The sequence below is a fragment of the Felis catus genome, chromosome B2 (genome assembly GCF_018350175.1).
Source record: "Felis catus isolate Fca126 chromosome B2, F.catus_Fca126_mat1.0, whole genome shotgun sequence".
Classification (NCBI taxonomy): Eukaryota; Metazoa; Chordata; class Mammalia; order Carnivora; family Felidae; genus Felis; species Felis catus.
This window is the reverse complement of record NC_058372.1, coordinates 12846527-12918276: the sequence shown is the minus strand read 5'-3', so window position 1 is coordinate 12918276 and position 71750 is coordinate 12846527. Positions and strand designations below refer to the sequence as shown.

The following is a 71750-nucleotide window of genomic DNA, read 5'->3' as shown; positions in this document are numbered from 1 at the left end:
CACCCTTCAAAACTGTCAAGGTCATGAAAACTGAAGAGAGTCAGAAAAACTTTCACAGATCAGGGGAGACTAAGGGTACCTGACTACTAAATGCAATGTGGCATTGTAAAGGCATTCCTGGCAGAGAAAAAGAACGTTAGTGGGAAAACTGGTGAAAAAAAAAATGTCTACAGTTTCATGAATAGAAATGTACCAATGTCAGTTTCTTAGTTGTGACAAACATACCATGCTAACATTGGGTAAAGAGTATACGGAAACCCTCTGTACTATCTTTGCAAATTATTCTAAAATAACAAGTTTATTTTAAAATGATTCCATTAATAGGAATCTATTCATGAGGTTGCTAGAATATAACTTGCTTTGCAAATTGAACATTTAATAACTCAAAAATAATTTAACGTACCCCTACTATTTGTCGAGTAGTTCTGAAAGGACTAATTTAGCCTGCTGAATGCATTACGAAACAATGAGAACTCAGATTACATTAGCCCAGATGACATCCCATTCTCTACATTCTAGACCAGAGGAGAAAAATTTTTGTAAGCTTTGGTTAGAGGTGGAGGAAACCAGATAATGAAACTACAGATGTAAAATAACAATCAGTAATGATTCTATTCACTAAGAGTTTTGAAGAATATCAACTATTCAGAGTTGGATTGGTGGCCCAGAAAATAACCTCTGATTGAGGGGGAAAAGGCCAGACTATTAGATTCTTTTTCACAAAGAGAGGGGAAAGCTGTTCTTTTTTTTAACCACACGTAAAGGTCACAAAGATAAGATGCTTTGCTTCGTCACATCTGTATAACTTTAGAATGTGCATCGGCTCACCCTTTAGAAAACCTGTATAATGTACAATTTAAGTCACAATCAGGACTGAAAAAGAAATGACAAGCTTTTACTGATAGGAAAAGATAAAATAGGAGGGGGAAATTCTGGGAATGGAATAATTTTAAAGAATTATGTAATTATAGAACCCTGCGTTTACCCTTAAGGTCCGTAGTGCTAGCTCAAAGAAACCATTTAGCCTACGTCCATCTTGCTATAGGTCCTTTTTTTGTTTGTTAAAGTTAAAAGTCTAGCTGAGTCCCCAGATAATGAGACTGCCATCATAACGGTTTAGTGATTTCTTTTAAGTAATTATATAGTAGAAATAGCCTTGATATAGAACTACAGTCCATGTTTGATCATCTAGATTTATCTAGATTGAGTTATAGTTTCTACATATGGCCTGAAAGTGCTTTTCTGCTGTTTAGCTAACACGCCACCTACTTGGATTACATTAGTAGCCATGTCTTTGCTGAATGAACTGGGGTCCCCATGGAGGATACCTTTGACAGACCCCGTTTCCAAGAGCCCAAGGCAGAAGTTCTTTAGGACAGATGCATCACATTCAATAAAATGACAAATCAAATCCAGTAAGAACAAATGTAGCCCAGGTTTAATGTTGTCTCACATGGTAATAAAATATGAAACGAAAATATGACAACACCACAGCCCCAAACCTCTGGGACGCAGCAAAGGCGGTCATAAGAGGAAAGTATATAGCAATCCAGGCCTTCCTAAAGAAGGAAGAAAGGTCTCAGATACACAACCTAACCTTACACCTTAAAGAGCTGGAAAAAGAACAGCAAATAAAACCCCAAACCAGCAGAAGACAGGAAATAATAAAGATTAGAGCAGAAATCAATGCTACTGAAAAAAAAAAACAAAAACAAAACAAAATAAAACAAAATGGTAGAACAGATCAATGACACCAGGAGCTGGTTCTTTGAAAGAATTAACAAAGTTGATCAACCCCTAGTCAGTTTGATCAAAAAGAAAAAGGAAAGGACCCAAATAAATAAAATCAAGAATGAAAGAAGAGAGATCACCACCAACACTGCAGAAACACAAACAACAATGAGGGAATATTATGAGCAATTATATGTCAATAAATTGGGCAATCTGGAAGAAATGGACAAATTCCTAGAAACATATAAACTACAAAAACAAGCAGGAAGAAAGCTGGATGGCTCTCCAAGGGAATTCTACCAAACAGATAAGGAAGAGTTAACACTCATTCTTTTGAAGCTGTTTCAAAAACTAGAAATGGAAGGAAAATGGGCTAAACGGGCAAGGGGCATTAAGGAGGACACTTGCTGGGATGCGCACTGGGCGTGATATGCAGGGGATGAATTACTGGATTGTACTCCTGAAAGCATTATTGCACCATACATTAACTAACTTGGATATAAATTTAAAAATAAGTAAATATATAAATGATTTTTAAAAACGAAAGGAAAATATAAATGTGAAACCAGCAGAGTTCAAGGGAAGGGAACACAGAGTGAGATCGGAAGATTATGGTCTAACCATAGCCCGCTAGGAAGACGGGCCTGAAGATCCCCGACGTCTAGAAAGATCTGCTGTGCTCTGGAGTTGCTCCTTTCCTGAAAATAAGCCACTGCTGTGTGCTCACCCCACTCTGCGAGCAGGCCAGAAGTTGGCTGGAATGAAATGTAGGAAGACTTGGGACCTTGGCCTTGGTTAGGGAAGAAATTAGCGCTCCACTGGTGACTTCTACCAAACATTTAGGGAAGAATTAACACCAATTCTACCAAGAGGAGGGGACAATACTCATCTCATTCTATGAGGCCAATGTCATCCTGATGCCAAAACCAGCCAAAGATATTACAAGAAAAGACAACTGTAAACCAATCTTCCTGATGAGCATAGACACAAAAATCTTTTACATGACATTATAAAATCAAATCCAGCAATATGGAAAAGAGAATTAGGTCTGTTTGTAATTCCTTTAAAATTAAAAAAAAAAGATGGTAATTTATTTCCAACATCAAAACAAGTCTTATTTATGCCTCGTACAATGTTATGTAATTCATTCTCCTGAAAGGAAATATTGTCACTTTTCCTTTGTGCGGGATGGTGGAGCTTCCTTTAACGGCCACCGATGCCTCTATGGTGGTCACTCAGAGACTTGGCAGGAAGAACCTGGGATCCTTTATGACTCTTAAAGAGGATATGCACATGGCATATGATATCATCCAGACCATATTTTATAATTTTATATCATTTTATCACATTCCGTTATGTACTTTAATCCTCTGAACTTTTAGTGGGTGTCTGGGTGGCTCAGTCGGTGAAGCATCCAACTCTGGATCTCGGCTCAGGTCATGATCTCATGGTTCGTGAGTTTGAGCCCTGCGTCCGGCCCCTCGCTGACAGCATGGAGCCTGCTTGGGACTCTCTCTCCCTCTCTCCCTGACCCTTCCCTGCTTGCGCTCTTACTCTCTCTCTCTCTCAAAATAAATAAATACACTTAAAAATAAAAGAAACAGAATCTTAAGCACATCTTCTGCTGTACCTTAAGGAAAACATGTCTGCTTTATATTCCAATAGCGCTTTCATGTAACTTATCTCATTTAAATCTGATAACAACCCAGTATCAACAGAGGACAGGTATGACTGCATTTACAGCTCTGAAAACTGAGCCTCAGGTTGTGACATTGGTACCTCTTGCAAGGTCAGCACTAAAATCCACATGAGTGCATCATCCTCGCCCATCAAGCTGAAAGTTAGCAATCTACACTAAATGTTTCCATTTTACCTGTGTGGGTGTTGCATAAAAGACTCTAAGTGAGAACTTACCACAGAATGATCTTCCAGTCAAGGAACAGGAACTATAGCAGGCTAGATTCCAAATGACCTACTGCTTATCTTAGCTCATAAGTCCTTAGAGAAAGCATCATTTTATTTCTCTCCTAAGAAATGGGAGGCATTGCCATATTAAGATATACACTTGGTGTATGTGTATATATAAAGACACATCCTTCAACGTGAAAATCTCTTTGGCCTGATCGAGCTTGGTCCTGCCTTTTTACCTGAAACTACATGTGGGTGTTATAGGAATAACCCCCAAATGTCCTGCTTTAATATCTGTCCTGGGGCACTGAGATGATATTATTATAATTAACAGGGTTCAAAGGATTTTCAGGTAATTAGAATGTATGGTGCTTAAAAAAAAAAAAAAAGAAACCTGAGTTTAGTAGAGTTTAAAGACTGTAAGAACTCCCTAGTACTTTTTCAGTAACCTACTTGTCCAAGTATAAATACCTGTTAGGCATTATTTGGGGAAATAACCTGAATACTTAATTAGTACCTTTAGTTGACAGATCAGGTAGAATAATATTAATATTTATCCTTTGAAGTGCAAGTCATGGAGTTTGAGTCTATGCATAGTGGAGGCCCACATCCAAGTTTTATTTCTTTGGTTCATTTAAAATACCTCATTAAGAGGCACCTGGGTGGCTCAGTCGGCTGGGCGTCCAGCTTCGGCTCAGGTCATGGTCTGGCTGTTCGTGAGTTCCAGCCCCACATTGGGCTCTGTGCTGACAGCTCGGAGCCTGGAGCCCGCTTCGGATTCTGTGTCTCCCTCTCTCGGCCCTTCCCCTGCTCACACTCTGTCTCTCTCTTTCTCTGTGTGTGTCTCTCTCAAAGATAAATAAACATTAAAAAGGAAAAAAAATTAAAAAATCTCATTAATTATTTAAGTAATGCTATGGAAGTATAACACTCCACCATTTTTAAGTATTATTTCTAGATAACAGAAGCAATGGCCACTCATTTAAATCAAGTTCTAAAATAAAGACTATTAGGTAGCTCTTTTCTATTATAATTTCTTCTTATAAATTCCTGCCAGTCAAGACAATCACAGCCCACATTTGGGTATATTTCCTCCCGGGTTATGTTCCTGGATTTGGTGTGTGTTTTACATTCTACTGATATTATTGGTTCTTGACCTTGGATGCACAGTGAAGAAAGGAGGGAGAAAGGAGCATCCTCAAGAAAGAGTCCTAAAGAGAAAGGTCATCCTAAAAGGCTCTGTCGGCTCCATTGGCAACTCGGAGCCCGTCCTGTCTGGGCATCCTGTCTGTTCTCTTCTTACGTTACTCTGGTTGACTCTGGAGGTTGCTGAGCCCCCCACCCCGTACTGTTGACTCTCGAGAGGCTTGCAGGAGAATCTTCGTCTTTGTGCAACATGGAAGCAAAGGCTGAGAGCGCCTGAGAGTCAGCCCGGGCTGAGGTTTTCAAAACCACCTACACAGGACTTACCTACTCTGGGCCAGTGATGCTGGCAAACTTCTCCTGCTTCTGAGGCAGACGTGACACTTCCTTTTCCATGACCACAATGAGGGGAAGGAGAGCTGAAGACAGGAACACACGCAGATTGCCGAGGGGCAGCAAAGCATTGCTATCAACTGGCCACCGTCTCGTGAGCAGGGAAGGTGGAAAAGTTCCTGAGACCACAGGATCTGTATTGTCCCAGTGATGAGAGAGGCAACGGTGAGCAATGAAGTCTTTTCCTGGTTTGATTTCTTTTTTTTTTCTTTAATTTTTTTTAATGCTTATTTATTTTTGAGAGAGAGAGACAGACAGACAGAATGTGAGCAGGGGAGGGGCAGAGAGAGAGAGAGAGGGAGACACAGAATCTGAAGCAGGCTCCAGGCTCCGAGCTGTCAGCACAGAGCCCAACGCAAGGGCTGGAACTCACAAACCGTGAGATCTGACTTGAGCGGAAGTCGGATGCTTAACCCACTGAGCCACCCAGGCGCTCCTGGTTGGATTTCGTTTAATCACAGTACCCAGTGAGGGCTTGTGTAGTTCTGAAAATGCTGCGTCTTGAAGGTTAGACCAGTGAGGAATGGCCAACCCCAACAACGTTGACTTTCAACCCATCTGATTGGAATTTGATCACAGCCATCAAATTGTCACTGCAATTAAAGGCACAAATCTTAACCTCTTTCCTTAGGGACTCCAAGTAAGAGTCCAAGCCTGAAAGCCTCTTACATGACAAGTGATTTAGAAAACAGCAAAAGCATGTAAAACACCATGGGCTTTTATAAAATGTTTACCCTTCTTTTGAACCCATGTTATATGGTGTTACGTACGTTACATGGTGTTATATGGTTACATGCTGGGTTTTGTTGTTGTTTGTTTGTTGTTTGGAATTTTTTTTTTTTTTTTTGCTTTTACCTAAAAAATGATCATTCTTAAATTGAGGGATATTCTACAAGATCTGTACTCTTCACAATGCCCATGAGACACTGACAAACTGTTCCAGGTCAAAGGAAGGTAAGGAGACTTGATATCTGAACCCAATGCATTATCCGGAGTTTTTCTTTTGCCAGAAAAGACAGTAATGGAACAATTGCTGAAATATGAATAAGGTCTGGGTGTTAAACCATAGATATGCACCCATGTGAACTTCCTGGTTAGGATAATCACATGTGATTCTGTAAGATAATATCCTTATTTGGGGATATAGATAAAAATTTTTCAGTAATAAAACCTAATTTTTAAAACCTTAAAAAATGTGTTAAAGGGTCTTGTTAACATTACCTATGAATTGCAAGGCACCGCTGTGAATACTAAAGATAGTTTTAATTATTGATAATATATGTTTTGCTATCCGTGACATACACCAAAATCCTAATGGCAAAACAATTTTACATTTTTATGTAATGTATGTAATATGTAACAATCTAACTCGTCTGACTCTATGAATGTCTCCAATCTGCTCAGTGATCCGGTAGCAGGAATTATACCCCAAGAGAACTGATTTACACATCAGGACACCAAATGGATGCTACAGACACACAACATAGGTGAGAATTTAAAGGGATATCTGGGGTGCCTGGGTGGCGCAGTCGGTTAAGCGTCCGACTTCAGCCAGGTCACGATCTCGCGGTCTGTGAGTTCGAGCCCCGCGTCGGGCTCTGGGCTGATGGCTTGGAGCCTGTTTCCGATTCTGTGTCTCCCTCTCTCTCTGCCCCTCCCCCGTTCATGCTCTGTCTCTCTCTGTCCCAAAAATAAATTTAAAAAGTTGAAAAAAAAATTAAAAAAAAAATAAATAAAGGGATATCATTTTACCACTGTACATCTGAATATCACTTTTTCTCTTCTGAGTATTTTTGCCTATATTATTTCATTTGATACCTTGCATTCATGTTCTATCTTAGGCTTGCAGTTTTTCCAGTAAGTGTTTTTACAGCTGGATGAAATTTAAAAAATAAAATAAAATATATAGATATAGATATATGCAGCTGCTTAAAAATAACTACAGATGAGATTATACACACACACACACACACACACACACACACACTCACACACACATATGTATATTTAAAGTTGGTTAAAAATAACTACAATCTGAGAAAGACCTCTGACTGATGGGGGCTGGCAAAGGGAGAGGAGAATTGTATGATTCTCAAAGCACCCAGAAGTACTCCTGATTCTTCATCTATCACAATCTCCAGATCTGACACCTGCCTTGGGCAATCTGTCTATGATAAATCAAAATGTCTTTTAGCCACAACAAGAACAGTGATATCAACCCAAGTGGAATCTTGTTTTTATGAGTACTATTTGCCCTAATCTATTACAATGAAGCTAATTAGAGTTTTGTATTACAAGTCTTTCCATCTAAATTATACCCTGAGATAAAGAGATTTGGTGTTTAAACATTTTCTTCCTTGTATTTACCATTGGTGGCCAGATTCTGAGAAAAAGATGGAAAAACAAAGGTTTTTTTTAGGTTGATAGAAAAGAAAGAAAGTAACAATGGATTTTAATTTTCAGTATATGGAAGCGAAAATGGTTCACATGTAAGGATTTCGAACCGAGATAATCTGACAATTATTTGTATGTTTAAGTCTACTGGACTTTATTTTTAAAATCTGAGGGAAATACGTGCAGTGATTTTTAACAATGGATGTAATTCAGATTCCGATGTCACTTGTCTGGTTAACTCCCTCCTTACCCCCAAGTTCATCTCCTCTCCCCCTGCTGTGGCCACACCCCCTTCAAAGGCTTTTGTGCTGACACTTCCTTTTCCAGGAAGGCTTTCCCCACAGATATTCGTCCATCTGACCATCCCTGGGATTCTTTTTTTTTTTCAAGTAATCTCTACAACCCAAAGTGGGGCTCAAACTCACAACCCCCAGATCAAGAGATGAACCCACTGTACTGACTAAGCCAGCCGGGCACCCCTTGCATTCTTTAAGTTTTGTTTCTGTAACTTTTTCCATGAGCTTTTCATGGCCAATCTATCCAAAATTGCAAACCATACCCCATCCTTCACCTTCCTGCTTCCTGTCTCCCTTCCCTGCTTCGCTTTTTTATTCAGCATTTACAGTTTACTTGCTTATCCTGTTTATGGCCTGTTTCCTGGAATGTAAGTTTCACGAGGCAGCTTTGGTCTTTGCTCTATCACCAATGCCTGGCATATCATTCATTTGTTGAATACATGAGTGAATGTTGAAGACCAAATGAAGATTTGTAGCAATGAGTAGTAATAATAATAATAATAATAATAAGCAAATTTATGAACCTGGCACTGCCCAAGCTATCAGTTATAGGTATCTTGTTGGCTGGTTTGCTTATCTTGACCCTTTTACTGCTCTTAGTGTGGACAAATACAATTCACAGTAGTGAATTCCAGAGCATACTTGCCCCTCGACATTTGCACATCCTGTAAACGTGTGCTAGAAAGAATTGTACTTTAGCTAACAAGTTACTACACTGCTCAGTGAAAATCTGAACCAAACCTCCATTGATGAGCTCTTCATAGCTGGTTCCCCAAGTCAACATTAATAGACATATATTTGAGTTTACTCATTATATGCAAATAGATTAAGATGGGAAATGCATGTGGGGATATACAGAGTTGCTGTATTTCTGAATGCTATGGATTTTAACCCACACTATTTATAGTGTCCCCCAAATTTCACATGTTGAAGTCCTACACCTCAATGTGACGGTATTTGGAGGTGAGGCCTTTGGAGGTGATTAGATTTACATGAGGTCAGATGGGTGCGACCCTCATCATGGGATTAGTGTCTTTATGAGAAGACACATCAGAAAGCTTGCTTCTCTCTCTCTCTCTCTCTCTCTCTCTCTCTCTCTCTCTCTCTCCCATGCGGATACAGGAAGAGAGCAAACCAGAAACTGACCATGCTGTCACCTTGACCTTGGACTTCCCAGCCTCCAGAACTGTGAGAGGATGCATTTCTGTCACTTAAACCACCCAGTCTACAGTGTGTTGTTATGGCCTGAGGGGACTAAGACATTGACCAAAATTACAAACAACACCGTGCAAGATGAGAAATAAGGAGTAAACATCCCACGTAGTGAGGGCAGCTGGAATTTTCACCTTCGTCTAGAATTATTCCCTTATAATTACTATTATTGCCACCACACTGGCCCTGTGGGCGTTCTATTTACTTTAGAACTCAGACCCAAGTGAAGTCCTGAGGCCATTCTCACCATAATCTGCATAAAGCTAGCACAAGGCTGGGCTGGCTGTTTGGGCCAGTTTTACAAATGAGCAAGAGATAACCAAGCATGACTACGCAAAAACTAGGTAGGTCAGTTCAAGGCCTGGTTTGCTCTCTGGGCCTCACGGTACCCATTAGGCATAGCTCTTGGTGACACCAAGCATCAGACCAACCACTGAGGAGCACACGCGTGGATGCCTCTTCTCCCAGAAGCCTGGAAGCAAGGAAGGGCAGGATCTCCAGCTTGTGCCGGTCTGGGCAATGCTTACAACTCCCACCTAATCGCTGCTGGGTTTCTGAGCTCCTGTACTGAAATGTCTGTCGTGGAGGGAAACGTAGGGCGAGGGACTGAAGTCCAGATCCCTTGTGGGAGAAACAGGACTTCTTCCCCTCACCCTGGCCTGCCATGGCTTCCCGTTCCCAGGAATTCTGAACAGAGAAGAGAGGAGAAGGCAATGCTGGAGCGTGCTTGTTACTTATAGCCACTGAGGGGCCGCCAGGGAGGAACTGGACCTGTTTTCAAGTCATTTTCAAAGAATCGCCATCTCTGAGGACACCGCAAGAACAAAATATTGAATAACTGAAAGGGGGGGGGGAAGATTTGCATATCAAGCGATATAAACAATGCAAATGTCCTGGGAGGAGCTGGTGGAATTGCGGTTTCCTAAGAAGTTGCCTCTTTCCAAAGCACTCATCGTTTTCATTACCTTGTTTCCAATGTTGTTGGTTCCTCCGACAGATGTAGCTGATTTTCCTGTTCTTCTGGAGTTCCTATAGCATTTCTAACAGTCGTCACTTTTTCTCTGGAAAGTTGGTGCTCTCTAAACGTGCCACCGAATCTTGGGAACGGCCACCCCCACCAAGTTCTGTGTCACATCCACGCACACAATGCATCATGGTGACCCCTCTGTCTTTTACAGCAAGGCATGCCCAGATGGTGCGAGGGACAGAGGAGAGGTGTCATTACGGATCAGCTGGTTAGAACGCCACCAGTTGGGATAGCTTTGCGAGTTTGAGCCTTGGGCTGATTGGGTCTGTTCTGTGTTTCCTGGCTCCCAACTGCGTCCCCAGTATCCACCCAGTTTCATTCAAGGTCAGAATGATGGCGAACCCTCCTGTTGTGGGAGAACCAGCGCCTGCGTGTCACCGGACTTGAGAGGCAACTGTAAAGGCACACTTCTAATCATTGACCGTCCCCCATCAATAAGAGTTAGGTATTAAAATATTAAACAAAACATTTTTGTGGTTACCCAAATTGTACCGGGTTGGAAACGATTTCCCAGCTCTGAGCATCTCTCAGCTAAATGATCCATGCCACAGAAGTAAGCATGATCACAAAACGTGGCATTTCAGGGCACACCAGCAGTGAGAAGGAAAACACATAGAAGAAGGAGGAGTATTTCGGGCGGGGGGGGGGGGGGGGCGGGGGAAGACAGCTGAGACACGTTAATAGTTGGAATTTTTTCCACGAAGTTTTTTCTTTCTGTTTATGATTGTCGTGACATTCATAATATTAGCTTTAGATGGGGAACTTCCCATCCCACGCACCCCTTGCTCTCTTGGTACACCTCCAGGAGTTCATGGGTAGTATTTGATGACATCGTAATCGAGATTTACAGCACATTGCATGCAAAGAATGAAGGTAAAACATCAAGGGGTGCCTGGGTGGCTCAGTCGGTTGAGCGCCGGACTCCGGCTCAGGTCATGATCTCACAGCTCGTGAGTTCGAGCCCCGAGTCGGGCTCTGTGCTAACAGCTCAGAGCCTGGAGCCTGCTTCGGATTCTGTGTCTCCCTCTCTCTCTGCCCCTTTCCTTCTCATGCTCTCTCTCTCTCTCTCTCTTTCCTTCAAAAATAAACATTAAAAAAAAAGAAAGAAAGTGAAACATCAGTACTAACCGGAAATGCCTGACAAAGTTATAGGCACCTCATTTCTTTTCTCCCTTCTATTCTTCTGTCTTTTCCAAGTAGTCTTCCGTGAACATGAACCATTCTCACAACTAAAATAAAATCATTTGAACTGCACGGTAACGAAGACGGAACCATTATATATGTTCCAGATTTTGTAATACAGGGCGTTGCCTCTTCTGTCTCCGGTTTTTCCTCTACTCAAACAGTTTTGGAAACGAGACGCTCCGCTTTGATGGTAGGCCAGGATCAAATTAAACCACTCCTGATTTTACAAGCCTAATATTTCAAATGGGAGAGACTTCAGCTCACTCAACACATTCTAACCCACTTGTGCTTGACGAAGCATTGCTTATGAGAATAATCAGCTTGAATAATGTGCGAGAGCAGAAAGACAGCTTTTTAGGAAGCCACTAATTGTTCTTCCCTCGACGCTCCCGCAGATGAAGGTGGAAAGGTAAAGAGAAGGGCCTTTCCTCTGACCCAGCGGAGGGTGTCTGCAGCTGCATGGGCAGTGTTGGGGTAGAAATAAGCACAGGTATCCAGTGGGCCAGATCAGACCTCGCGCCCAACCAGAAGAAAAATTTTGCAGCCAGTCAACCATCACATCACATCCTTCAAATATTATCTAGTGTTCAGTCTTGAGCCCTAGCGTAGGAGACAGAAAAACTGTAGTGCTTGGGTGTGTTCCAACAGCCAGGGTTCCACTGCCTTAGCCAACTCTACCACTGAGTTACAGTTTCTATTTCAAAATTCTAGGGGCGCCTGGGTGGCTCAGTCCGTTAAGCGTCCAACTTCGGCTCAGGTCATGATCTCGCAGTTCATGAGTTCGAGCCCCGCATCGGGCTCTGTGCTGACAGCTCGGAACCTGGAACCTGTTTCAGATTCTGTGTCTCCCTCTCTCTCTGTCCCTCCTCTCTGTCTCAAAAATAAATAAACATTAAAAAAAAATCAAAATTCTACCTTTGTGCAGATGATCCTTTTACTTTGCTGGTTAATTTTAATCCTTTAAAAGGTGATCGCCAATTGCTAGCAAAAGAAAGCAGACAAAGATAAGAGGTAGCACCTCTCTGGGTAATTCAGATCGGCTTCAGTCACTGGCATCACCCAATGCAGTTACCACCCCCAGGCGAAGGTATTCAGCGTCTCTTATTTTGCAGTTAGACCCAGCTGGGGCTTGAAACTGGCTCCAGACGTTTAGTAGCATTACCAGATGGTGGGATCCTCTTAGGAAGTAATTCTGTAGGCTTTCTATTCCCTAACCAGGTCTTTGAACATAATGTGCGTTCCCACCCAGTCACCAGCAAACTCCAGCCTTCTTGTTCCCTAACTAACCAGTCTGTCCCTATCTCTACTCTAGGAAGAAATTAGGAAAGAAAGAGAGGGACCAGAGAGAGAGAAAAGAGAAGGGGGGAGGGAGAGAGGAAAAGAGAGAGGGGAAATTATGGTCTCATATTTTCTGTGTATACTAGTAGACTATCTTATTTTTCTTCTCAGTCGTCAGGATTTCTTCCACCTCCTCAAGTACATTTTCATGTTTTTAGCTTTGTTTAGTTCTAAGAAATATTTCTCTTCCTCAGTCTTACCTGGTGATTCTTTTATTATTATTGAAATATAATTAGCATACAGTGTTATATTTGTTTCAAGAGTACAATATAGTGATTCAACAACTCTATACGTTACGCAGTGCTCGTCACGACAAAAGTGCCCTTAATCCCCTTTATCTATTTCACCCATGCCCCCACCCACCTTCCTGATGATTCTTTTTTTTTTTTTTTAACGTTTATTTATTTTTGGGACAGAGAGAGACAGAGCATGAACGGGGGAGGGGCAGAGAGAGAGGGAGGCACAGAATCGGAAACAGGCTCCAGGCTCCGAGCCATCAGCCGAGAGCCTGACGCGGGGCTCGAACTCACGGACCGCGAGATCGTGACCTGGCTGAAGTCGGACGCTTAACCGACTGCGCCCCCCAGGCGCCCCAATGATTCTTAATTTCAAAAACAATTGGAATCTTTATCAACCATCCACTGCAGGACATAAGCTGGGTTTGGATTAGATATATCCCTGCCAAAACCAAAAATATAAGTTATTTTTAAACTAGTTTCTCAACAAAACAAGTATTTGGCTTTGGTTTTTGCTTACTTGGGTTTTGTTTGTTGTTGTTGTTTTTATTTTATTTTTGTTTTTTTTTTAATTTTTTGTTGTTTTGTATCTTTGTTTTCGACCAATATTTCTCCCTTTCTATTCATTTCCGCACCTTGTCCGCATTGATTTTGTGAGCTTCCAAAATCTGTGCACTCGATTGCCTTTTGCTTAAGTGAGCCAACTTTTGGTTAGCTGGCTTTGGGTGAGCCAGCTAATTGCCTATAAATAAAACTATTACCCAATACGCCTGGATCCCATCTTGGTCCTCACTCTTCTTCCTGTCCTAAAGTTGGTAGTGATTAAGCATAGATGACAATGATCCAAATATGGTCTCTCTTATAAATTTCCCAGTCAGTAAACTGGAATTAAGGAAATAAGGAACAGGAGTTGACGCAAGAGAATATTTCAACAGCACGGTGTAGCGAAGTGTATTCGAAACACACAAAGAAAGCAGCGTCAGTGCACCTGTCTGCCTGCAGCACTGGTGGGGGTACTGGGGGTAACCTTTGACTCCTTACAGGCTTACCCATAGTTGGTGTTAGTGAAAGACTGTGATAGGATCCTTCCCTGGAGCCTTCTGCTATGATGCCCTTCCTATTTCTTTAGCAATTAAGGCCACTGGGACAGAGATCATTGAGACTCAGGAAAAGAGGCAAGGACAGAAGCCCCTGGCAGGCAATAACAGCTGCCATGACAGATCTCCCTGCAAATACAGGGTCATTCAAATGGCCTCCTGGACATGTCTCTTGCAGTTCTTCATAGCAGTGCTGGGCAGGGGAGGGCAGAGCAGATACTGGGGTTTCTACTTTACTGTTGAAAACACTGAACTTCAGAGAGATGAAGTAGGTTTTTCAAGGGTCCGGGGCTGAAACCCCATCTTTTCATTTCTCCTGTAAAGAAACCAAAGAGGTAGGCTAACTAGTGTACTGGCAAAGAGGAACGAGTGAAGAGCTGTAGGCCTTAAATTGTTAATAGCTACTACTGAGGTTATACCACCTGTTCGGTTCTGAGATAAGTCCCTAACCTTCAAGATGGGGATAACAGCTGGTTGCCTGAGAAAAGGGACTGGCAGCACAGCAAGTGATCAATTAACGTTTAATGAATGAATAACACATGAGACAAGATGCGCTACCCCGAGAGAGGGCCTTAGAGCCCTGTAAGGTGTTTTGATTGAGCACAACCAGTAAATAGAAGCCTCCAGGGAGGACTTATACAGAAGCACTAGATCAAGTTCCCTGGCTCATTGGTCCACTGCAAAAACTTTCATGCTCAGGTTTTGTTTTTCCACGGACGAGGTCTAAAATGAGGAGCAGCCATTCCGCCTTCCAACAACCCACCGTGGCAAACCCCAGGGGAAGACGGTTTGCTTTTGGCGTTGGGGTTGCTCGCTTTCCTTTTTACGTTCACCTCCCGAAATGCGTTCCGCGATCGACCCAAGGCTTCTGAAAAACAGCGGCAGCTCGGAGGCGGCGCATCGCCATACATTCCAGCCCGAAAGAGAGGCGCCCCCGCCTCCGCGCGCCGGGCGGCCGCCCGCTCCGAGCAGCGTCGCCCAGCGGGCAGAGGCGGCGGGTACGTCCCTTCCCGTCCCGGGGCCGCCCTCCTCCCGCAAGCCCTCGGCGTCCGCAAGCTGCCACCTCCCCAGGCGGCCCGGGGAAACTCGGCCGGCGCTGGCAGGTCGGGCCGCGGCCGAGCGGACGCCGCTATTGGCCGGCGGGGCGGCGGAGGAGGGGCGGGGCCGCCGTGATTGGCGGGAGCCCCAGCCGGAGGGGGCGGGGCCACTATATCAGAGGAGTCCCTGTAGCGCCGCAGGCAGTCGGGCTGCTGGAGTGCGGCGCCGCCGCGGAGACCCGGGCAGCCGGCGGGCGGGCGGGCTGGCGAGGGGGTGGCGGGGAGGGCGCGGGGGGCGCGGAGCACGGGTCTGCGGCGCTGCAGCCTCCCGAGGGCCAGCCTCGCCGAGCCCGGGGCTGGGTCTGAGCGGTGGCGAGGCGGCAGCCCCGCGCACACCAAAGAGGAGGCGGCTGTGGCGGCAGCGGCGGCCCCAGCCATGCTGTGCTATGTGACGAGGCCGGACGCGGTGCTGATGGAGGTGGAGGTGGAGGCGAAAGCCAACGGCGAGGACTGCCTCAACCAGGTGACGACGAGGGGCCAGGCGGGGGCCCCGGCCGGTCCCCCGAGGCGGAGGGGCCTCGCGGCGGCGCCGGGCTCCGGGGCTCGCCGCCTGCCAGGGGGCGGGCGGCGCTGCGGCGGCGGCCAGGGGGGGGGGCGGTTTGGAGGGGGGGAGCGCGCCCCAGGCGCCCGGCCCGCCCCCCGTTCCTCCCCGTGGCCGTGGGGCACGCGGTCCCCGCACGCTGGGAGCGCGTGGTGGGGGGGGGGGGAAGCTCCCACCCTGCCCCCCACCCCACTCCCAGTCCCGCACTTTCCCGGAAGAAGGCGGTCCAGCCCACCTGCCGCAGGTGTGTGCATGATGCCGCCTTTCGGGTCCCCGCGGGGCCTGGCAGCGCCACCCGAGTCCCGAGATGAGGTGGCTGCTGGCCGGCGCTGGTCCCTGGGGTTGCTTGGCAGACAAGCCCGGCCCTTGTCTCTCGCTGCTTCTGAAATGGACCGTTCACCTGCACCTGCCGGTTTGCGGGGCTCGAGAGGACCTTGGGTTTTTGGTCATCCACCCCTCCGTTGTCTTTAAAGCTCGTGTTTCCTAAGGAGTAAAGAAGAATGGTTCCAAACAGTGCATATGGGTATGACAGACAGCAAATTTGATCTCCAGTGGGACGCCATGCCCTGAAAACCCCCCAGACCTGAGATGTTTGGAAAACCTCTTTTAACAAGCTTCGCTGACACTTGTGGCGTGTTTCCTCGGCGTGTTTGTTTTTTTGGAGTCCAGATGGTTAAAATTGTCCAGATAATCTGCCAGATCAGCTGTGCAGATTGTGCTGGTGGAGGGAATTCCCGTGATGGGAATAAGAGGGAAAATACCCCGCAGATTCCTTTCCTCAGCCTTCCTGGAAGGCTGGTTTTAAGGACTCCTTTTTCTCTAGTGCAATCGACCATCTCCTCGGTGTTAACGGAAGCACAAGCCTCACTATTGGTGTAGGAACACTGGAAGCTTAGAACTTTGTTGTTACAGCTTTAAGGCAGGAATTGTAACACCTTCCTTGAACTTTGCAAAAAGTAGGCAGGGATCTTAGACCCAGATGGAGTCCTTGAGTTTTGCTTTGACTACATGGACTGTTTGCTCATCCATGCTGCATTCATTTTTGTTTTAGGTGTGCAGGCGGTTGGGAATTATAGAAGTTGATTATTTTGGACTGCAGTTTACGGGTAGCAAAGGTGAAAGTTTATGGCTAAATCTGAGAAATCGGATCTCCCAGCAGATGGATGGGCTAGCCCCTTACCGGCTCAAACTGAGAGTCAAGTTCTTCGTGGAACCTCATCTCATCTTACAGGAGCAGACTAGGTAAAGTGATGCTGAACTAAACCAATGTCAACCAGACCTTTGATTCCGTTGAGAAAGGGCCGTTGCACCTCCCCAGAGATGTTCACAGGCGAATTTGTTTGCTGCAGAGTGAGCTGGTTCATAACTGAGAAGTTTTGCACGGCACAGCCCTTTTGTCGAGGTGAACAGGGAGCCGCCTAGTTGGCCTGGGGTACATTTTCTGGCTCTTCCTGTGGTTTTTTTTTTGTCTTTATAAACAACGAGGGAGCAGGGTTGAAGTCTTACTAACACTCAGGATCAGTGCCACGGCACAGGAGGGAAAAAAATTAGAAACCCAACTGACTTCCTGATAGCAGCATCTAATGCCCGATAGTAACCTCTGTCTCGGCAGTGTTAATACAGGTCATTGTAGACTGTTCTAACAGAAAGCAGGAAACAGTTCCTCTTGGGTTACTTAAACTTAGTCAACTTCAGCCTAGTGTCAGATTACAATATGCAGCAAAGAGCTCTGTCCCACTTAATGCAGATTTCTTTTTTTAACTTTTTACGTTTCTTGAAAACTTAGTAAGAAAACTTTGTAAGGTGTAGCCAATCTCCAGCCCACAAACATGTTTACACGTGATTGTTTAGACTGTTAAATTTATCTTCTAGAAAACCACCAGTAGTGGTAGGCAACTAGGGCATGCGGTTTCCTTTTTCCAACAGAAATGTTTTCTCTCCTGGACTGACTGTAATACTTCTCAAGGATGAGCCAAATTAGGAAAGTAGTGTTCAGTATTTATTGCTGAAATGCAAGAGACCTAAATCTTAGAGTGGCATGTAAACAAACAAACGAACAATGACCAAAAAGAAAAAAAAATGACTTTTAAACACGACAAACTCTGGGTCTAAATTCTAGTATTTTTCATAATCCTTTGGTTTGGAAAGTTGCCCTTACACATGAGAAATGTGAGTGTGACAATCTTGAGTAATGGTAAGTGAGCAAAACCCTTTAAGAGTTGTTAGCATGTGGTTTGTTTGTTTACTTAAGAACTGATAGAAACATCTTTTGAGATACTATTTGAATTGGAAATCTCTCCTTGTTGCTGCACTTTCAAAGGTGAAGGAGATGTTCAATTTTTTTTTTGTTTTCTGAGACAAGCTAGTGTATTGAATTCTCAGTGCTCCTGAAAATGTCTTAAAAAATATTCACATGATTGCATGTTTAAGGATGTCTTAGCTGTGTATATTAATTAGAATAAGTTGGTTTCGGGGGGGGGGGGGGGGCTTGTTTGGTTTTGGGTATATGTCTAACTTCAAGCTGATTTGTGAAAGTTTCCACTGTGCCCTTCAGTGTGATAAATTGGAATAGAGTAAAAGGATACAGAAACACACGTATATATTATAACATATTGGAGTTTTCATTGTGTGGTTCTGTCATGATTTCGCAATAATTTCTGGGCCTCCAGAGGCAAATCCATTTTGATGATACAAATTTATTTTTTAAACCTGCAGCGGCTTAGAGGACCAAATACATCATTTAAACAAAGGCTGCGGTCATAATAGTATGATAGATTTATATTATGAATGGTTACAGACTTTAAAATTTGCCACTAGATGGTCTTTACCTGTGCTTTTTTTGCAAGTGAGTTAATAACCATTATCAAGTCCATTTTATTTATGCAAGATATTCTGTAAATTAGAATTGAAATAAAATTTCCTGTTACATTGACTCAATTGACTTTAACTCCTGAGACTCATGCCTCATAGCACTCTGAGAAGGCACATACCTAGTTAGCCCAGGTAATTTTAATTGATCTTAGTTCCTTTTGAAATCTTATTGAAAAATCAGTGTGATCTAAGCATTTGACTTGCTTTTAAAATATTGGCGAATATTACTTGTTTTCAGGAGGTTTGCCCAAAATGCAGAATTTGAAGAAAATGCCTCCTCAAGTTTATACAGCATTCTGCTTTTAATAGCTAAAGCGATTTGCAATTAGCATTTGTGCCTTTTCATTAGGATGAGAAGTTGTCCTGGGTCCAAAAAAGTCACAATTAGCGTTGTTTTTATGTACATGATACAACAGAGCACAATTACTTATTTTCCCTGGCGTCATGTTAGCCAGATAAAGCTGGCTGGTAAACTTTTTGATGTTTAACAGTTCATTATAAAATATGTATGTAGAATGCCGTGAAAATAAAATAGATCTGCGTGTGTTGTCCGTAAGCCCAGCTTTGCCAGTTCGGTTATGAGTGGTGATTTTGTACCATCTCAAAGTCAAGTCATGAGGGTACGTTTAGTATACCGAAAAGTGTCTGGACAGTTTATTAAATGGGGCTGAAATATCCTGGCCAAATTGGCCTCTGTGGAGAATTAAAGCAATGTACTCACAGTAGAGCTGGTCTAAGTGGGGGCAGTGAATCTGTTAGTTTGCAAGAGACTAGGGAGGCTGCTGGGGAATAGGCTGGAGGGCCTGTTTGTAACTGGAGACGGCGGGGGGGGGGGGGGGGGGGGGGGGGGTCGGCGGTGGGCGGTGGAGGGGGGAGCCGAGGTGGGGGACGGCAGAGGCCCTGCATTCTCAGTGCAGCCCAGCCCCCAACTACCAGGGTATACAGACTTCCAAGACTGAGTACCCCCCCCCACCCCACTTCATTTCTCTTAAAAGGCCAAGAAGAGCTTGTCTCTAAAATCCCCTCTAGCCATAATTTTTTTTTTCCTTTGCTTCTGCTTCCCCTCTATTTTCCTTCATGTTTCCCTAAGTATATTTTTCCGAAAACAAAAAACACCCAACTGTATCACATGTCTGCTTAGATTGATACAGTTAATCTGGGCTCTGATTTGGCCTAATTTTAGATTCTTTACCCAGATTATTACGTTTGCCTTTGAATGAGGGTCTGGAAAGTAACCAGAGAGTCTTGTCCAGACTCAGCTGGCACATTTGAGAGACAGAGGCAAGCAGGTATATCCAGCAGATGTTTGCCGTGCTGTGCATTGAAACAAAAAGTGAAACTAATGTATTTTGGAAGTAGATCTGAAATAATAATGATCTTTGAAATTCTTGCCTTTCAGAGGCTCTCAGTTAGTCACAGCAACTCAGACCAGATTTTGTCAACATTTTCACAGCCAGAGGTTAGAGAATTATATGCTTCATCTTCAGAGATGGTGATCATACCATCCACGGCCAATAAAATCTGTTTCTCCGGAACTTTGCCGCATTTTAGCAGAGTTCTGTGGTCTTTGCACTCGGTAAGACTCAACGACACCCGAATTCTTTCCCAGAAAACAGCCTCAATACAAGGGTTCCATGAGTCCTGAACTAACTGTTCAGGGAGATGCTGTAATGCTGAGCGTTGAGTCTCATCAAGATTTCAGTGATGCGAGCGAGGGGTGTTGAGTTTGACTTGTCCCTTGTTAAATCCTGCCGTCTCCCAGGCTCCACTCATTCATCACTCCTTTGAAAAGCATCCGCTGGGCCCTGCTCAGGAGACTGAAGTGTCCCAAGGCATCACGTAGCTCTCCTTTATAGCATCTAATGAGCGTATAATGCTACTGTTTACCTATGTGACAATTTGTTTATTGTCAGCTACTCTAATAATTTAAATTCATGAAGCAGGGGACTGATCAACATCGTATCTCCAGAGTCTAGCAAGTGCCTGGTGCATAAACATTTGGTGAAACAATGAATTAAGAAATTAGAGATAAATAGAGGTGGAGTTAACGGACAGGGATAATATGAGTTTTCTTAGTGAACTGATGTTCGCCAGTTTGCTTCTATGAACTGAAAAGTTTAAGACTATCTGAGAGACGTCTCACCATTAAAAAATGTATCGTAGGGATTATTCTCTGTTAAGGATTTGCTCAGTGCTTGGCATTCTTTTGCTTCCTTCCTTCGGCCTCTCCACTTCACCCCAAGCCATTTGTTTCTTGTGGCTGTTAGTTCTCATCTAAAATAAACTACCACTTGCCTGGACCTTCTGCGAAGTTCAGGTAGTTTTCAAGCTAGAGGCTCTCTTAAATCTAATTTTCAACCAATTTGTAGGTGCTGAGTACTTCCTAAACCCAATTTTTCCCTTTCTCGCAACAAAAATCACTTAGATGTCAAGATCTAGAGAAGATAGCACCGTTGAAATCCACAGAGCAAATGCCACATGCAACCATGGGCAGATTTGAGGTGGTAATCTTGAACGTGTTCCGACCGAATCATACGGATCTCAGCCAGGGCCTGCAATGATGTTCGAGATCTTTCAACACGTTGTCACTGTTGGTAAAGGTTGCTTAACATAATTTACCTTTTAGGATTCACGATGGGTAGGATGTCACAACAGTATTTATCTGCTATAAAGGTGTCACTGTGTTTTACATATCAACTCTGTGCCTAAGAGTAGAATGGCACATTCCCTTTGTGTTTTTTTTTAATGACCAAACTCAAAATAGGCCCCAGGAAAGTAAGACAAACTTGTATATTGTTTCCAGAAAGAATTGATTAGATTTCTGAATTCTAATTTATCTATTAACTCTTTCTTTTTGCTCAGAGTGTAGGCTGTTTGCATTATTGTCTGTTTATGTTAGCCACAGATCTCCCATCTGGGCACATTCAGTATCTTCATCAATGTCTCGTACTTGTATATTTGTATGAAGGATCCAAAGAACATTATTGATTTTTCATGCAACCCAAGTGAACTTTTAATTTTAAATATGTAGTTTTAAATAAAACTTGACTCTTTAGATGGCACATAGGGTCAGACTCCAGGGGCACCAGGCACACTTATTCTCTGAGTCCTGCCCCCACTGTAGCCTGCCTCCAGACCTCTCCTCAATCTAGAATGGCACTCACCACAATCTAGACCCTTGGGAGAGATTGTAGCTAACACTTTTAAACTACAGGATTGCTGGATTGTTGCTTGCCTGGGTCAGGTATCTGTTGTGAGCGAGTAATCCTGTTTTTTCCAAGTGCTTCTGGTGTGGGTTGTCATCGTTTTTGATGTTGGGGATTTCCCTCACCCCCCCCCCCCCCCCGCTCCTGTATCTTTTAAATGCTTTGGAACCTTAGGAAAAGCGAATTTGTCCATGGTTCCCATTTTGCATTTGGGGCTTTGAGAAGGATTCCCTTAAGCTGAATAGAGACTTGACTTGGTCATTACTTGGCCATGACTCTTTCTCAGTTGCAAGCCTTCCATGGAGTGGAAGAGATCTGATAGTTCATTTGAGGTGTAAGAAGCTATTCATTTGAATTCTTAACCTTCACCCTAAGGATTTTCACTAGTGTTATTTCCTCAACCTCTTATGAAAATTTCCAAACATGCAGGTAAGTTGAAGATTTTCGCAGTGAACACCAATACCCCCATCTAGATTCTACTGTTAACCACTTAATCAGTTTAATATACTTGCTTTATCACACGTTTATTTCTGATGCTTTTCAGAATAAGTTGTGGATACATACACTTCCCCCTAAATACTTCAGTATGCATATCATTAAGTAGAGCTCCATATTTGTCTACAGTTCTTTTTTTTTTTCTTTTGATAAAATATTTACATATGATGAAATGCACAGAATCCTAATTATACCGTTTGATGAGTTTTAACAAACAGATGTGTCTGTTTAAACAAAATCCTTATTAAGATGTAGAATATTACCGGCACTCCAGAAAGTTCCCTCAGGCCCATCTGCAGTCAGTCCTCGCCCCCCACCTTCCCTCCCGCCCCTCCACAAACAGGGTTTGTTTTTCCAGCATAGATCTACTTCACACACATGGAATCACGCAGTGTCTGGCTTCTTTTGTTCATTATGTATTTTTAGAGATTCATCATACTGATACATATCGATGGCTTGTTCATTGCTAGATAGTATTTCACCCTACGAATATACTACTGTTTGTTGACCCGTCCTTCTAGTGATGAACACCTGTTTTCCAGCTATTGTGAGTAAAGCTGCTGTGAACATTGCAAGTACAATCTTTTGTAGACCTGTATCTTCATTTCTCTTGAGTAAATCTAAGAATGGGAAAGCTGGATCGCAGAGGAGGTGGTTGTTTAGTTTTTTTTTTAACTTTTTTTTAATGTTTATTTTTGAGAGAGAGATTGAGTGCAAGAGTGTGAGTGAGGGAGGAGCAGAGAGAGAGGGAGACACAGAATCCAAAGCAGACTCCAGTCTCGATGAGCTGTCAGCACAGAGTCCGACGCACGGCTCAAACCCATGAACCATGAGATCATGACCTGAGCTGAAGTCGAACATTTAACCGACTGAGCCACCCAGGTGCCCTGGATTTGTCTCTCGATCAATAACATTAAACACTTTTGTCACGTGCTTATTGACCTTTCCTACATCTTCTTTTGTGAAGTATCTGTTCAGGTCATTTACCCATTTTTACCGAGTTGTTACCTTTGTTTTTGAGCCATACCTATTCTTTATATATACCAGTTCTTTGTCAGAGATACGTCTTGTAAATGTATTTTCTCCTGGGGCTTGCCTGCTTTCTTAATGCCTTTTGATGAGTAGAAATGTTTGCTGTTGGTCAAGTCTGATGTATCAGTTTTTCGCCCTTATGATTCTTGCTGTGTCCTGAGAAACCTTGGCCTACCTTCCTCCCCCCAAGTCATGGAGCTGTTCTCCAATGTGTCCTTCTAAAAGTGTTACGGTTTTAACTTTTACGTTTCGGCCTACAGGCCATCAGGAACTGCTTTTTGTTTCGGTGGAATTTAAGATCCAAAACAAAAACATGTATAGTAATTTTTTCTTATTTGATAGTTTTTTTTTTAGGTTTTTATCCAGTAATCTCTACACCCAGTGTAGGGCTCGGATTCATGATCCCAAGATCAAGAGTCACATGCTCTACCAACTGAGCCAGCCAGGGGTCCCCTTTTTCTATTCGATAGTTTTTAAATGTGATTTGGCAGTTAGTTTGGTTTAAAACAAACTGATGTGGTTAAATGGCTCATTGGACTGAGGCAGACACACTCCGGGATGATCTCAGAGGGGGTCTAACTGGGTGGGGAGCACACCAGCCATCACCAACGGATGGGATGGCCAGGTTCAGTGAGTCAGGTCTCGAGAAGAAATGCTGTTCATAGATTCTTAGCCATTTGAAAGATGTTCTAGGTTAGTTACTTAAATGCGGAGTCTAATAGTGAATGTGGATATAGTTGATTTACATTTGTGTCACAAGAAAGTTCTTCAAAATGATGTCACTGGGAAGATACTGGAGGGCAGTGATTGGGCATAACTGCCTATGGTGGACAGGTCAGTGACTCCCGTTGGTTTGCAGAAGGTTCTGCTTTGATTATCAGATGATTTCTTTATGAGACAAATCAGTGTTCAGGGGACAGTTCTCTGCTTACCGTCGTTAAAAGATAAATGACCTAACTGTATTCCTTAAAACTATGGAAAGGAATTAATTTTTAAAGTAGAGGAAATTTGAGGTACTCTGAAACAAATGTATTAAGGATATGTGACTTTTTTTTTTTTTTAATGAGACTGGGGCGTTTCTGTCATACTGTTTGTTTTCAAATCTTCCATAAGGCTACAACACGTGGGAGTTCATCTCTACCCATGATGCAAAGTTAGCCAGAATGTTTCACTTTGGGCCTCCAACCAATCCACTCGTCGACCGTATCCACTTTCTTAGTAACGGAGTAAAACCTTGAACAACCAGGCAGCCAGAAGAATAGAAAATGCAGTTTGAGCCTATGTCTGCAGGACATATTCACAGACATTTACTTAAGACACAGAAGTTTTTTTTTCCCAGAGGCCTTCTGTTTGTGATTCTAGCATGTAGCCTTAAGTGAATTAGATAGGTCTACCGCTTTTGATCTTTAGATAAAACTACTAAAAAAAATTCACTGCAGGCAAGACCTCTTTGTCCACATCTGCTTGTTTTGATATTATCAGTAACCTTTCACCCACTTTACAAAAAAAAAAAAAAAAGGGATGGGGAAGAATCCATGAACCAGACAGTTACAGAGCAGATGGTTCAAGAGAAAATGATTGGGGAAAAAAATACTTGTTTCAAAATCACCCCAGGGGCCCCTGGGTGGCTCAGTCGGTTAAGCGTCCGACTTCAGCTCAGGTCATGATCTCACAGTTCATGAGATTTAGCCCCGCGTCGGGCTCTGTGCTGATGGCTCAGAGCCTGGATCCTGCTTCGGATTCCGTGTCTCCCTCTCTCTCTCTGCCCCCCGCCCCGTGGTGTCTCTGTCTCTCAAAAATAAATAAACATTTAAAAAAAAAAATCACCCCACTAACTGTTGAGCCATCCCTGGATTCCTTATCGGAACGTCTCCAAGCTCTGTCATCTTCCCTGTTAGAAAGAGCACGTTAAAGAGAGTCTGCTGATGGCTCACCACAGCTGGTGACCTTTGCTGTCACTGCTCCATGGTGCCGTTCTCCTAGAGAACATAAAAATTTGTCACCCAAAAACCAGTTTGTGTCTGGAGTTAACTGTGATAGGGATATGCACCTTCACACGAAAAAGCTGTAAGTTCCATCTAAAAAAGGATCTATCAGATATGTTCATACTGTAACCCCAGGGTAGGGCTTGGCACAGAGGCAGTGAATGACAAATATTTGTTGACTCAAAACGAAAAGGTTGTTTTATAGCCATGAAATTGGCAAAATGCAGGAAGAACTGTATGGGAGAGTTGACGTAAATAGTAAAGGGGAGGATTCTTCCACTCACAGGGTATCGATTGCATTTCGGCCTAGAATGTGGAGTACGTACAAAAGGCCGGTTGTTCTCCTCCGTTTAAAAAATTCTGACCCACAGGCCTAGAAAAGATTGGCGTTCGGTCTCACCCTGCTGACCACCTGTTAATGCTCTGTTACTGCTTTTTTGCCTGATTTCGGCAGCTGCCTCTCCAGAAGCGGGTGTGGACAGTGCGGAAAAAGAAATCGGATAGGCTTAGCAAGTCTTCTGTTGCAGGCTACACACAACTCTTTCATAAAGCAGAAGACTAGTCTCCAGGTTGATCGTGGGGCAATACGTGAAAAGACCTTTCCACACGAGCAGAGATCAGATTTAGAAGACTTGTTTTTTGGATTCCCCCTTAACATCCTACAGCACGCCATTCCTTCTTTAAGCACGTATTCAGATTTGTGTCTCCTACAAACACAGCCCCAGCGAAGAGAGACAGATCCGTTCACCAAGATGAAGTTTACCAAATGGTCATCTAAAAAAGGCTTTCGAAGGCCAAAGCCGCGTCGTGACGCCGACATCCCGTGGGGAATGCCCGCCCTCCGCTGCTCAGATAGCTGTTTCAGGACGAGTTGTTTTCGTGCTAATTTCTTTGCCCCAGTAGGGACCCCCTCCTCAGTTTAGCAGCGTGTCAGAAATACTTTAAAGACTAACAGATGTTTGGGTTAATAAAAACCATGCTTGTCTCCTTTCAGTGCTGTTATGCATTCTTACCGTGATTCCTTCATCGGGGCTCTCGATAAAGACAACCCTGCAGTATTTGGCGGAGTGTGGTCATTTTAAATATTTCTTTATCGTTCTAGAACACACAAAACGTTGAATTCAAACACCTCTTCAAGGAAGATTAACGGCTCTTGCCTGCCTGACATTGTGAGACTGTCCGTAGAGCCCCTCCTTGTGTGTCTCAGCCCCTCTTCCCTTGGCTTTTCTTTCGCTGCTCATGTTGTTCCCTCCACCGGGGACGTCAGACGTAAGACGAGAGTATAAATAAAAGCATAAAAGCAGTGTTAAGGATACCCAGCTCAAGCGGGAAGCTGGGCTTACGCGCCCTATTCAGAGCAGTGTTAGAGCTTTACTGCTGGTCGTAATTCAGTTGTTAGTGGAAGGAATATTGTGGCATTTAAGCAAGTTTGAGAGGCTATAACAAGTCATCAAAGGAAGGTTATACCTGTACGTTTGCCAGAGACCAATTTTATAATCTAGACTGGCCTGTCGCAGTTCGGATGCTCCGTTGAGAATCTTGGCGGAGCTGGATTGGCAGGCAACCTACGTGGAGTTTCCTAGGAGTTTCTAAGTCTGACGTACCTCACAGTGAACGGAGCGTAGTATCAGATGCGACTGGGGCAGGCACACAAGGACTGCAACTTAGGTAGGGAAAGAAACTGACCACAGGCAATGTGCGGTTTTACGTCCATTCGTAGAGCTCTGTGGTGCCAGGGACACTTAAGACATCCACTTATGTGCAGCTAACTGTGGTAGAAAATCAGAATATGTCAAATACTGCAAGAGAGGAATAAACAGCTTGCAGGTGATGTGGACAAAAAGGTATCTAAATGAGGGGACAAAAAGAATACCGCGCAGGGCACAGGGAGCAGCCAAGACGAGAGTCGTGGAGACGTGAGCGTGCTTGGCCTTTCCAGGAAGAGGAATTGTCCCTTTCCCAGGGCACAGTGGCTGGAGGGAATGGTGGGTTGTGTGGCTGGACATCGGGGGCCACACCCACAGAAGCTTGGGTACACGCCAACAGCACGCTTCCTCGGCAAACAGTCGGGATCCCTCGAAGGAGTTTTTATTTATTTATTTTAATGTTTATTTCTGAGAGAGACGGCACGAGCAGGGGAGGGGCAGAGAGAGGGGGAGACACAGAATCCGAAGCAGGCTCCAGGCTCTGAGCTGTCGGCACAGAGCCCGACGCGGGGCTGGAACTCACGAACCGTGAGATCATGACCTGAGCTGAAGTGGGGCGCTTGACCCAGGCACCCCTCCCTTGAAGGATTTTGAGCGGAGAGATGGCAAGCTTATCCCAGAAGCAAGTAGCTTGGAAGGTAGATTAGCAGAGTCGAGAGAGATCAGCTTTGGGGAGATTGTAAATTCTCTGACAGTTGAGAGCCACAAGTAGGACATCTGAGGTAAAAATGGGAAGAGTGTAACTGAATTTAAGGAGTTTTCAGAGACAGAAAGTAGATGGGAATAAAATGAAGAATCAAAAGTGGGTCTTGCGGTAAAATAATAAACGAGTCTCTGGTTTTCACTGGGAGAAAAGTGGGTTTGGGAAGGAAAACAGTGAGTTTGGTTTTGAACAGTGAAATTAGGATACTGAACATCCAAGTGGAGACGTCTGTAAGCAGTTGGACATCTGAATATGATGCTTACAGAGGTTGGGGCAAAGACTAGAGATTTGGGGGTCATTTGAATAAAGGTGAGGATCTAAGATACCAAGTCCACGTCAAGATCAAGTTTATGTGAACAGAATTTCTTTTAAAAAAAATGAAATGTGGAAACCTCTGTGAGATTATTTTGTATGTGCTAAATTGAATACTCCTGAGCTTGTCTCAGATTTGTTTTGTCTGAGTTACGCTTTTCATTCCGGAGAAACGAAAGTCCTTAGATTTATTTTGCCTTCATACTAAAAACAAAAAAAAAAAAATGTTTTTTAGTGGTGAGCGTTTTCAGGGTGGCTTTTTAAGTGACTGTGTGTTCCTTACCGAAAAGGGATTGTGAGATTGCACATCAGGCTAGTCCCCCGGTTGAGCTTGACATCAGGCTAGTCCCCAGGGTAACCTCATTGTCACATTGCTTTGCAGGCATATCTTTTTCTTGCATATCAAGGAGACCCTCCTGGCCGGCCACCTCCAGTGTTCCCCGGAGCAGGCAGTGGAACTCAGCGCCCTCCTGGCCCAAACCAAGTTCGGAGACTATAATCAGAACACTGCCAAGTACAGCTATGAGGAGCTCTGTGCAAAGGAACTCTCCAGTGCCACCTTGAACAGGTGAGGCTGCTGTGGAGGTGACTGTTCACATTCATAGATCTAGTGAATTTATACATATTTCCCAAAGAATATGAATCTACGGTGTATATACAGATATTTGGTAAGGTTAAGACTAGGCCATTACCCAGTTTAGCCAAGTTGTTTTCTAAAGAGTCTCAGCCTTCCTTCTGAGAGATTTACAGGCACAAAACAATCCACCTAAATCTATGCCCTTATATAAAATGCTATGGAACGGGAATTTTTTAAATCTCTGAACTCTTAAGAATGCAAATCTCTGGGTGACTCAGTCGGTTAAGTGGCCGACTTCTGCTCAGGTCATGATCTCACGGTTCGTGGGTTCGAGCCCCAGGTTGGGCTTTGTGCTGACAGCTCAGAGCCTGGAGCCTGCTTCCCATTCTGTGTCTCCCTCTCTCTCTGCCCCTCCCCTGCTCCTGCTCTGTCTCTCTCCCAAAAATAAACATTAACAAAAAAATCTAAAAATGCAGGTCTCTTCAAAAGTCTGTCATGTCTATTAGTATTTTCTTCATCCCAGCAAAGACTAAACAAAGAGGCCAAAATAGGTGTTATCTCAGTTATCTGTTCTTGGGGGACAAGTTACCCCAAAACTTAGTGGCTTAATAACTATATATCATACTCCTGTGGGTCAGGAATCTGGCCATGGCTTGACTGGGTTCTCTGGATCAAGACCTTTCATGAGGCTGCAGGCAGGCTGTTGGTAGAGTTCAGTGTCATCTGAAGGCTCAGCCGAAGGAGGGGTCCCCTTCCACGTAGACTCTTGTGGCGTGTTGGCAGGGCCTTATTCCCTCCCTCACCGCATGGGCCTCTCGAAGGGGCTGTTTCATAACGAGGTGGCTGGCTCCCCCCAGGACCAACAGTCCAAGTCAGAGCAAGAGAGAACAACCAAGACAGAGGTCAGTGTCTTTTTAGAACTTATCTCAGAAGTGACATCTCACCACTTTTGCCATATTCTGTTCATTAGAAGCAAGTTATGAATCCAGCCAGTGATCAACACAACAGGCACTCAGCACTCAGGTGAAGGGATTCGCACAAGAGTGTGAATACCAGGAGGTGGGGATCTTCAAGGACTATGTTAGAGGCTGTCTGCCGCAGTAGACAGAATAAATCCTGCCGATGATCTAATCAACCCCTTAGAATGCTGTATATATATTTTTAATGTTTGTTTATTTTTGAGGAGGGTGGGGAGAATGAGTGGGGGAGGGACAGAGAGAAAGAAGGAGACACAGAATTAGAAGCAGGTTCCAGGCTCTGAGCCATCAGCACAGAGCCCAGTACAGGGCTTGAACTTACAAACCACGAGATCATCACCTGAACCAAAGCTGGACACTTAACTGACCCGACTGTGCCACCCAGACGCCCCTATAATGCTATATTATAATGAAACTTACAAAGTAGACCCTTGCACGAGAAGTACCTATATACAAAACGTCTCATGTCTATTTTTAGAGATTTTCCATAATTCTTCCCATTCACCTCTATCCGGCCTCTCCACTTGCTTTTTTACCAAAATGTCTAATAGTTGAGATCTGGAGCAGTGTCTTAGAAGTATATTATTACAGATTTGCTAAACAAATGAAATGTCATTGCTATATCACTTTAAGTGTTACACATAAATGGCAGTGTCTGTATGGTTCGCTAGGGAAAATGATACAGATTTCCCCTCTAAGGACCACGTGCGTTAATCTGCCCACGCCTCTCTGCCCTTTTGGCATCCTGCAGCATTGTGGCAAAGCATAAGGAGCTGGAGGGGACCAGCCAGGCTTCTGCCGAATACCAGGTGTTACAAATCGTGTCCACGATGGAAAACTATGGCATAGAGTGGCATTCCGTGAGGGACAGTGAAGGGCAGAAACTCCTCATCGGGGTTGGACCTGAAGGAATCTCCATTTGCAAAGACGACTTTTGCCCAATTAATAGGTAACGTACCTACGTCTTCCATTTTGTTTCAGCCCCGAATGTGCATATATCCCCTTGTAGCTCTGATCATTAAAATAGATAAAACTGGAAAGGGATTTGCTAGACAGTTAGCTATCCTTTGGGGATGAAATGTTTCATTTTGGGTATGTATATTAATTTGAGTCAGGCCTCGATAACCGTTGAATTACTCTTTAAACTGCAAACTCAAGTGTATTGATGTGGCAGAGTTACTATTTTTTAAGTACGTTCACTGCTGTAAAACTCGCGTTTCCATCTACACACACGCGTGCACACGCATGCACACACGCACATCGCTCCCAACACTTCTCTCCACAACTGGTTTCCAACGCGCCTCTATGACTAGGGAGCCAAGTGCTTACTAGGAGTCCTAGAGCGATCTGATTCTACTGCGGGGTCCTGAGCACAGGAGAGTCCTACGAAAGGGCACACACCCTGACGGGCCTCTCCTTCCGGGCTTGCTCACCTTCTCGTCCCGTGTTCCAGGATTGCTTACCCGGTGGTCCAGATGGCCACCCAGTCGGGGAAGAACGTGTACTTGACCGTCACCAAGGAGTCGGGAAACAGCGTCGTGCTCTTGTTCAAGATGATCAGCACCAGGGCCGCCAGCGGGCTCTACCGAGCGATAACGGAGACGCACGCTTTCTACAGGCACGTAGCGCTCCGTCCCCACAGCCCGAGCGTCTGTCTGCAGCTCTAAGTTTTCAGGTGCCACCAAGGGGCCTACGGTTTCTGGTATCGCCGTGTCCACGAATCTTGTTCAGAATTCAAGAAATCCACCGCTCTCGAACATTTTGTTCGTTCTATTCTGCGTGGCGGTGGGGGCCTTCTCAACGTGGTACCGCTTTTACCACAGAACGTGCGTGGGAGTGAGCTGCACAGACCCCTTCCCCCCCCCCCCCCCTTCTCTTGCCTTCTTTCCCCACGGCAGCTCCTCTCCCGGGAGCTCTGAGTGGTTGGACCCGTCCCACGACGGCTTTAACGCATCCCCGCAGGATGACCTAACCGTCCTTGTGGGGGAGCCGCTATCCCGATTCCTCACTCCGTAGTACAAGGGTTTTTTTCTTTTTCTTTCTTTTTTTTTTTTTTTTTTACTGACAGTAGCAATACCCTCGTTTCAGAAGGTGCTTTAAGGTAGACTTGTGATTTGACCCAAATATTTGAGAAATTGAAGCTAAGAAATTTAATTGCCATCTTAACCTTTTTTTATGTTAAGGTAGACACACAAATCTTGGAGCAGAACGGAAAATTTGTAGAAATTTTTAACATAAAAGCCAGGACTTGAAAGAAGAAAATGTCTTTTTTTTCCTCACCACAAGCTGTTTTTGACGACTGCTTGTGTCCCCGGAGGTGAGGGCGCGCGCTCACTGTTTCTGCGTTTATGACTCCTTCGTCAAGGTCCTTTGGGGACACTGGAGAAACCCGGAGGTAGAATCATGAAAGTGTTTAGCACAGATACCACTGGAAGAATTTACTTGCAGGCATGCACACAAGAATATAAATGTCTGCTGCCACAGAATATTCTCATTCACGGCAGCATTTGAAGGTCTGAGTCACAGAAGCGCCCGGGCTTGTGGGTATTGACGTGCCGCGTCTCCCTGCAGGTGCGACACGGTGACCAGCGCCGTCATGATGCAGTACAGCCGAGACCTGAAGGGCCACTTGGCGTCTCTGTTTCTGAATGAGAATATCAACCTCGGCAAGAAGTACGTCTTCGATATCAAAAGAACGTCTAAGGAGGTGTACGACCACGCCAGGAGAGCCCTGTACAACGCCGGCGTCGTGGACCTCGTTTCGAGGAGCGACCCCAGCCCTCCGAACTCCCCGCTCAAGTCCTCGGACAGCGGCCTGAGCTGTGCCAGCTGTGAGGGCCTCAGCTGCCAGCAGACCAGGGCGCTCCAGGAGAAGCTGCGGAAGCTGAAGGAGGCCATGCTGTGCATGGTGTGCTGCGAGGAGGAGATCAACTCCGCCTTCTGCCCCTGCGGCCACACTGTGTGCTGTGAGGGCTGCGCCGCCCAGCTGCAGGTGAGGGGTGCCCGGCGGCCCTCCCCTGGCGGGCGGGCTCTCTCCCCGCCGTGACCGGGGTTCCTGAGCGCCTGCTGGGTGCCAGGTGCAAGCCGGGGGGCCCCGCCACGCCCGGCTAGGGTCCCCGCGTTCGGGGACCCCAGAGGTGTTGCTCTAAGGGGACGTTTTGGATCGCCGTAGTATTCGCCGCAGTGTAACTGCCGTAAACCGTAGGCTTTTTTCAGGTTCCGGGAACGAGGCTCAGATTCACAGGGCAGCGCGTCTTAGTCAGTGGGGTGACCGGGGGCTGGAACCCAGGCCTCCCGACCACTGGTTCAGGACTCGCAGCTTCCATTTGTGTGTCTTCCCGCTTCCCAACGCTTAGGATGGTTTTTGTTTTGTTTCGTTTTTTAAGTTTGTTTATTCTCATTTTTTTTAAGTTCATTTATTTATTTTGAGAGAGGGAGAGTTGAGGGGCGGAGAGAGAGAATCCCAAGCGGGCTCTGTGCTGTCAGCACAGGGCCCAACACAGGGCTCCAACCCACAAACTGTGAGATCATGACCTGAGCCGAAATCCAGAGTCAGAAGCTTAACCGACTGGGCCACCCAGCCTCCTCAGGAGGATGGTCTTTATTATTTACTTAAAATACTTGAAAAAGAATACTGAAGAGGTTTTAGTTATAGCTACCCTGTAGTTATCCATGGGTGGATTGTTTGCTCTGTGATTATCTGTGATTAATTTTCTTTGATGGCTCCATATGCCTCTAGGGGGCATCTTGGAGTGGCCTTTAGTAAGTCAAACTAATTTTAATATCAGTACAAAAAATAAAAGTCATGTATGTTTTCCTTTCTTGCACCTTACATTTCCTCTTACAATAACTTTTTCTGTTCGTTTTCATTTCTAAGAACTGTTTGCTTAATGTCAGTGTGGTTTTATTTAAAAGAAGCCCTCAATACATTTACAAATTTTTAAATAGTAGGAGGGGAGGCGCCTGGGTGGCTCAGTCAGTTAAGCGTCTGACTTCATCTCAGGTCACGATCTCACAGTTCACGGGTCCAAGCCCCGCATCAGGCTCTGTGCTGACAGCTCGGAGCCTGGAGCCTGCTTCGGATTCTGTGTCTCCCTCTCTCTCTGCCCCTCCCCGACTCGTGCTCTGTCTCCCTCTCAAAAATAAATAAAACATTTTTAAAAATAAATTTAAAAAAGCCCTAAATATCCAGTCCTTCAAAAGCTGCTAATTTCAGAACTATTTTTAGGGTCCTATAATGAGCCATCAGGATGCCTTTGTCTTTCTGAAGAATAGATCGATCTACTACAAGGAGTTATTTCTCCAGAAGCGGGTCACAGATTTGCCTTTTTCCACCTACTTGGTCTGATCCCCATGCCTAAGGCTCCCCTGGGGGGGGGGGGCGGGCCGGAGGTAGGGGGGAAAGGTGGGGGAGGGACAGTGCTTGCTGAGAAGCCAGCCGGGGATGTGGCGCTGTGACCTGCGACTTGGAGCAGAGCCATGTTCACTGGCCACATGGCATTAACCCAGTGACGCTGGTCTGAGTCAGCCAGCCGCCCAGACTCCGGAAGGGTCTCCGATTTCCTGCCTCACTGCCAGAAGGGGTTACAGTCGGCCCCTGGAGGGACCACAGCCTTCTTGCACGGCAGTAGTTCTTCAGCAGCCACTCGTGCCTGGTTTAGCGCGTGACTGCAAACCTAACTAATTGCCTGCACTTCATACTTCTCCCCAATATTCTGAGCCCCTTGTAAGGTATAGAATTGCAAGCCCGTTAGAAAACAAAGATCTCTACCAGTGGAGAGCTAGAAATAATTGTGACCACCACTTACTAGCAAACGGAACAGAGTAGGCGCCACACGTGAAACTGAAGACCCATCCTTGAAGGTGTCCTAACAAATACTGTTGGCTTCTCTTTTCCAGTCCTGTCCGGTCTGCAGGTCGCGGGTGGAACACGTGCAACACGTCTACCTACCGACCCACACCAGTCTCCTCAACCTCACCGTGATCTGACGTGTCGTGCACTTAACTGGACAAGCCACGTTTCCGTGAGCTGCACTATTACTTAAACTAAAAAACGATCGTGGAGAAAATAAGTACTCTGACACCCATCTGCCATGCAGTGTTTAAAAAAGAAAAAAAAAAAAAAAAAGGAAGACTCAAAAGAATATTCCTCCCCATCAAAACAAACCATGCGTAGAATCTGCACCTGCAATGGTGGGGACCAGGAAGGGTTCTGGGACACAGACATGTTCCTTGGGCTCATTCTTCTTATGATCAAGTAAAGGAATAAGTCAAATCTTTGATGTCAGTTAAGTGGCAGCATAGCCAAAAAGTTGGGTACCCTTTAGGAAAGGATATTGTTAAGTCTCCTTAATGTATCCCAAGGTAAGTTTCCTACTTGCAGCAAATTTTGTAAGAATTCGTTTTAAGAATTTACTTGGTTCTTTTTGTACGGTCATGGAGCTCTGAACATTTTAATAGGAAATTTTTCTTAAGGAAACCGTCATTTTAATGTCATTTCTGTTTTTATAACTTGGTCGAGAATGATTGGAAGGCAAACAGGCGCAAAGATCAATTCTGCGACTTGTAAAAGGTTGCTCACCAGGTTGCCCGATGTAAACCGGTCTGGCTGGTGGAAAACCGGTCACTCAGTGTGCACGGCTTCCTCTTCCCTCCCCGTCTCCTCACCCCCACGTCTTGCGATTTATAAGACGCTACCGGTCTGGTAAGATTTCTGTGGAGCAGTCCTCACTCCTTGGGCTCTTGAGTTGGTGGAGTAGATTATTTAAGTTGAAGAGGGAACCCACGTTCCTCGGAAAGCCAAGTGTTGCTCGCGGAGATGAAGCTTCCCCGTGTACAAACCGGGGGTTCTCCACTTCTCCCCAAAACTCCAGCTTCATCCGGTGGGGTCGCTTTTGCTTGAGCCATCGAGCCTTTACAGCCTTATCATAGGTATCTTAGAGATTGTATGCTTTTTGTTTTTGTTTTTTTTTTTTTGTAAGTGCTTACGTATTAACGTTCAGTTGTCCCCTCCCTACGTCTCAGAGGGGTTTGGAGCTTCTTTGTTTCTTTGTTCTTAATCAAGTTATCCACTCCCACTTGGGCATTTTGGACGCTGGTCAGCTTGTGGGTTTTCTAGGACGTCGGCACACCTAGATGACCTTATTGGGTGCAATACTAGCTAAGTTAAAGCTAGGAACCTACACTGTCACTTTACTGAGATTTCCGAGTATACTTTTCATATTGCCTTAATGTAGCAGTAATGTGTTTATGCATTTGTTTCTTTGCACAGACATTTTGTCAAATATTAAAACTCTACTTTTTTATGGCACATATTAGCATATAAGCCTTTATTCCAAGAGGTATTTATTTTTTCACTTGTAAAAAAAAATAATGTTTCCACATAAAGAACTCTGTTATATCCTCAAGGACTTCTGTCTTTTGTATTCAGGATAATAAAGACTTTAAAGCAAACATGGCTGTTGGAGTCATCACAGTTTTTGTCGTTGAAGCCAGTTGTCTTCACTAAAAAAAAAAAAAAGCATTGGTGACATCACGCTTGGTATCTATTGTGGTCATATATGGAAAACTTGAAAACATCGGGGGTATTGGCTCTAATCGAGAACATTCATCCACTTATTCACTCCTCTGCTTTCTGGTCTAGGGTTGAAATGTAGGCGAAAACGGAGTAATCTATGTAAGCAGATGCAAAGTAAAAATTGGGGATGGGACCAGAAGGTGTTGGAGGAGAGGAATGGCAGAAGTGGAAGGTAACAATTTAATTTTTTAATGTTTATTTTTGAGAGAGAGCACGAGTGGGGGAGGGGCAGAGAGCGAGGGAGACACAGAATCCGAAGCAGGCTCCAGGCTCCGAGCTGTCAGCACAGAGCCTGAGGCGGGGCTCAAACCCAAGAACTGTGAGATCATGACCTGAGCCAAAGTCGGACGATTAACTGACTGAGCCACCCAGGCGCCCCTGGAAGGTAACGATTTAGACCCAGATGATGCAGCTAGTTAGTTGCCTGGACAGATGAGTACCTGTCGGGGTCTGAACAGTAATGGTCTCAGGGGACAGACTCTGGGAATATACTTTGTGGGATGCCTCGCTGCTGCTGCTGGGATCTGCTGTAAGCATGGCCAGGTGTGCTCATTTGTGCTGCTGGGTGTCGTCTAGAACGCGGCACGTTATATCTGTAACTGATAATTAGCTGTAGCAGTTGAAGGATGTGATTTCAACTGCAACAGAAGTTCAGTCCGGCACAAGTACGATCATTTCCAGAAAATAACCTTTTAAAAGTTGAGAGATGGGCATTTATTTTCTACGATTCCTGTACCTGATTCAGTCTTCCGTCGATTTCTAGCAATCCTTCGTTCATTGAGTACGTAAGTCATCCTTGCATGCTGGAAATTTAACGAGGATCAAGACGTGATTCGTCTGTCACTACTTCACATAGAGAGGTTAAATACTCAAAATCATAAGACTATGAGGAGGAGCTGCGGCAGGGTCAAGGAGCTGGATAGCTAGAAGGGGGCATAAAACCTGGCAGTCAATAGGAGGTCCAGGTTCTGGGAAAGAGTGGGTCTATTTTGAGAAGTGAGGAGATGCTACAAGTTCCCAGACCATAGTGAGCCGTGGACACGTGTGAGACAAGCATGTGGACCTTATAGGTGGAGGCCAACGCACGTTGGGTGGCGTGTGAAATAACAGGATGGTGCTGGAGGAGGAGGCTGGGTCAGAGAAGCGTTGTGGTCTTGCATTTTCAGTGGGAGGGCATGGGTAGGCATAGAGGAGACGGCCATGGAGAGGCTGAGTTAAACAATATGGCAGAAGGGCATCGCTGTGGCTCAGTTGGTTGAGCGTCCACCTCTTGATTTCGGCTCAGGTCACAATCTCACAGTCGTGGGATCGAGTCTCACGTTGGGCTCTGCACTGAGCGTGAAGCCTGCTTAAGATTCTCTCTCTCTCTCTCTCTCTCTCTCTCAAATAAAAATGAAACGGTAGAGAGGAATAAATGGAGAGACTGAAGCCTCAAGAGGCTGTTCTGTCAAAAGACACAAGTTACAAGGGTTACAAGTCCACCCAGTGCTGTCAGTGAGGAGCCCAAGGCAGGTCCTGAGCCCACGAACCACGAGCTCATGACCTGAGCTGAAACCAAGAGTCAATCACTTAACCGCCTGAGCCACCCAGGCACCTCAGGCCAAAGCTTTAGTACAGTTCTCCCAAGCAGTGGAAGAAAGCCTCGATGGAGTTTGAGTATAATCACCATCTAAGACAAAAGGCAGCTGTTTTTGTCTTTCTCCTTGCTCATCACGAGTGCCTTCTCGCAGAACTTCTAAAACACCACAGATGACTTTTATTCATGTTTGCAGAGTCTCTTTGAAATGGGTTTGTTTAAAAACTGCAAGATATTAAAGAGTTAGCCCTATGCCTTTTAAAACCGAAACTGCGTCAGGAGCACCCAAAGGACACACATTTAACACACCTGCTCGTGGCTTAAAGAAAAAATTCATTCCAAGCAAACGCTGAACACCCGCTGTTCATAAAGCTTGCACGAACGCTGAGGAGGAGAAAAACCTTGAAGGCGTGAGGACGCTATCAGGGAGCGATTCTTCTAGTTGAGAAGAAAATTCCTACACGTGTTTATGAAACAGATGAATGGTTCTAAGACCAAAAATAATAATCCGTAGGCATATGTGTGTATAGACCTCTATTACACGTATATTCCATATATATGTATTCTTACCATTTTTCCTCCCTGATCCTGTTCCTGAATACTTAGATCGTTGTAGGCTGGGTGAGTTGGGGAAGGCTTTTTGAAGTAGGTAAGTTGTTCTTTGTGTTGAAGTGAGTACAGAATTTAAGTTGGCAGGAAGGAAAATAAAGCTCAAGAATGGGGAAGAGCCCGTGGGCGAGAAGCACAGGGTACAAGGAACAGAGAGGGAGAAGTGGAGCCAGTTCCTGAAGAGCCTTGACTTGCTGGAATAAAGGTTTTAAGTTTGATTTGGTAAGTGTGTAAAAGCTGTAGTGAGGTCTTTCTTCCTCTGTTGATTTGCCCAGCTTTTTATTCATTAACTTGGACATCGATTTATCAGCTCGGCAAATATTTATTAAGCACCGAGGATAGATCAAGCTCTCTCTTACAGGCCTGGAGCGGTGGTTCTCAACCAGGGGCCCTTTTCTCCCCCCCCCCCCCAGGAGGCCACGGGCAATGTCTGGAGATGGTTTTAATTGTCACACTGGGGATGGGGTGCTACTTGCATTTAGGGAGTGGGGGTCAGGGATGATTCCCACAACAAGGAATTTTCCAGCCCCGGATGTCAATGGTGCTGCTGTTGAGAAACCCTGGGCTAGAAGGTACAAATGTCAGAGAGAAAGTCCTTGCCCTCTAGGGTTACCAGGGGGAGGGGACACCGTAAGCTAATAATTCCAGCACACTAAGGTCCACAGTGAAAAGAGTACTGGGTTATTTTGAAAGGGCAGGACACTATGCCATCAATTCTGTTTGGGGTTGGAAAGATTTCTGGAAGAAAGTCACATTGGAGATGAACCTTCAAAGATGAGTACAAGGTTGGTTTCCCGGACGGGGAAGGTGGGTGGGAGGAAGTTGTTCAAAAAGGTGGCCTGTTTGGGACCTAGTGGGTGGCTGGGTGTAATTGGAGTTCCAGGTCTGTGGTGGGATGGATTGAGGCCCAATGGTGAGAGATGGCGTTAGGTTGGGGTAGGGCCCCGCCCATCCCTACCCCAGCCCTACTTGATAAGAAGGTCAATGTCCACAAAGGTCACACAAAGAAACCTAAAAGTAGCTGGGTTCTGGGATTCTGTTCACACCACTCTCGTCTGCAGATTTTATTTCCGCATCTGGGCTCTGGTAAGTGTGCGTCCTCTGAGCTTTGAGTAAAGGTAATAGCAAAATAGAGCTCTCGCTAATAATTTGCCCTAGAGATGGAAGCTGTCAGATAATCATTCAGAATTTAAAACCTCATTTCAATATTCCTTCAGATGAAGAAAATGGTAAGATAAAAATATAGCAGGGCTTATTAGCACCGCCTTACCCATTTTCCCCCTAAATGGTTAGAACATGCTGCCTTTCTCTGCTCTTTACCTCAGCGTTTCCGTTATTAAAGCTGTCTATTTCTCAGTTCTAAATCCTAGGAGGATTTTCCCCCATGAATTTAACATGACTGACGAAGACTGCTCCAGGGTAAAACTTTACTGCAAATTATCCAACTCAGACGAGGCCTCGTAATAAAGAGACCGAAAAGGAATCACGGCCCTTTTGTGGCTTCAAATGTGGAGTTAGCTTTCTCCTTCACCCCCAATTTCATGATTATGCATGATGGAAGTAGGCCGGCTTTGTAAAAAGATTACACGCAACAAATGTCCTTTGTGTTCAAAACCAGGGCTCTGCTGCTGCATATGGCCAGGAGAGCGTGCGAGTGAGCGGTACGGGGTGGAGGAGAGCGACAAGGCCACCATTTGTAAGCTTCTTCAAGGGCCGTCCCTACACGTGTGGAACGATGCTCATGCACGCTGGGCGGGTACGGCCCTTAGACTCAAGGCAGCACCTTCTGGAATGGTACTCAGGTTATCTATTCGAGTCCAACTCCCTACCGTGTCTGACCATGGCTTTCCTGGGTTTTAGGTATTCTATAAGCTCTACCAAAGCAAGTGTAACCTCCACAAATGAACCAGTTACACTGGAAAAGGAAACTGGAAGCAGAATTATAAACCTCAGTGCCTCCTCTTTCCCCTCTTTGTAGGAGAACGTGTAAGGTGTACGTACATAAGGTATAAAACGTAGTATCTAGTCTGGGGGAGCCATGACCTCCCCTCACCTGGGTTTGGTTCCAGACCACCTCACAATAAATGGAATATCACAATCAAGTGAGTCAGATGAATGTTTTGGTTTCCCATATAGAAGTTCTATTAACACCCTACTGTGGTCTATTAAGTGTACAATACAGCTATATTAAGAAATGGCCACAGCCACCCCATCTGTCAGCAGCCATCAATGTGAAGTCCAGACCCACTACCTTCATTTTAAAACACCACTAGGGGCGCCTGGGTGGCTTAGGTTCCCACTCTTGATCTCACCGTTCCCACCCTCGAGCCCGGAGTTGGGCTCTGCGCAGGCAGCATGGAGCCTGCTTGGAATTCTTTCTCTCCCTCTCTCTGTCTGCCCCTTCCCCACATGCTCTCATGCTCTCTCAAAATATATAAACACTAAAAAAAAAAAATTACCACTAAAATTTGCTAGCTATTATCTGAGCTTTTGGCGAGATGCCGTCTTTTTGCTGGTGGTGGGTCCGGACTTCACATTGATGGCTGCTGACAGATGGGGTGGCTGTGGCCATTTCTTAATATAGCTGTGAAGTTTGCCATGTCGATTCTTTTTTTCAGTAGTGATTTCTCTGTAGCATGCGATGCTATTTGATAGCATTTGACCCACAAGTAGAACTTCGTTCAGAATTGGACTCCATCCCTGCTTTCAAACCCTGATGCTGCTTTCTCAACTACATTTATATAATATTCAAAACCTTTTGTTGCCATTTCAACCATCTTCACAGCATAGTCACCAGGAGTCGCTCCATCTCCAGAAGCCACTTTGTTTGCTCGTCCCTAACACACACTTCCTCATCTGTTCGAGTTTTGTTATGAGATTGCAGCCATTCAAACATAAGAATGATGAGAAGTTGGAAATATTGTGAGACTTGCCAGAATGTGACGGAGACAAAGTGAGCAAATGCTGTGGGCAAGTGATGTCAATAGACTGGTTGCCACAAACGTTCCATTTGTAAAAAACGCGATACCTGTGATGCGCAATAAAGCAAAGCAAAAAAAAAACAAAAAACCAAAACAAAACGAGGTATGCCTGTAACTGATTCTAGAAAGCCTTTCCTGTCTCCCTATCACCGTGATGTTTGAAAGCTCTTTTCCTTTGGAGAAGAAGCCAAGCCTCCCGACAGCTTTCTAATATTTACAGACAGAACTTGAGAATCTTCGGTAGGGTCCCGCTCAGCACGCACAAGGGGAATAAAGGCCCAACGCTAGATGCTAGGCAGTTCCCCTACCCTTCCAGGAATCGGCCTTTTCCATCCCCACCCCATACCTGTGAAGCAGGTGCTCTTTGGGACCTTCTTTATACATAAGGACCAGAAAGATGAAGCGACTTCTCAAGGCCACGGAGCTAGGAAAAGGGAGAACCAGGAGTGTAATTGTGAGGCTGTGATTTATCATAAGAAATATATATATGGTCTTCGTCCTGTTTCTGCCACAGGGCTCCTAAAGCCCTTGGAATTTCCTGAGAGATGAGACTGACCAGGGTGTCTTTTGTCATGTTAATGGTGACCTTTGGAAAGCACCTAAGAATGGGGGGCTGGTTGCCAGGTGACCCAAGCTTGTGATTCCTACACCCTGAACTCCGGGGGGTGGGAGGGGGTGGAAAAAGTAGGACCAGAGGGTGAATCAATCACCAATAGCCAATGAGTTAATCAATGATGCCGATTATAATGAAGTCTCTATAGAATCCCAGAAGGACAGGGTTCACAGAGCTGCTGGGCTGGTGAAAACAGGCAGACGTGGGGAGCATGGTGTGCTTGGGAGGGCTTGGAGGCTCTGCGTCCTTCCCCACACCTTGCCCTAAGCATCTGAGTTCTATCCTTTTATAATAAACCACTAATCTAGTAAGTAGAATGCTCCTCTGAGTTCTGTGAGCTGCTGTAGCAAATTAAACCTGAAGAAGGAGTTACAGGAACCACTGGTTTACAGCCAGTCACGCAGAAGCACAGTCACAGCCTGGGCTCGCAATTGGCATCCCTAATTGGAGGGGGTCGTTGGAACCGCCAGTTTGTAGCTGGCCATCAGAAGCACAGGGAACAGCCTGGGCTTATGACTGGCGTCTGAAGGGGTGGGTGAGGGTCGTCTTGCAGGACTGAACCCTCAACCTGTGGGATCTGAGGTTGTCCCCAGGTGGTTAAGTGTCAGAATTGACTCGAATTCCTGGTGTTTTGTGGGAAGCACCCTCCCGCTCAACACCCACGCTGGAATTGGTGCCAGAACCAATTTACAAATGCAGGCCACTGGACGGCTAAAGCCCCACCCAACGCTGTTTCAAAATGACACATGGCCTCGGATGGTTTCACACGGAACATCTGAAGGCACAGAATGGCCATAAACTGTTCAGCTTGTTTTGGTTGGCTTTGTTTTTTTTTAAGGAGTGTAACTAACAGCCCCCGTTTTCTCCACCCCCGTGAGCTGGAAGGTCTAGTTCTTGAGTGTGATCTTCCTCATTTTTGGTTCTCACACTTTCCCTTTGTAGCAGCCCAGTGCCGCCCGGGGAAGCAATTTCACAGCCATATTTTTTAGCAACTCCCGTGTTTTTGTAGGGGGAAGAAAATCCTTCGACAGTGAGAAGGCGTACAGGTAGAGCCAAATGGGATTAGGATTCTGGGATTTCCAGCCCTGTGTTTTTGAAAGCGTCCTGAAAACAACTGAAGGATTTAAGCCTTGGCAAGCCTCTGCACTTTCAAAGTATCAATGCTAATACCCATTTCTTTGCCAGCCCTCTTCGACTGGCTTCAAATTTCCACCACTAATCCCTGGGGAGAGAACCAGAGCATGGGCTGGTAGGGCCTTTGAGTCAGAGGGGGGACCCTACGTGCACCACAAGCTCTTTCTGCAACCACAGTGAACCGCCCCCCGCCAAGGGTACCCCCTGTTCCAGTCCCACACCCCCTGGGAAAAAGGCCAAATTATTAGAGCCAACTCCACAAAACATTCCTGAGAAATGGATACTTCACTCAAGACTTGAAGGAGAGTTGGGGAAAGAGTACATCATACTTACAGCGTGGCCAAAATGTCTAAAATTGCCCACGGAGGCATCTCTGTTCTTCCTTTCATTATAAACACCCACAAAGAGTGGAGAAAAGACAATGAGCCTCAATAAATACAGGGAAGGAAAGGGGCACCCGGGTGGCTCAGTCAGTTAAGCGTCCGACTCTTGGTTTTGGCTCAGGTCATGATCTCAGGGTTTGTGAGTTCAAGTCCCATGTGGGGCTCTGCACTGACAGTGCAGAGTCTGCTTAGGATTTCTCTCTCTCTCTCTCTCTCTCTGCCCCTCTCCAGCTTGCTCTCTCTCTCTCTCTCTCTCTCTCTCTCTGAAAAAACAAGCATATTTTTTTTTCATAAGAAAAGGAAAATGGGGAAGAAGAGAAAGCACAAGGAGATAGAAGACATCTTTCTTTAAATTCAGATGAACCAAATACCTTTGTTGGCTGAGTTAGCAAAAGGGGAGTAAACGGGGGGATAATAATTAAATGATTTTGTGAAATGGAAGTATTTGCTCCTGCTCTTCTCTGTGGCGCTCTCTGTTATAAATCACGATGGCAAATTGCAACGTCAGGGGAGTGAAGATGGTAGGATTCATTCCTTTCTGTAGTTCTCTGACCATCTGTAGGCAATTTGTCCAGAGAAGACACAAGCCGCACCTCTCAACGCGAGCGTCCACTGAGGCTTGGTGCAAGAAATCCCTACGAGTTGCCAGTAGATCTCAAGCTTTGCAGCACCCAGGTTGCTCAGCCACAGTGTCAAAGAAGAAGCTGTGAATCTGCCTGGCCTGGCCCCAGTTTACTGCCCTTGCACTTGAATATCCGTGGCTGGGGAATGAAAGATCACGTTTGCATATAAATGTCCACTTCTATCCTGAATCGTCTGAGTAATAAGACCGTGCCGCCTGTTGTTTAAGGGAAACCAGAGACTTTTCCTGTCTCCATGCCACTAGGGGTCAGCCACCAGGGCCAGCACCCCTCCAGGTGTGTCCCTGTCCCCTGAGGAGACATCCCGCTGGCACACCATCACCTGTAAACACGTCTGCTGAGGGCACTGCCTGCATAAAACACTCAGTACACCCCCCCCCCCCGCCCCTACTGCATGCAGAGCTCAACCCATAGCCCTTTGCTATCAAAACCGCCCATCGCTTGGCCTCTCTATACCTTTCCAGACTGTTCCTGTTCTACCTGTTATCCCAGCCCACTGTTGAGACTGGAGCAAGCCGTTCAGTGCCCCTGAATGTGCTTACACCCCCTCTTTCCTCACTCCTGGACCTCTAATGTCTCCTAATGCCCAAGGAACTTGGTGTCCCCACAGTGTGGCCGGTCTGTTCACCTGGCCTCACTTCTCTCCAGGGCCAGATTAACGCTCACCACTTGTTTTCCACGAATCTCTCCTCCTCTGTTAAAAAGAATTTCTTCTCGGGGCGCCTGGGTGGCTCAATCAGTTAAGTGTCTGACTCTTGATTTCAGCTCAGGTCATGATCCCAGGGCCGTGAGACTGAGCCCCGTGTCAGACTCTACACCGGGCATGGAGCCTGCCTAAGGTTCTCTCTCCCTCTCGGGGCGCCTGGGTGGCTCAGTCGGTTGAGGGGCCGACTCGGTTTTGGCTCTCGTGATCTCACGGTTTGTGGGTTTGAGTCCTGTGTTCGGTCGGCTCTGTGCTGACAGCCTAGAGCCTGCTTGGGACTCTCTCTCTCCCCCTCTCTCTGTCCCTCTTCCACTCACACTCTCTCTCTCAAAATAAATAAACTTAAAAATAATTCTCTGGCCCTCTCTCTCTGCCCTTCCCCTGCTCATACTTGCACTCCCACTCTCAATCTCTCTCTCTCTCAAAAAAAAATTCTTCTTCCATAGTAAACCCAGAGCACTTTGGACCAACACACAGCACCAGAAAGGTTTCGTCCTTTAATACACATGCCTAGATCACAAGAGCTGCTCTGTTGTACCCTTATGTAGCACACCGCACATTTGCTTATTTACTTCTTTATCGTCTGTCTCCCCCACTAGAAAGTACAGACATTTTGTCTCATCTCTTTACTGCTGTATCTCCAATGCCTAGGACAGTGCCTGGCAGATAGTAAGTGTTCCATCAGCATTTGGTGACTGAACGCGTGAATGACTCACGGGAGCCCTGCGGTCCCAGTCTGTCTTCATCTCTCCGTTGCCCGGGAGGGGCCGGCACAGGGCTTTGCCCACTCTTCTTGGATCCCACCGGATTGAAGAGCCAGCCGCCTGCACCTGGCCGTGAACGTCTCCTCGGCTTGCAAGAAGGGACGTGGGTTTAACTGCAAGTACAAAGCTGGGGTGCAGCGAGGCGGGCAGGTGCAATGGAGGGCGAGGCTTCCGCCGGAAAACTTGGGGTTCGTGGGGAGCCCTAACCGCCAGCTCTCACCGGGAAGGGGAAGCCAGTCACGCGAAGAACCCCCTCATGTAAGAGAACCAAGGAAGAAGGTTCTGGGCAACATTTTCCTTCCTCGTTCACTTCAATCAGCTCCCTCAGAGACGGTGGCAAGGCGGCCAGACCCAGCACCCGTGCGCTGTCGGACCAGTGGCTGTGCTCCCACGCCCACGGAACCCAGAAAGAAAGAGAAACCTGGTCTCCGGCCACGAGGCTCCTCTCCAGCATGGGCCGCCACGTGGCCTCTCCGAGGATCTTCAGGATTATTGCTTAGGAACGCTCAGCGTCACAGGCCTGACTCCTGGCCAACGCTCCCAATTTGGAAGGCTGATCCTCCTGATGGAGCAAAAGTACAGCCATTCCCCCCACCTCGGAGCGAGGGCCACGGAAGAGCCAAGCAATTTCACCTCCACCGCTGCCTGGCTGCTTGTGTCCAATTCAGCCACTTGATCCGGAGAAGACAGACCTTTCCCCCTACACACTTGCAGCTTTCAGGGTGGTTACATCATCGTCTCCTGCCACACCTCAGGTAGCGTGGGGGGGCCCCCTCCTTTCTTCCTGAGGAATCCAGCAAAAATATATTCAAACGGAGAGCATGTTTATAAGAATCACCAACATCACTTCCAACAGAATTGTCCTATTTAAACGTATATATTTATTATCTATTTATATATGTCAACTCCCTTCTAGTTACAGGGCTGTTTAAATTATCCCTGAGGTGCTCTTCCTCCCCTCCTCCTTTCTCTTTTTCTCTTTTTTCTTCTTCTCGCTCTTCCTCTTCCCCTCCACACCCCCTCTCCCTCCCCACCCCCGTCCTCCTCCTCCTCCTCCTCCTCGTCTGCAATCATTCTGCAAAGATTAAATGAGATAACACTCGTACGGCACTTAGCACAGCATCTAGAATATAATATTCTGTCCATGCGCAGTGAATAAATTCATAAACTGACATCTATCCTCCAAACCATTGGTCTAGACCTGCTGCATTTCTGAGGCAGTGGGTCTTCTTCTTCTTCTTCTTCTTCTTCTTCTTCTTTTAATGTTTATTTATTTATTTTGAGAGACAGAGGGAGGGGCAGAGAGAGAGAGGGAGAGAGAACCCCAAGCCTGACCCGGGGCTCGAACTCCCGAACCGTGAGATCACCACCTGAGCCGAAATCGAGAGTCGGGTGCTTAACCGACTGAGCCACCCAGGCGCCCCGTCATGCTTCAAGGACTTGTACATTGACTGTTACGATTTTCCTGCACATTCCGGTGATTCTCCAATCGACGTAAGTAAAGCATCATGAGGCAGGAGAGATGTTTGCTACTTTTCCCGAAGGCACTCTACGGGCAAGCACCGATCCCCGGCGGCAAAGACAAGCGCTTGGAGCCCAGCTCCCTGGGAGAAAGCGATCCGGGATAGGTGACAGTGGCTGTAGCCAGAGCTGGGCTCATTCCTGGGACTCTAAACACTGTGAGTTTTGTTGCACAAGGCTGAAAAGCTGCTCTCGCCAGGCAGTCTTGGTGTGTCAATTTGAGCTACTGTGTTTGCTGCCGTACTGTAATCAGGTGATCTTACAATTGTATTTACTGTGTTCGAACTCATCACAGAGGCCCCGCCTGCCTCCTGAAACGGTTGGTCACGATCATCCGCCTGCCGTGATAAAGATCAAAAAGCAAACCCCAGCTAGCCCCGTGCCATCCTGAGGCCAGCTCGTCCTCTCTGGAACACCGCCCCCCTGCAGACTCCGCTTTCCTCTTTGGACTGGAAGCAGGTCCTGAATCTGCAGAGATGACTCAGACGACCCCAGCTGGCTAGCGGAGGGGTGACAAGAAGGAGGGATAAAACAAATCCAGGGTTGTGAGTCCTGGGGAGCGAAGTGAGCCATCAGCTCAACCCCGGGGCAGCAATCAGAAATGGCTCTTTGGGTGACATACACAGTCACAAGGACGAGATCAGCTATGGGTCCAGAGCGGGGGTCCCTCCCTGGTGCAAGCCCCCCAGGCCAGCTGTGAACCTCCCTCTGCACATTGCCTGGTTGCCCTCCTGGAAGGAGGTTCAGAGAAGGGGAAGGCTGTGAGAACCATGAGTCTCTCCCGCTTGTTTATACCACGAGAGTAAGTCCATGCTGGCGGATCATAAACCTACCTCCTGCTTTCTAGGTCTTGATGGTAGAGGTGGTGGTTACACATCTCTCTACACCCGCCAAAACCCACAGAACCGCACGCCCTGGAGAGTGACTGCTATCATGTGTGAGAGAGGGAGCATGGCGCGCACCAGTGTCGCCTAGACAACGCCTTTCTCCCACACCCACCTGGCTTCGTTACTAACAAAATCCTGATTTTATTCAGGCATCTATTTGGTTTGGGGGAGACTGGACCCTCCTTGCCTCTTAAAGATACATCTTGATGACTCTAAACCAATTGGTAAGCCAATTCCTCTTGTCACTGATTGGCTAAGAATGGCATTTCAAAAAATGTTAATGTCTATTTACTTTTGAGAGAGAGAGAGAGAGACAGAGTGCGAGCGGGGGAGGGGCAGAGAGAGAGAGAGAGAGACCCAGAAGCCGAAGCAGGCTCCAGGCTCTGAGCGGTCAGCACAGAGCCCGACGCGGGGCTCGAACTCACGAGCCGTGAGATCATGACCCGAGCCAAGGTCGGACGCTTAACCCGAGCCCAAGTTGGACTGAGCCACCCGGGGGGCCCCGGCTAAGAATGGCATTTGATAGAATTCTTGGTAATCCAAAATGGGAAGGTCTGGAAGTTTCTGCCCAGATTCTCTTTCCTCTTTAAGTAGGGGCTGAAGGGACAGTCATGTGCCTTTTGGTACTTACTGTCCTTTTCTGGCTTTTGACATGGTGGAAAGATGTGATGCTCCGAGCAGCTACAGCAATTTCGTGACAATCGGGGGAGCAGGACGTACAGAGAGATTGGCAGACCACACGGCTGGAAAGAATCTAGGTCAGCCTGACAGCACCGGGCAGCTGAGCTCACTGATCCCGAGACCAGCCTCGCCTACCACCTCCGGACTTCCTGTCACCGGTGGTGATCCGTTTTTTTCTTATTCTTCAAGCTGCTTTATTTGGTTTTCCCATTCCCTACAGCCCAACGCATCATGATTAACACCCTGGTCCCATGCTGTGAGAAATGGCTCAGGCGTCCTCCTGTAAGAGTGTATCCAACAACCAACACATGGAACACAGGGCAGGAACCTGTTAAACCATTGCCAAGATAGACTGTGTTTGTTTCACTGAAGACACGGTCTCTCACTTACAAGTTGGCTTTTGCTACCTGTGGAACCACTGGTACCTCATTCAGCCCATAATAAATGCTAGAAACTTCAGCCAACAATACCTTTAAAGCTGAGAATTTTATCTTGGTTTCTACTTAGACAATTTGTTGTGATCTTCTGACAAATGTCCTTTTTCTCCTCTTTTTTTTGGCCTCTTTCCTGTTGGATGCGGAACACCCTATGTTAGTTCCTCGGACGATCAGCCTCTTGTGAGGCCGCTCTCAGCGGGCCCTTCGGATTCTGCCTTTGTGTTGTATTCACCAGTCTGGAGCTTCGTCTTTCTTTGGTATTTGTTTTCATCTGAAAACTCTATATTCTTCCTTTCCTTCTCGGCTTGACCTTACACGAAACCAAGGTTGTTCACCGAAAGCTGTGTTTAAGAATAAATGTTAAGAAAGGGCGCCTGGGTGGCTCCGTCGGTTAAGCGTCTGTTGGGCTCCTGTCGTGACCTTGAAGTTCGTGAGTTCCAGCCCTGTATTGGGATCTCTGCTGTCGGCGCGGGGCCCTCTAGGATCCTCTGTTCCCCTCAGAGCTGGCTTCACATCCTCTCTCTCCCTCTCTCTGCACCTCCTCCGCTCTCGCGTATGTGCTCTCTCTCTCAAAAATAAACATTTTTTCTGAAAAAGAATAAATGTTAAAAAAAAATAATCTTTACGTGTTTTTTACCTTTAAAAAAGCCATTTCATTCATTGCCTGATCATTTCATTTTTATTTTTCATGGTTTTCTCTTGACTGAAAACGTTTCTTATCTAGGGTCATTGGAAGTCTCTTTATTGCCATTGAACTTATTTCGGATTAGACATCTTTGTCCTCAGATTTGATTGTCTCCTTATTAATCTGGCAGGACAGGCTCCTCCCCTGGCCTTCCTTCCTAACTGTAAGATGAACAATTATCTGCCACCCGCGTCCTGCAGGCAATGTGCCAAGGGGGCAACACATCAACCAGCCACCGTTTTGCAGAACCGGACCTTTTCCCTAATCTCTCCCCCAAAGGCCTCCTGTAATAATTTGTTGCGTGGATGCTCAATAATTGAAATTGTTTTGAATTAAATCAAACTGGATTTTTATAGTCACGACGAGATAGCAGGTGACATGGGGCTGTTTTGGAACACACGGATAAAGGACACCAACGCTAGCCACACCTTGAGACCCCAAGAGCTATACTCAAGCAACCTGGGACGGTCAAGGGCTGAACGTTTATTATGTGGGTCACCTAGTTCTAGTTCACTGCTTCACCCTTGTCTTGCTGACACCACTGGTGCTTTTCATTGCGATATCTGAAATGTCATTGTAAAATATCTAGCCGGCATAAATTAATTAGTTAAACGCCAGGCATTTGACCCTAATGAGTCAAGGTTTGGCGATGTTGAAAAGATTTGCAATGTCCAGTGTCTTCTTAGCCTTCCTGGGGCAGGAGGGAGGATGGAATTTGTAGGGAAATTCTCACAAGGTCCGCTCAGTATATTATTACCTTTTAAATTTGTTTGATATTTATTTATTTTTGAGAGACAGACAGAGCACGAGGGGGGAGGGGCAGAGAGCGAGGGAGACACAGAATCCAAAGCGGGCTCCAGGCTCCGAGCTGTCGGCACAGAGCCCGATGCGGGGCTCGAACTCAGGGACCGTGAGATCACAGCCTCAGCTGAAGTCGGGCTCTCAACCAACTGAGCCACCCAGGTGCCCCTGTTAATTATTAGATTTTGACTGCAGTATGAGAGCATTATAACACTTTGTGAAAGTCATTGGCACTTTATAATATTAATATATGATGATTATATTATAATATGTTTTTAGAACTTTATAATGTTTAATAACATTACAAAATGTTATTATGAGAACACGTGTTCTACAGAATGCACATCAGAAATCCTTCTAGCTGTGATTTGACTTTTCCAACCATTCACTTTTTTTTTCTTACTTTCAGCAAGCCAGGTGGTCAATACTCCTTTGTAATGAATTTGTCACTCAGATCGCTTTGTTTTGTAAATTCTTTAAAGAGGAATTGGTAGGATCCTAGCATTTCTATGAATCAGGGAACACGATTCAGGCATGTTGACAAGATATAAAATAACTGAAGATCTGTCTTGCGTCGGGTTTTGGATCGTCCACAGCTTAAACCGGAGAGGCGTCTAAAGGGATGCTGATCTAGTCAATCTCTCCTCTTTTAAGGAGTGAAACGTTCAGGGTGGTCAGGAGAGAAATACGTAAGGGAATAAATACCACCACCTCTCACGGCAGGTGGGCCTGACCAGGAAAAACAAGCATTAAAATGCTCCGTCAGAGCAAAGGGGACGCAGAGAACAGTCTCGATAGTTCCAGACCTCTGGTGCTTGGTTCACCTCGGGGAACTTCACGGACAGAAGATGCGGGTTCTCACAACGGTGAGGGCTGCCTGGTTAAGAGTCAGGTCTCGTGATCTCGTGCTTAGCAATTCCTGTTTTAAAACGGAAGACCCAGACGCCAATGTGATCCTGTCTTCAGGCTCGAAGAGAAGTAAAATGCTAGTTTAATCTAATACGTAAGTAAAAGGAAGAAAATCCTCTCCAGAGAGTAGGAGATGTTCATGGCTCCATTGTACTTCCCGACTGTAAATGTGTGAAAGAAACTTCCAGGGGAAAAGCCTGCCCCAGAGTAGCCTTTTAAAAATGTTAAACCACTCTACTTTGGAAACCCAGATAAAAGGCTCTGTACCCCAAGCTATTTCTCTGTTCCTTTTTCCTGAGCTAAACCCCCTGGGTAATAGTTTCTTCCGTCCGCTTTGTCCAACAGAACGTTTCATGTGGCTACTGCCTCGTCACGATAATCAGAAGGGCACGGAGTCAAATTTGGCCTTTGGAAAACAACCCGGATGATGACTGCCTGTAATTGCATAAATGTTTAAATCACAACTGGATTTTAATTTACTCTAAGGGAAGTGAAACTTAGCACAGCGTTTACCCAGTGCCTCTCCTTGTAAGTGGCCGCCCTGTCCTCCAGACAACCTCGGATCCTGCAAGCATGATCAGGAACATAGCAGGTGCTTTAAAAAATATTTAATAGATGAATGAGTGAATGAATGAATGTTTAAGAATGTGCTTGGTCTGATCCTAAAACAACTTTATTTTTTTTCCTGTTTAGAAAGTCACCCTTTTAAGTCGGCTTCTTTTTGAAGTGTTTATTTGAAAAGCATGTTAATACTGAAGAATAATTAATAACAGAAAATAATGAACGATGTGACTTCTTTAACACTGTTCTCCTTTCTCAAATAAATGCCTGGTATATGGCTCTCCAGAGACGGATAGAACAAAGCCGGCTGCCGTGAAAGTATCTGGTGACTTTTTTTCCTCCTTAAACTGCCTGGGATTCAGAGCGAGGCCACAGTTTTCATGGCCTCAGGGTCCCCACGCCAGTGTCCATGGAGAATCTTTCCTCCTGAGTCTAGATTCCTTGGCCAAAGCCTGAAGTCCCAGCTCACCTTTCTAGCCTTCATGATAAATCCCTTCCTCCCCATCCCCCCACAGTCCCCAGGTTTATCTCCAATCCCGTTTATCAAAATAAAAAAGTGTGCTTGGTCTTTACCCCTTGACGCAAAATGTTTTAACTGTATGCTTTGCGCTGCCTCCGGGAATACAACCTCTGCACACTTTACCAGATCTTACTTTGAAGTGCTCTCTGGAGTCAGCCAAGCAAATGGGAAAAGTCTAAGTAAACTGGGATTCAAGAACTTGAGCCAGTCAATGACTGGGTGACCCTCAGGGCTAGAATTTGCCTGACCCAGGGGAGAAGGCGGCTCTGAGAGATAGGCTTTTAGGTCAAGGCAGGGGGAGGTTGCTGACCACCATTGTTGGGGGGGGTTGGAAAGGAGTGTCTTAGGCACCCACTGAAGGAGAGGAGGAAACCCTTAACCCCTGAGGTAGCACTCCCTCGTATTTATTTGTTTATTGGCCATGTGGAGGGCCCCTGCACATTCTGGGGAGGCTCAGAGTCTGTGAAGGTGTGCAGTGGGGTGCAGGGGTGCGGGAGGACTCCATTCCCCACTCACCACCTCCCTGTCTTTTCCCATCCACACTTCTCACTGTTACAAAATCACACTCTGTTCTAACCTTTGGTCTTCTGGACCTCCTTCTTCCCGCATGGAGAATCTGGAATCCCCAAATGGCAAGAACGCTAGAATTCAAATATAATATAATTATTCATTTGCTTTATCCCAGAAAACACACACAACCAGTTCAGAATAATCATGCCAACACAGTCCCCAACAATGTGACTCTTGCAAACAGTTTAAGATACTTTGCTTGTTGGCATGTTTGTTTGTGGGCTTTGGAAGATCTTCTTTTTCTTAGCGTGTATCTCACTAGGGACGTACTATCAAACTCTCGTGTGCAAAATCCCTAAGAATAATTTCCACCGTGTAATTTTGCCACCACATGAATGGATATACATTCATGCTTTTTTTTTAATTATTTCAATTCTTAGGGATTGTTACTTTCAATTTAAAAGTTTTCAATTACTTTCAGATTTTGCAATCGTGTAAAACACTTACAGGGTTCCGAAGTCTGTTGTTTCGGAGAAATCTAGCGTCTATCCTTCTATCCCTTCCCTAGCAAAATGCCACGATGTTTTTAATGTTTCACCCTCCATCTTGTGTTTGTGTTTAAATATCAACAGATGATGTGTACATGCGTCTGTGTGTGGATGTGTGTCCTAGTTCTTAAACAATATCAGACCCTACATCATTCGTCCATCTGGATTTTCTCACCTAAAATGCGTCCTGGAGATGACTCCCTACTGGCATAGAGAGGTGTACCTCTGTACTTTGTAAAGCCGCATAGTACTCTGTTACGTGGGCACGCCTGGCTTATTCAACCACTTTCCTAATGATCAACCTTTGGTTTCTTTCCAGCCTTTAGCTATTGAAAGTAGCCCAGCAATGACAAGCCTGTCTGTATGTCTTTTTATGTTTTCTGGGTAATCTTTGGCCGGGGGTGGGGGGGTGGGAGCAATTGCTGAGTCAAAGAATGAATGTGCCTGTCATTTTGCCAGACATTACCAATTTCCCCTCTATATGGGTTCTCTCTCTCTGTTTTTTACATCTAATCTTCCAGACTCTGCACGCTTCCCCACAGCATTACCGATATAGTATGTTGTTAGATTTTCGATCTTTGCTAATCTTTTAGGGAGCAAGGGATCCCAGCCGACTTGTGATATGCATTCCTCTTTTGGGTAAGTTTGGGCAGCATTTCATACAATTAAAAGCCATTTTCATTTCTTTTTCAGTGAACTCTCTACTTCTCTAGTACCTTTTGTCCATAGCAGGTTGTCCAGGATAATCACGATCATGGAAACATTCTACACCTGTGTTATCTAATTCAGGAGCCACGAATCTCCGAGTTCGAGTCCCACATCGGGCTCTGAGCTGACAATGTGGAACCTGCTTAGGATTCTCTCTCTCTCTCTCTCTCTCTCTCTCTGCCCCTCCCCCACTCGGGCTGTCTCAGTCTCTCTCAAAAACAAATAAGGAAACTTAAAAAAAAAAAAAAAAGAGGCTCTTGGTCTATTAGTGGGTGTTAGCTCCCAGCATCTGAGAAGTAGCCTGCACGGCTGGACCTCAGCACTGCCCGAAGTTTGCCCAGTACTGACGGCTAGACCTGACCGTTCTGTTGGCCATTAACAAGCTCAAAGAGCACCAACATCAGACAAGGCCACTCCGCAGCCATGATGAAGTGAGACCCAGCCAAACAAAACACCAGCTGAGGATTTTGTCTAAGCACAGACAAAAAGAAGTTTACCGTGCAAACCACAAAAACGCCACACATCTTCGTGTCCTGGCTGACAATAGTCCCTGCTGCTCTCTCCTACCAATTGTAGCTTTTGCCTTGATTCATTTTCCCATCTTAAAGATAAGGTTTATTAAAAAAAAATTCCAGTGATAGATTTGCTCCTTTTTTTCCTGAAAACGTCTAGTGCAGAGCAACACCCCACTTCCTCAAAGCCCTCCCAAGGTGCTTCACCAAGGCTCAGTCCTAGCCTCTGCTTGCCTCTCACCTCAGTGTCGGGTTTTGTCGCAAGGAGCCTCACTTTTTTTTTTAATGTTTATTTCTTTTTGAGAGAGAGAGGCAGAGACAGAGAGAGACAGAGCATGAGCAGGGGAGGGGCGGAGGGAGGGGGAGACAGAATCCAAAGCAGGCTCCAGGCTCTGAGCTGTCAGCACAGAGCCCAACGCGGGGCTCGAACCCACGAACCGTGAGATCATGGCCTGAGCCGAAGTTGGATGCTTAACCGACCGAGCCACCCAGGCGTCCCACAAGAAGCCTAAAGTATCCACAGACGTGAATTTGGTGGTCTTTGGGTAGGAGTCACTGACAGTGCTTTGTGACGTGCGGTGCTGATAATCCTTCCCAGTTCATTTTCTGCTTTACTTCATGGAAGGGGTCTTTTACTATGCACATTTGTATTTTGACGGCACTTTTAAATTTTTCAAATTGTTCTGGATTCTGAATCACAATAAAAGAAATGTCTCCCCCTCCCAGGCTATAAAGAAATGCATTCCTATTTAGTACCTGTATGCTTTCATTTTTTAAAATTTTGATCTTTGATTCATTTGGAATATACACAGATTTACAGTGTGAAAAAGACATAACTTTTTCTATATGGTCACTTAATTATCCCAACACCACTAATAAAAAGCTGGGGTGCCTGGGTTGGCTCAGTCAGTTAAGCATTAGACTTCAGCTCAGGTCATGATCTCACAGTTCATGGGTTCAAGGCCCCATCAGGCTCTGTGCTGACCGCTCAGAGCCTGGAGCCTGCTTCAGATTCTGTGTGTGTCTCTCTCTCTACCCATTCCTCTCTCTCTCTCTCTCTCTCTCTCTCTCTCTCTCTCTCTCTCAAAAATAAATAAACATTAAAAAAGTTTTTTTTTAAATCCAAGTTTTCCTCTCTGATTTGAGATTCCCCTTTCATTGCATCCTATATTTGTGTATTAATTAAGTCTATTTCTGTATTTTCTCTTTTCTTCCATTAGTCTATCTGTCCGTTCATGTGCAGTATCACACTGTTTCAATGTAGAAGCTTCATAATATGTTACTTCTGGAAGGGCTTAGCCCTCATCTGCTTTTTTGTTGGGTTCGGAGCGGGGTCCTGACTTTTTTTTTTTTTTTGCCTTTCTAGATGAATGTACAATCAAATTGTCATGCTCTAGTGCAAGCTCCAATGTTAATTTTATTGGGGTTGCATTGAATTTATAAAGCAACTTAGCGAGAATGGCGTATTTCTAATGCTGAGTCCTTTTACCCAAGAACACAGTATGCCTTTACACTCGTTCAGGCCCTCCTTTGTATATTTAACAATATTTTATAGTTGGCCTCATATAAATTCAAAGTATTTAGGCTCATGCCTGGGTTTTTGTTTTTGATTTTGCTCTCTTACTCTCGAAAACAGTGTCTTCTCTTTTATTATATCTCCTGTATGCTTTTAGTTAATATATAAGAAGGTTATTGGTTTTTATATGTTAATTTTAGAGTCCAAAACTCTATTAAATTTTTATCATTTAAAGGAGTTTTTCATTAGTTCTTGGGATGCATCTGTGCAAAATCATGTGCCTGCAGAGTTTTGCCTCCTCCTTCTCCTTTCCAATTTTTTTTTTAATTTTTTTTAATGTTTATTTATTTTTGAGACAGAGAGAGACAGAGCATGAATGGGGGAGGGTCAGAGAGAGGGAGACACAGAATCTGAAACAGGCTCCAGGCTCCGAGCTGTCAGCACAGAACCCGATGCGGGGCTTGAACTCACGGACTGCGACCTGAGCCGAAGTCGGCCGCTCAACCGACTGAGCCACCCAGGCGCCCCTCTTCTTTCCAATTTTTATCCTTCTAATCACTTTTTCTTGTCTAAGTGTATTGGCCAGTACCTCCAGCTCGGTATTAAACAGTAGTCAGGATAATGGGCATCCTTGTCTTGTTCCTTACTATACTGGAAAATTCTTGGTGTTACCACATTAATTAAGATGCTGGTTTTTGAGCTAAAGCATGCACACACACACACACACACGCACACACACACACAAAATCGTATAAAGGAAGTAGTCATCAATTTCTATTTCATTAAATATTTTTAACCTGAATAAAAGTTAACTTTATCAAATGCCATCTCTCTGGAGATGACATGAGAAGATACAAATCTTTCTCATTAACTCTCTCTCTCTCTCTCTTTTTAATGTTTATTTGTTTATTTTGAGGGGGAGAGAGAGGAGAGTGGGAGAGAAACTGAGAGAGAGAGAGAGAGAGAGAGAGAGAGAGAGAGAGAATCTCAAGCAGGTTCCATGCTGTCAGCGCAGAGCTTGACATGGGGCTCAATCCCACGAACAGCGAGATCATGACCTGAACCAAAATCAAGAGTCTGATGCTTCACTGACTGAAGCACCCAGGCGCCCCTCTTTAGTTCTCTTAATATACAGAATTATATTAAATTTTCCAATGATGATGGAATTTCCCAGTGATGAATTTTCCAAAGATGGCTTCCTTAGAAGAAATCCCGCTGGTCTGTGATGTTATTTTTCATGAGCTGCTATACTATGTGTTTTACTATTGTACTTAAGATTTATGCAATGATATTCAACAGCGATATTGGTCGAGGGTTCTCTTTCTGATGCAACCTAGTGTACTTTTTAGTACAGTCTTTCCAAATTTCAGTTCTGCTGGAAGGTATGGAAACAGCACCATATTAAAGATAAACCTGATTCCTGTAGCAACTACAATTAAAAATAGAAAGGGCACAAATTATTTCAGGAAAAAAAAAACCAACAGATCCCCAGTTTCACAGGGAAAGAGAATTTATATGCCATTCGTGTTTGTGACTAAAATAATCCGCTGCTATTGTTTAATGTCTTAACTCTGCACAGCAGCTATAATTAGAAGTGAGTTCCACACACACCTTTCCTTCCAGCAGATAGTGCCAAGCACATCTGCAGCGTCTAAAAACGCTTTTATTCTTTTGCAGAGTAAACAGCAAAAGGTGCTTGAAGGCAAATAATAATAACCGTGCGGGGCACGGGAGCGACACGTGCCCAGAGAGAGTTTCTTGCTGCCTAAAGCCATGTACTTGACTTTGAAGAGAGCTAAAGATAGGACTATCTGATGTTCAGAAGTCAAGATGAAACAGTTAAGGAGCTTCCTCCTCATAATCCATAACCCTAGTCGAATCTTGAGGAAAACACCCGCTGAATCCTAACTGAAGAACATTCTGCAGGATTCCTGGCCAGTCTCCCTCAAAAACTGTCAAGGTCATCAAAAACGTGGAAGGCCTGAGAAACTCTCACAGCCAAGAGAGATAAAGACTAAATGTAACGTGGTTTCCTGGACGACTTACTAGAACAGAAAAAGGACTTTAGGTAAAAACTGAGAAAATACCAATAAATGATGGGCTCTAGTTAATAAGAAGAACACTGGTTCCTTAATTGGGCCAAACGTGCCCTACAAATGTGTGATGTTAATAATAGAGGAAAATGGGTATGGGGCATATGGCGACTCTCTACTATCTTCACAATTTTTCTGTAAACTTAAAACTCTTCTAAAATTAAGAGTATATGTTTAAAAATTAAGGAAACATACAGTACAACATGGGCACACTTTTCCTCTAGATGCCAAAAAAAATGGGGAACCGGGCCAACAGGCGTGTGAAAAGGTGCCCAACGTCACTCATCATCGGGGAAATGCCAATCAAAGCCACGAGGGGCTATCGCTGCCCACCTGTCCGAACCCTGCTGTCAAAAACACGAGGGACAACAGTGGTGAGGAAGATGTGGGGGGGAAAGAACCGTTGAGCACTGTCGGTGGGGACGTCAGGGGGGGCAACCACTGTGGAAACCAGTATGGAGGTTCCTCAAAAACCTGAAAGTAGAGCTCACGTATGATCCAGCAGTTCTGTTTCCGGGCAGACAGTCAGAGGAAATTAAAACAGGATTTCCAGTTAATATCTGCACACCCCTCCCCTTCAATGCAGCATTATTCGCCACAGCCAAGACGTGGAAACAACCTCAGGGTGTGTCAGTGGACGCGTGGATAAAGAAGACGTGCGTGTGTGTATATGCACAACGCAACATTATCGGGCCACGAGAAAGAAGGGAATTCTGCCATTTGCCAAAACACGGATGGATCTTCAGGGTAACAGGCTGACAGAGAAAGACAAAATGCCGTGTGGAATCTTAGAACACCGAACAGCGGGGAAACAGATCGGTGGTTGCCAGAGGCAGGAGATGGGCGGAGGGGCAAACGGGTGAAGGTGGTCAAAAGGTACAAACTTCCAGTCGTACGTGAAATAAATCCTGGGTCTATAACGGACGGCATGGTGACCCTGGGTACCAATGCTGGGTGTACTTTGAAAGTCACCGAGGCGGTAGATCTTAGAAGCTGTCACCGCACAAAAAAGTGGGCAAGTATGTGAGGCGACGGGTGTCCGGTAAAGTTATGATAGTAATCGTTTTGCGATATACGCAGATATCAAATCCTTGTGTTGTATAACCTTAAACTAATGCAAAGTTACAGGTCCGTTATACCTCAATCAAACTGGAAAGATGTAAAATTATGTTCTTGAATTCCCCATCGGTGTTTACAAACCACCCACTAGTGTCGGCTCCGGGAGCAGTCTGGTTTGCATTTACAGGTACATTTAGGGTTCTTCTGGAGAAGGGGAGGGAAATGGGGAAGCAGCTTGGAAGAAAACCAAGATGCAGAATCAGAGTCCCAGGAGCGACAGAGCCACGAGGGTCCTGTCCTGAGCACTCGCCGTGCTCTTTGTGCTTCTCTGTTCCTTTTCTGTCTCTCCTTTTCTTTATTTTCTTGGGGACTTGCTGGGTCAAGCGTGCTAGGCAGAAGTCTGCAGGAGGCGCCTTCTGGTCCGTCTGTGGCAGCCCCAGGTCATGACCACACTCCTCAGGTTCCTGTTTATCATTGGCCCCTGTTTTCCAGTCTGTCCCAGAAAACATCTCGGTTCAAACCTGCCCCCTGGCTTCTGAGCCGGTATTTTCCAAGAGCCTTAGCTTTTATTGCCCTGTTGGTCTGCTTGCCCGACGACACCGAGATAAAGCCCTCTTGTCCTTCGGTGAGCAGCCTGGAGTCACCACCCAGAAGATGTCACTGACACGTCCCCAAGATGTCTTTAAAGAGAAAGCAGGCCCAAATCCTCACATGGGTCTCAAAACGTGTTTGCCCTGTTCTCGGGGGCCTTTTCCGGATGTGGTGCTCGTTCAGAAAAACCACAACAAAATCCATTGAAGAAATACTCATTTCAACCAGGAAGCAAAACTATCCTGAGTTTTGTGACATGTCATGGCACTCAAGTCAAAAGGCCCCAACGTCATCAGGGCCTAGACGTCTCGAACAGTAGCTACTGTCACAACTGCTGCGGGGCCTGGGGCGTAGAGATTCCTGGTGCCGGCTGAATGTTTCAGTTCACCAGACACCTTCACCTTGGCTGTGGCATGTCCTCAAGACCCTTGAGTGCCCTTTCATTGTGCCTTCTGATTCCATTCAGTGCTTTCCGGTCACATTTTTGGTGAGTTGAGTGAAAAAAGGACAGTTTGTGGTTTGATGCTGTGCAAGACCATGAGTCTGTGTGGATAACACAAAAATGATTTAAAAAAAAATTTTTAATGTTTATTTGTGAGAGAGACAGCGTGTGAGTGGGGGAGGGACAGAGAGAGAGGGAGACACAGAATCCGAAGCAGGCTCCAGACTCCGAGCTGTCAGCACAGAGCCCGACGCGGGGCTCGAACCCACGAACCGCGAGATCACGACCGGAGCTGAAGTCAGACGCTTCACCGACTGAACCACCCAGGCGCCCCGAAAATGTTTTTAAAAGGAGGAAATTCTCTCGGTCTTTTGGGGATACTGACCCAGGGCTGCCAGGCTTTTACAGAGAGTAACTCTCTCCGGTGTTCAAACGGTCGCAGGATGACCTAATGGGTTTTTGCCGTTAACATTTTATTAAGGAATATTTCAAATTTGTCTATGCGAAAGTAGAAAGAATAGTCTAATGGACCTCTGGCCACAACAGTTGTCCCCTTGAGGACAGTTGCACTGGACACGTTCTTCCAACCACTCCCTGCACACTCCCACCCCCCTTATTCTGAAACAAATCCAAGAATCTAACCTCATCTAGAAATATTTCATACGCATCTCTAAAGGATTAGGATTCTTTTTTAAAAAAATAAGGTACAAACAGAGAGGGAGGCAAACCAGAAGAGACTCTTAAATACAGAGAACACACTGAGGGTTGCTGGAGGGGAGGAGGGTGGGGGATGGGCTAGATGGGGGATGGGCCTTAAGGAGGGCGCTTTTCGAGATGAGCGCCGGGTGTCACAGGTCAGAGACGAATCACTGGGTTCTACTCCTGAAGCCCAGACTACACTGTATGTTAACCCACTTGAATTTAAATACATAAATTAAAAAAAGAATACGACCACTGCTCTGTTATCACATCTAACCGGGAGACAGAAAATCCTTAATATGTTCAAATATCCAGTCAGTGTCCAAATTTGCCCATTACCTCCTAACTATTTTTCTTTGTCATATTTAACATACATTTTGTTTTAGTCTGGATCAAAATTAGATCCATACATTACAACAGGTTGTCATGTCTCTTAAGTCTCTTTGTAAAGTTCTCTTTATCTCTCCGGCAGGTGTGTGTGAGGGTTTTTTTTTGTTTTTTTGTTGTTTTGTTTTTTTAAGGGAAACTATTTTCTCCACTGTCTGGAAAGACTGGAATTTTTCCACAGTCTAGATTTTGCTGTCTATGTCCTCTTGACATTGTTCAACATTTTATTCCATCGCCCTACTTTTATCCCTCCTTGGAAAAGGAGGTAGATGAGGTGAAGGAAAGATCTAGAACTGGCCCTCAAGGACAGCAGATTATATTGAATATGTTCTCCCTTTGAAAAGACAGCTGTCCCTGGTGTTGGGAGGTGTTTCACTTCTTTTTTTTTTTTCCACCACGACTCTGGTAGCCTACCGGGTCACTCACTCTCTAATTTGTCTGGACGGTTGGAAGGATGGCAGTAAATTCCAGAACACAAGCAAACCTGCCTATTTATTTTCCAGAGTGTTAAATATAAACACTCAGACCTTGAGTTTCAAGCAATCAGCATTTGCCCATACAATGTGCACTTTTCTTTGCAATACCATTTGTTTATTTTAAATAACCTATTCGGACTCGCTCACCCGACCCCCACCCCTGCTGGCCATTAACCCAGCCACAGGAAAAAAAAAAAGGACAAGAAAAACTGAGATACTTAGTCCATTGCCACATGAGTCCGTTTAGGCTACTTTACAGAATCTCAATGCAAACAACCTGCAACGTTGACCCTGAAATGACACAACACAGAAGGCACACCCTCCTGTACCAGGCGTCCCCTCAATTTCCCCTCAATTTCCAAAGTTTCATTAAAAAGAAATGGACCAGAATTGTTGAGAAGGAGATGCTGGTCTGTTTCCTTATTTGGGATTTGGTTCAGACCCGTGGGCCACACCCTTTAACAATGAGCTGATAGAACACGGAAGTCAAAAAATTCGGACTGTTGTCCAAACACCCTAGATTTCCTATCCTATTGTGGGCCTGTTATCAGTTCAGTTCTATAAAGTTCTAGGGAGTTATTTTTTCCTCTCTCCTTAAGCAAGGTCTGGCCATTGAGAGCCTGAAGCGGCATCTGGAAGAGGAGCTTCTCGGAGCACTTCCTAGAAGCTTTTGTTCTGCCCACATCGTGCAGGCTTAACTAAGTCCTCTCCAAGGACCCCATCCTCGGGGCTTCTGGGTCGCCCCATAGGACACTGCTCTTTTTCACCGCCTTCCTCAACGCACAGGGTCTCTATTCTCTCTCCTCACTGGGTTGCACTTGGGCTATGGAGTCTTGGTTAGTCAAAGGAAAATATGATCTCACTGTTCGTGGGTTCGAGCCCCACATCAGGCTCTGTGCTGGCAGCTCGGAGCCTGGAGCCTGCTTCAGATTCGGTGTCTCCCTCTCTCTCTACCCCTCCCCTGCTCATGCTCTCTCTCTGTCTCTCAATAATAAATAAACGTTAAAGAATTTTTTTTTCAAAATTAAAAAAAAAATAATAATAACGCAAGAGAAATGAAAAGAAATGGATTTCTACCAGGATCCAGCTCCTCAGGGGAAGCTGGCTCTGTGAGGAATGTGAGCCCTACCCCAGCCTACCATTGTGCTGGGGACTCATGACCTTTGTGCTCAAGGCCTCCACTCCAGGCAAAATGTACTAACTCAGTTAGTACAGTGGTGAATAGCGTTCATGTTCTAAGGTTTTATTTTTTTAATTTTTTTAATGTTTATGTATTTTTGAGAGAGAGAGAGAGAGCGCGTGTGTGAGTGGGGGAGGGGCAGAGAGAGAGGGAGACACAGAATCTGAAGCAGGCTCCAGGCTCCGAGCTGTCAGCACAGAGCCCGACGCGGGGCTCGAACTCACCAACCGCGAGAACCTGACCTGAGCTGACGTCAGACACTTCACCAACCGAGCCACCCAAACACCCTGATGTTCTGAGATTTTAAAAACCTGGAATGAAATTCTACTTCTGCCATTTATGGCCTTTCTGACTTTGGGCAACGTTGCCTCTCAAAATCTCCATGTTCTCACCTGCAAATAAGGAAATTGAGATGTATACTTTACATATATGTAAAAAAAAAAAACTATAGTTTGGGGGATAAACATGAAATAGCAAATCCAGCCTACATCAGTAATATTAGATCCGAAATTTCCTCCCTTCCCCCACTCCCAAAAGGTAATAAAGAAAACTATTTATGAGTCCGTAAGATGAATTAGTCTGCCATAGCTTTTCCAAGTGTAGCAGAGCAGAAATGCAACAAATAATAGGTTTGTTGAGCGGGGAGAGGCTGGGGCGCAGAACTGTAGGATCAACCCTCCCTGAGTCTGTGGGGATTTTTAAGTTAGAGGATGACAAGAAGGGACTAAAATGACAAAAACAGAGGGAAAGCCGTAGAAAGTGAGGCAGGTAGGGGTGCCTGGGTGGGTCAGTCGGTGAAGCGTCCGACTTCGGCTCAGGTCATGATCTTTCCAGTCCATGAGTTTGAGCCCCGCATCGGGCTCTGTGCTGACAGCTCGGAGCCTGGATCCGGCTTCGGATTCTGTGTCCCCGCGTCTCTCTGCCCCTCCCTCACTCGTGTTCTGTGTTGCTCTGTCTCTCAAAAATAAATAAATGTTAAATTTTTTTTTTTTTAAAAAACAGAAAGTGAGGCAGGTAAACTTCAAAGGCAAACATGCTCTGTGTTTTCCAAGCTACTCGCCCCTGCTAGTCTTGGTTCCGTCCCTCGGGTCTACCTTTTGGGAGATGTTCAAAACTACACATGAGTGAGGAAGAAAAAAAATACTCTGGTTGATGTATTATTGCCATTTTGAAGACAATTTAAGATAGAGGTTTCAAAGCTTTCAGCTAGTTTTCCTAGGCCAATGAATCTTTTATATATAACAAGTGAGAACATCAAAATATTATAGGATGAATTGGAACAGCTAGACCTGGTTTCTCTGGGGAAAACAAGCCAGCTCTTCCAAACGATCCAGCCAAACATCTTCGAGAATGAGTCATTCCACCCTGAGAGTACGTAAAGTTGCACCCCACAGGCAAGTACAGGAGAAGGGAATTAACCTAAATTTATTTCCGTGGAAGTAGAAATATGTTGGAATCCAGTTTTACTGAAATGCTTGAAATACACCACTTAGTGTGGGTAGTCTCCTTAGAGCTATAGATTGGCTTTATAAAACATCTCACTCTTTATTTTTTATTTTATTTTTTTTTAAGTGTTTTATTTAGACTCCAGTTAGGTAACATACAGTATAATATTATTTTCAGGTGTACAAGACGGTGATTCAACACTTCCAAACAGCACCGTGTGCCCATCGCAAGTGCCCTCCCTGGTTCCCATCACCCGTTTAACTCATCTCCCTACCCGCCTGCCCTGCGGTAACCATCAGTTTATTCTCTATAGTTAAGAGTCTTGTTTCTTGGTTTGCCTCTCCCTCGCTCATTTTTTTCTCATTTGTTTTGTTTCTTAAATTCCACATGTGAGTGAAATCACACGGTATTTGTCTTTCTCTGAGTAACTTATTTCACTTAGCATAGTACTCTCTAGCTTCATCCATGTTGCTGTAAATGGCAAGATTTTGTTCTTTTTTACAGCTGAGTAATATTCCATTATATATTGATATTGATATAGATATAGATATAGATATAGATGTAGATATAGATATAGATATAGATTCTTTTCAATTCATCACTCAATGGACACTTGGGCTGTTTCCATAACTGGTGAATGTAAATAATGCTGCTATGCACATCAGGGTGCATGTATCCCTTTGAATTAGTATTTCTGTATTCTTTGGGTAAATATCTAGTAGCATGTTTGCTGGGTTTTATTTTTAACTTTTTGAGGAAACTCCATACTGTTTTCCACAGTGGATGTACCAGTTTGCACTCCCACCAACAACACATGAAGGTTCCTTTTTCTCCATATCCTCACCAACCCCTATTGTTCCTTGCGTTGTGGATTTTAGCCATTCTGACAGATGTGAGATGATATGTCATTTTAGTTTTGATTTGCATTTCCGTGATGATGAGTCACGTTGAGCATCTTTTCATGTGTCTCTTGGCCATCTTAATGTCTTCTGTGGACAAATGTCTGCTCAAGTCTTCTGCTTATTTTTCAATGGCATTACTCATCTTTGGGTGTTGGGTCGTATCAGTTCTTCATGTATTTTGGGTACTAACCTTGTAACAGATAATGTCATTTGCACTTTTTAGCTGAGGACCCTTCTGTCCATCAACAACTTGTTCAAGGTCAATAGGTCAGCAGGTAGCTTAACCACGAGTCCACCTGTAGCCTGCCAGTTCCAAAATCCATGCTCTTTATATTGCTGTGCTCTGCCTGGCCGTGACAACCAATGAACAGCATGTGAAAAAGTGCTCAGTCGGCACTTCCATTCTTTCGTCACAACTTGTAATGCAGCTCGTCATTTTAGTGACTGGTCCCCCCCATCACTTAAGGGTCAGAGGTTCTAAAAGCATCCCCTGCGAGGGTAGAGTTAGAGAGGGACACAGCAGTTTCTGAAAGTAACGCACACACTCACACACTCACATTTAAATACACAATAAATAGAACACGCATAGGATTCAGGATTCAAGGCTATATGGGAAAGGAAACTATATCTAGTAGTTCTATATTAAATGGGGAGATAAGTATTATAGGAGTAAACTACATCTAAAAGGTCTATGTTGAAGAGGGGACCAGGGCACCTGGGTGGCTCAGTCAGTTGAGCATCCAACTTCGGCTCAGGTCGTGATCTCACAGTTCATGAGTTCAAGTCCCAAATTGGGTTCTCTGCTCTCAATACAGAGCTTGCTTTGCATCCTCTGACCCCCTTTCTCTCTGCCCCTCCCCCCCTTGCACTTCTCTCTCTCTCTCTCTTTCTCAAAAATAAGCAAAACATTTTAAAAAACTAAAGAGGGGACAAGTATTATAGGTCCTCCCTCCCCAAATAGTAAGTAGATGTAGTGAGAGAACTGAAATTACAGAAACAGAAGATTGGGAGAAAGAAGTGAAATCGGGAAGAGTTGTATCCGTAAGCAGAGAACAGAAGCCTGGTTAGCAAATTCCAGCTGAGCATTTTGCACACAGCAGGTACTCAACAAACCTCTGTAGAATGACTGATTCAACTTGGTCATCCGATTAGCAGTCTTAGTTTACCATGCATGCAATTGACTTGGCTACAGCGGTTGTTTTTTTAGAAGAAAGTTGGCTGACCTGAATGTATACTACTGTGGTCTAGTTAAGGCAACAAGTAAGAATAGTAGGTGGAGCCTGCCCGTCAGTGTAGGGTGTTCCGTGTCCCCATTCCTGAGGTGAACTGGAGTCTTTATCAGAGCCCTGAGCCAAGTCCATCCAAAGACATAGCTCAGGACACATCGAGAAGTGTTTTTCAGAGCCTGGCTGCTCGCACCACCAAAGTAAGGAATGAATGTGAAAAATAATCTGTAGATCTTCAAAATCTATCCAGGGTTCGTGTCTGGGAATTGGCATTCTAGGATGGGCTGACCACCAGAAAGACGAGATCTAGTATGTCTACTCCTTGGGACACCAGTGCTTGTAGACTACTGTTGTCCTCATTTTTTTTCTTTTTTCTTTTGCAGATCTTTTTTTTTTTTAACTTTAGTTTTTCTTTTTTAAAATTTACATCCAAATTAGTTAGTATATAGTGAAGCAATGATTTCAGCAGATTCCTTAATGCCCCTTCCCCATTTAACCCATCCCCCCTCCCACCACCCCTCCAGCAGCCCTCAGTTTGTTCTCCATATTTGTGAGTCTCTTTTCTTTTGTCCCTCTCCCTGTTTTTTTTTTTTTCAACGTTTTTTTTTTATTTATTTTTGGGACAGAGAGAGACAGAGCATGAACGGGGGAGGGGCAGAGAGAGAGGGAGACACAGAATCAGAAACAGGCTCCAGGCTCCGAGCCATCAGCCCAGAGCCTGACGCGGGGCTCGAACTCACGGACCGCGAGATCGTGACCTGGCTGAAGTCGGACGCTCAACCGACTGTGCCACCCAGGCGCCCCCCTCTCCCTGTTTTTATGTTATTTTTGTTTCCCTTCCCTTATGTTCATCTGTTTTGTCTCATAAAGTCCTCACATGAGTGAAGTCATATGATTTTTGTCTTTCTCTAACTAATTTCACTTAGCATAATACCCTCCAGTTCCATCCATGTAGCTGCAAATGGCAAGATTTCATTCTTTTTGATTGCCGAGTAATACTCCATTGTATATGTATATACCACATCTTCTTTATCCATTCATCCATCGATGGACATTTGGGCTCTTTCCATACTTTGGCTATTGTGGATAGTGCTGCTATAAACATGGGGGGCATGTGTCCCTTCGAAACAGCACACCTGTATCCCCTTGGATAAATGCCTAGTAGTGCAATTGCTGGGTCGTAGGGTAGTTCTATTTTTAGCTTTTTGGGAAACCTTCATCCTGTTTCCTAGAGTGGCTGCACCAGCTTGCATTCCCACCGACAATGCAAAAGAGATCCTCTTTCTCCGCATCCTCGCCAACATCTGTTGTTGCCTGAGTTGTTAATGTTAGCCATTCTGACAGGTGTCAGGTGGTATCTCATTGTGGTTTTGATTTGTATTTCCCTGATGATGAATGATGTTGAGCATTTTTTCATGTGTCAGTTGGCCATCTGGATGTCTTCCTTGGAGAAGTGTCTATTCATGTCTTTTGCCCATTTCTTCACTGGATTATTTGTTTTTTGGGTGTTGAGTTTGATAAGTTCTTTGTAGATTTTGGATACTAACCCTTTATCTGACATGTCATTTGCAAATATCTTCTCCCATTCTGTCGGTTGCCTTTTAGTTTTGCTGATTGTTTCCTTCGCTGTGCAGAAGCTTTTTATTGTGATGAGGTCCCAGTAGTTCATTTTTGCTTTTGTTTCCCTTGCCTCCGGAGATGTGTTGAGTAAGAAATTGCTGCACCCAAGATCAAAGAGGTTTTTGCCTGCTTTCTCCTCGAGGATTTTGATGGCTTCCTGTCTTACATTGAGGTCTTTCATCCACTTTGAGTTTATTTTTGTGTCTGGTGTAAGAAAGTGGTCCAGGTTCATTCTTCTGCATGTCACTGTCCAGTTTTCCCAGCACCACTTGCTGAAGAGATCGTCTTTATTCCATTGGATATTCTTTCTTGCTTTGTGAAAGATTAGTTGGCCATACGTTTGTGGGTCCATTTCTGGGTTCTCTATTCTATTCCATCGATCTGAGTTTCTGTTCTTGTGCCAGTACCATACTGTCTTGATGATTACAGCTTTGTAGTGTAGCTTGAAGTCTGGGATTGTGATGTCTTCTGCTTTGGTTTTCTTCTTCAAAATTGCTTTGGCTATTCGGGGTCTTTCCTGGTTCCATACAAATGTTAGGATTATTTGTTCTAGCTCTGTGAAGAATGATGGTGTTACTTTGATAGGGATCGCATTGAATATGTAGATTGCTTTGGGTAGTATTGACATTTTAACAATATTTTTTCTTCCTATCCAGGAGCATGGAATCTTTTTCCATTACTTTGTGTTTTCTTCAATTTCTTTCATCAGCTTTCTATAGTTTTCAGTGTATAGATTTTTTACCTCTTTGGTTAGATTTATTCCTAGGTATTTTATGGTTTTTTGTGCAACTGTAAATGGGATCGATTCCTTGATTTCTCTTTCTGTTGCTTCATTGTTGGTGTATAGGAATGCAACCGATTTCTGTGCATTGATATTATATCCTGCAACTTTGATGAATTCGTGAATCAGTTCTAGCAGCTTTTTGATGGAATCTTTTGGGTTTTCCATATAGAGTATCATGTCATCTGCGAAGAGTGAAAGTTTGACCTCCTCCTGGCTGATTTGGATGCCTTTTATTTCTTTGTGTTGTCTGATTACAGAGGCTAAGACTTCCAATACTATGTTGAATAACAGTGGTGAGCGTGGACATCCCTGTCTTGTTCCTGACCTTAGGGGGAAAGCTCTCAGTTTTTCCCCATTGAGGATGATATTAGCATTGGGTTGCTCGTATATGGCTTTTATCATCTCAAGGTATGATCCTTCTCTCTCTACTTTCTTGAGGGTTTTTATCAAGAAAGGATGTTGTATTTTGTCAAATGCTTTCTCTACATCTTTTGGGAGGATCATATGGTTCTTGTCCTTTCTTTTATTGATGTGATGAATCATGTTAATTGTTTTGCAGATATTGAACCAGCCCTGCATCCCAGGTATAAATCCCACTTGGTCGTGGTGAATCATTTTTTTAATGTATTGTTGGATCCGGTTGGCTAATATCCTGTTGAGGATTTTTGCATCCATGTTTATCAGGGAAATTGGTCTATAGTTCTCCTTTTTAGTGGGGTCTTTGTCTGGTTTTGGAATCAGGGTAATGCTGGGTTCATAGAAAGAGTTTGGAAATTTTCCTTCCATTATTATTTTTTTGGAACAGTTTCAAGAGAATAGGTGTTAACTCTTCCTTAAATGTTTGGTAGAAGTCCCCTGGAAAGCTGTCTGGCCCTGGACTCTTGCTTTTTGGCAGATTTTTGATTACTAATTTGATTTCCTTACTGGTTACGGGCCTGTTCAAATTTTCTATTTCTCCCTGTTTCAGTTTTGGTAGTGTATGTGTTTCTAGGAACTTGTCCATTTCTTCCAGATTGGCATATTCCATTTTATTGGCATAAAATTGCTCATAATATTCTCTTATTATTGTCTTATTTCTGTTGTGTTGGTTGTGATTTCTCCTCTTTCATTCTTGATTTTACTTATTTGGGTCTTTTCCTTTTTCTTCTTGATCAAACTGGCTAGTGGTTTATCAATTTTGTTAATTCTTTCAAAAAACCAGCTTCTGGTTTCATTGATGCAAAACTTATTTTTTAAGCAAGAGATGCTTTCCAAACACGTTTTTCTCTTAAATTAAAAAAAAAAAGGTATATACTATAAGAAATCTCATCTATATGCTTGTTTACTTTACTCATCAAACTGACGCCCGGTTGATGGCAGTTGATACTCCACCATCTTCTCATTAAAAACAGGACATACTATTTTTCTCACGGTGCACAAACTTGAAGACATTTGAATTTGGTTTGAAATGTGTTTCCCTAAACTTTCAAGTTAGGTCTAAACTAAAATAAGCATTCTGTAAGCCTTGCTTTCAATCTCATGCTTGGCCTTCAGAGCTCCTTGACATACACAATACACCTTTTACTGCAAATCAGGGAAAAGTGCCACTGAAACCACAAAGAAACAGTCAACTTCCTTTGAGTTCTGTCAATTAACTCTTTAAGACCCTACAAGGGTAATCTGAAGACCAGTTGTCATGCCTGTCGTAAAAACTGGTTGGAACTTTGACCACCACCTAGAGGCCATTGAACTGAACTGCAAAAACAAGGAAAAAACTGTTTATTAAAGTGGCTGTGAACTCCCAGCCTTATCATTTGTTTCCCATTACTGAATCTTACCGACATAATATTAGATTCTTGGAAGAAACAAATGATTCGCAGAAAGTAAGTAGTTTCCAACCTCCCACAGAATGGAGAAGACCACCTGGAAAAATAGGTTGTTCTGAGCACATTCGTGACTTGAATTAAAGTTGTCATGTCCTGTACCAGCAACTATGTTTTGAAGATGTGCGTTCAACATCTGCTCCAAAGTGGCAGTCCTCAATACCATCGTCTCACGTCCTGGTGGAGGATAGCTTGGGAGACAAACAGAAATGAGTATGTTGGGATTCAACCTTTTTATGGCGGTAGACTCCTACCACATCATTCTTTATAGGCGAGAACCTAGATCAGGTCCATTCTTGATGTATTTAGGCAAGAGCAGAAGGTGAGGCACAAGACTCAGATTTAATGTTTCCCATGATTTTATTTCCTTGAAAAAAAAAACCCTATTTTTAATGGTTTAGGGAGCAGATAAAAAACCTTCCATCTGAGATCTTCTCTCCCATCTGAGACTTTTGAGGGGAGGAAAAGAAAAAAAAGGAATAAGTTTCTTCTGTGAGCTATTTTAAAAGAATTGTGTCATCTATGATTTATTCTTTGCCTCTGACTCAGGGTTTCGGTTCGTTTGGCATCGGCACAGGCATTAGTCTTAACTAAGGTTGCTGGCGACTCTGGAGCCACCTCAGGTTTACTGGGGGTTTGATGCCCATCCTCTCCGTGGAACACTGGCAAAAAATTGTTCTGAGCTGTTGGATACCAAGATTCTTCCCACAATCAGATAGGTCTTCTTTGTTTAAGTTCGTTTAC

At 44.8% G+C, this 71750-nt stretch overlaps 1 protein-coding gene across 2 annotated transcripts; it reads left to right on the top strand.

The window, feature by feature from the left end:
• Nucleotides 1–15268: 15268 nt before the first annotated feature.
• Nucleotides 15269–35915, top strand: MYLIP (myosin regulatory light chain interacting protein). 2 transcript variants are annotated; one of them, XM_023253658.2, is made up of 7 exons: nt 15269–15520; nt 16650–16840; nt 28291–28476; nt 30214–30411; nt 30916–31080; nt 32034–32454; nt 34362–35915. In XM_023253658.2, exons 1-7 carry the CDS (start codon nt 15434–15436, stop codon nt 34449–34451), a joined length of 1338 nt encoding a protein of 445 aa, XP_023109426.1. In that variant the 5' UTR covers nt 15269–15433; the 3' UTR covers nt 34452–35915. The 2 variants fall into 2 exon arrangements, with proteins under 2 accessions (XP_023109426.1, XP_044913021.1); XM_045057086.1 differs by having other exon boundaries at nt 15278–15520; nt 16072–16840.
• Nucleotides 35916–71750: the final 35835 nt, after the last annotated feature.

Coding starts and splice junctions, on each gene's coding strand:
- MYLIP (XM_023253658.2), top strand. CDS start 15,434: ATGCTGTGCTATGTGACGAGGCCGGACGCGGTGCTGATGGAGGTGGAG. Junction 15,521..16,649: donor GCGAGGACTGCCTCAACCAG/GTGACGACGAGG, acceptor TTTTTGTTTTAG/GTGTGCAGGCGGTTGGGAAT. Junction 16,841..28,290: donor ATCTTACAGGAGCAGACTAG/GTAAAGTGATGC, acceptor ATTGCTTTGCAG/GCATATCTTTTTCTTGCATA.